Source organism: Ovis aries, chromosome 3 (genome assembly GCF_016772045.2).
Source record: "Ovis aries strain OAR_USU_Benz2616 breed Rambouillet chromosome 3, ARS-UI_Ramb_v3.0, whole genome shotgun sequence".
Taxonomy (NCBI): domain Eukaryota; kingdom Metazoa; phylum Chordata; class Mammalia; order Artiodactyla; family Bovidae; genus Ovis; species Ovis aries.
The window spans coordinates 137,917,261-137,989,349 of NC_056056.1; the positions used below are offsets into that span (position 1 = coordinate 137,917,261).

A 72,089-nucleotide genomic window follows, 5' to 3' on the forward strand; every position below is an offset into this window, starting at 1 on the left:
CTACAAATTCTGATATCTAATTTACACCAAACTCACCTTAATACGCATATATGAGAACAAGTAGGAAATATTGATGAATATGTTCTAAGCAAATTTTTACAGTGTCACATGAATATTTAATCAATGTTTTGCCTCTGAGAAGATTGAACTGAACGATCCACTGTATAATAGATCTATATTATTTTTTCTTTAGTCCTTTCTGATTAATTTTTCCAAATTTGACATTATGAGCAGTCAGAAAATTCCTAATGTCAGTGATGCGATATCTTGCTTTACGTATTTCTCTTGCAATTACTTGTCATTATCTCTTTATTCTGCCTTCAAAAACATTGTAAATACTTTCCCAGTGTTCTTTGCAGAGCTGCTTTCACCTCCTTGTTCCTTAGGCTGTAGATGAGAGGATTCAGCATGGGAATGACTACGCTGTACAGCACAGAGGAGACCAGCTCCAGAGAGGATCCTGAGGTTGGCGTGAAATAACAGAGAAAACCGTTATTTTTGAATAATGTTCAAAATAATAACCGTTATCATTATTTGTTTATTATTAATAATAATAATAACCGTTATTATTGAACCAGAGAACAAGATTACTGTGGTGAGGCGGGAGGAGCACATAGAAAAAGCTTTGCTTCTGCCAGAGGTAGAGGTGATGCTCAAGATGGTGGAGACTATGCAGGTGCAAGAGAAGACTGAGAGGGAAGTTACAAGGCCATGTGGGATGAGGGACCAGAGCATGGCAATGAGGTTGGTGGACGCATCTGAGCAAGAGAGAAGGAAAAGAGAGGGCAGTTCACAACTATAGTGTGGAATGATATGGGTGTCACAGAAGCCCTTTTTCATTGCCAGAGGGACACTGATGAGTGTGTTCAGAATGCCCAGGCTCCATGAACCCCACACAAGCAGTACATACCACTGTTCACTCATCACCTGGCCGTAGAGTAGTGGTTGGCAGATGGCGACACAGCGGCCATGCGCCATGACTGAGAGTAGAGAGGCTTCAGTCCCTGCAGTGATAAACACAAAGAAAGCCTGAGCCAGACAGCTCTCTACGGAGATGGTTTTCCTTTTAGAAAGGAGGTTTTCCAACATCTTCGGCACAGTAACAGAGGAGAAACAGAGGTCTAAGAAGGAGAGGTGACTCAGGAAGTAGTACATGGGGGTGTGAAGGTGAGAATCAGCTTTGATTACTCGCATCATTGTCATGTTTCCTGTCAAGGTCAGGAGGTAAACCAGCAGGAACAGCACGAAGAGCAGAGCCTGGGTATGGGGATCACTAGAGAGCCCGAGGAGGATAGATTCCATCATGGTGCCGTGGTTTCCCAAGGCCATTTACAGAGACTTGTCCCTACATATGATAAAGAAAAGCATGACAGTGAACTTTCTACTATCCTCCTCCAAGCAGTTTTCATACTGCACTGATTATCTTTTAATATCACAAGGATTCAACTTGGGTCAAGGTTTGTGTCAGTCTCATGGGACATAGAGAATAAGATTCATTGCTAATTTTTTAAAAGGCAGTAGTTCAAAAGAGAATATAAAAATAAAGGTAAACAATTGAAACAGAGTGTGATTAGCTGCAATGGGAACTCTGATTTAGAGAAAAATTGGTGATATCATCTAATTTAAGGTAATGGAGCAAAATTGTTAAGGATAAGTATCATTTCTCTATGGAGGCATGGAATGGAAGCAATTTACACTGAGGTAGCTGTGTAGACCTTCAAGGCCTGCAAGACCTAGAATTGACACCCAAAAAGATGTTCTTTTCATCATAGGAGACTGGAATGCAAAAGTAGGAAGTCAGGAGATACCTGGAGTAACAGGCAAGTTTGACCTTGGAGTACAAAATGGAGCAGGGCAAAGGCTAACAGAGTTTTGCCAAGAGAACACACTGGTCATAGCAAACACCATCTTCTAACAATACAAGAGATGACTCTACACATGAAAATCACTGGATGATCAATACCAAAATCAGATTGATTATATTCTTTGCAGCTGAAATTGGAGAAGCTCTATACAATCAGAAAAATAAGACTGGAAGCTGACTGTAGTTCAGATCACAAAATCCTTATTGTAAAATTCAGACTTATATTGAAGAAAGTAGGCAAAACCACTCAATCATTCAGGTTTGACCTGAATCAAATCCCTAATGATTATACAGTTTATGTGACAAACATTCAAGGGATTAGATCTGATAGACAGGGCCTGAAGAACTGTGGACGGAGGTTCATAATATTGAACAGGAGGTAGGGATCAAAACCATTCCCAAGAAAAAGAAATGCAAAAAGGCAAAGTGGTTGTCTCAGGAGGCCTTACAAATAGCTGAGAAAGAGGAGAAGTGAAAGGCAAAGGAGAAAAGGAAAGATATAACCATCTGAACGCAGAGTTCAAAAAATAGCAAGGAGAGATTAGAAAGCCTTCCTAGGTGAACAATGCAAAGAAATAGAGGAGAACAATAGAATGAGAAAGACTAGAGATCTCTTCAAGAAAATTAGAGTTACCAAGGGAACATTTCATGCAAAAATGGGCACAATGAAGGACAGAAATGGTATGAACTTAACAGAGGCAAGAGATATTAAGAGGTGGCAAGAATACATTGAAGAACTACCCAAAAAAGATCTTAATGACTTGGATAATATGATGGTGTGATTACTCACTTAGAGCCAGACATCCTGGAATGTGAAGTCAAGTAGGTCTTAGGAAGCATCACTATGAACAAAGCTAGTGGAGGTGATGGAATTCCAACTGAGCTATTTCAAATCCTAAAAGATGATGCTGTGAAAGTGCTGCACTCAATATGCCAGCAAATTTGGAAAACTCAGCAGTGGCCACAGGACTGGAAAAGGTCAGTTTTCATTCCAATCCCAAAGAAGGGTAATCCCAAAGAATGCTCAAACTACCGCACAATTGCACTCATTTTACAAGTTAGCAAAATAATGCTCAAAGTTCTACAAGTTAGGCTTCAACAGTATGTGAACCAAGAACTCTCAGATGTTCAAGCTGGATTTAGAAAAGGCAAAGGGACCAGAGATAAATTTGCCAACATCTGTTGGATCATAGAAAAAGCAAGAGAATTCCAGAAAAACATCTACTTCTGCTTCATTGACTCGGCTAAAGCCTTTGACTGTGTGGGTCACAACAAACTGGAAAATTTTTTTCTTCTTTTTTTATTTTTTATTTTTTTATTTTTTTTTATTTTTTTTTAATTTTATTATTATTTTTTTCTTTTTTCTTTTTTTTAAATTTTAAAATCTTTAATTCTTACATGCGTTCCCAAACATGAACCCCCTCCCACCTCCCTCCCCATAACATCTTTCTGGGTCATCCCCATGCACCCGCCCCAAGCATGCTGCATCCTGCATCAGACATAGACTGGCGATTCAATTCACATGATAGTATACATGTTAGAATGTCATTCTCCCAAATTATCCCACCCTCTCCCTCTCCCTCTGAGTCCAAAAGTCCGTTATACACATCTGTGTCTCTTTCCCTGTCTTGCATACAGGGTCGTCATTGCCATCTTCCTAAATTCCATATATATGTGTTAGTATACTGTATTGGTGTTTTTCTTTCTGGCTTACTTCACTCTGTATAATCAGCTCCAGTTTCATCCATCTCATCAGAACTGATTCAAATGAATTCTTTTTAACGGCTGAGTAATACTCCATTGTGTATATGTACCACAGCTTTCTTATCCATTCGTCTGCTGATGGACATCTAGGTTGTTTCCATGTCCTGGCTATTATAAACAGTGCTGTGATGAACATTGGGGTACATGTGTCTCTTTCAATTCTGGTTTCCTCGGTGTGTATGCCCAGAAGTGGGATTGCTGGGTCATAAGGTAGTTCTATTTGCAATTTTTTAAGGAATCTCCACACTGTTCTCCATAGTGGCTGTACTAGTTTGCATTCCCACCAACAGTGTAGGAGTGTTCTTCTCCACACCCTCCAGCATTTATTGCTTGCAGATTTTTGGATCGCAGCCATTCTGACTGGTGTGAAGTGGTACCTCATTGTGGTTTTGATTTGCATTTCTCTAATAATGAGTGATGTTGAGCATCTTTCATGTGTTTGTTAGCCATCCGTATGTCTTCTTTGGAGAAATGTCTATTTAGTTCTTTGGCCCATTTTTGATTGGGTCGTTTATTTTCTGGAGTTGAGCTGCAGAAGTTGCTTGTATATTTTTGAGATTAGTTGTTTGTCAGTTGCTTCATTTGCTATTATTTTCTCCCATTCAGAAGGCTGTCTTTTCACCTTGCTTATATTTTCCTTTGTTGTGCAGAAGCTTTTAATTTTAATTAGATCCCATCTGTTTATTTTTGCTTTTATTTCCAGTATTCTGGGAGGTGGATCATAGAGGATCCTGCTGTGATTTATGTCTGAGAGTGTTTTGCCTATGTTCTCCTCTAGGAGTTTTATAGTTTCTGATCTTTTTTTTTTTCATTTTAGATCTTTAATCCATTTTGAGTTTATTTTGTGTGCGGTGTTAGAAAGTGATCTAGTTTCATTCTTTTACAAGTGGTTGACCAGTTTTCCCAGCACCACTTGTTAAAGAGATTGTCTTTACTCCATTGTATATTCTTGCCTCCTTTGTCAAAGATAAGGTGTCCATAGGTGTGGATTTATCTCTGGGCTTTCTATTTTGTTCCATTGATCTATATGTCTGTCTTTGTGCCAGTACCATACTGTCTTGATGACTGTGGCTTTGTAGTAGAGCCCGAAGTCAGGCAAGTTGATTCCTCCAGTTACATTCTTCTTTCTCAAGATTGCTTTGGCTATTCGAGGTTTTTGTATTTCCATACAAATCTTGAAATTATTTGTTCTAGTTCTGTGAAAAATGTGGCTGGTAGCTTGATAGGAATTGCATTGAATTTGTAAATTGCTTTGGGTAGTATACTCATTTTCACTATATTGATTCTTCCAATCCATGAACATGGTATATTTCTCCATCTATTAGTGTCCTCTTTGATTTCTTTCATCAGTGTTTTATAGTTTTCTATATATAGGTCTTTAGTTTCTTTAGGTAGATATATTCCTAAGTATTTTATTCTTTTCGTTGCAATGGTGAATGGAATTGTTTCCTTAATTTCTTTTCTACTTTCTCATTATTCGTGTATAGGAATGCAAGGGATTTCTGTGTGTTGATTTTATATCCTGCAACTTTACTATATTCATTGATGATCTCTAGTAATTTTCTGGTGGAGTCTTTAGGTTTTCCATGTAGAGGATCATGTCATCTGCAAACAGTGAGAGTTTTACTTCTTCTTTTCCAATTTGGATTCCTTTTATTTCTTTTTCTGCTCTGATTGCTGTGGCCAAAACTTCCAGAACTATGTTGAATAGTAGCGGTGAAAGTGGACACCCTTGTCTTGTTCCTGACTTTAGGGAAATGCTTTCAATTTTTCACCATTGAGGATAATGTTTGCTGTGGGTTTGTCATAGATAGCTTTTATTATGTTGAGGTATGTTCCTTCTATTCCTGCTTTCTGGAGAGTTTTTATCATAAATGGATGTTGAATTTTGTCAAAGGCCTTCTCTGCATCTATTGAGATAATCATATGGTTTTTATTTTTCAATTTGTTAATGTGGTGAATTACATTGATTGATTTGCGGATATTGAAGAATCCTTGCATCCCTGGGATAAAGCCCACTTGGTCATGGTATATGATCTTTTAATGTGTTGTTGGATTCTGATTGCTAGAATTTTGTTGAGGATTTTTGCATCTATGTTCATCAGAGATATTGGCCTGTAGTTTTCTTTTTTGTGACATCTTTGTCAGGTTTTGGTATTAGGGTGATGGTGGCCTCATAGAATGAGTTTGGAAGTTTACCTTCCTCTGCAATTTCTGGAAGAGTTTGAGTAGGATAGGTGTTAGCTCTTCTTGAAATTTTTGGTAGAATTCAGCTGTGAAGCCATCTGGACCTGGGCTTTTGTTTGCTGGAAGATTTCTGATTACAGTTTCAATTTCCGTGCTTGTGATGGGTCTGTTAAGATTTTCTATTTCTTCCTGGTTCAGTTTTGGAAAATTGTACTTTTCTAAGAATTTGTCCATTTCTTCCACGTTGTCCATTTTATTGGCATACAACTGCTGATTGTAGTCTCTTATGATCCTTTGTATTTCTGTGTTGTCTGTTGTGATCTCTCCATTTTCATTTCTAATTTTATTGATTTGATTTTTCTCTTGCTTCTTGATGAGTCTGGCTAATGGTTTGTCAATTTTATTTATCCTTTCAAAGAACCAGCTTTTGGCTTTGTTGATTTTTGCTATGGTCTCTTTTGTTTCTTTTGCATTTATTTCTGCCCTAATTTTTAAGATTTCTTTCCTTCTACTCACTCTGGGGTTCTCCAACTCTTCCTTTTCTAGTTGCTTTAGTTGTAGAGTTAGGTTATTTATTTGACTTTTTTCTTGTTTCTTGAGGTATGCCTGTATTGCTATGAACTTTCCTCTTAGCACTGCTTTTATAGTGTCCCACAGGTTTTGGGTTGTTGTGTTTTCATTTCATTAGTTTCTATGCATATTTTGATTTCTTTTTGATTTCTTCTGTGATTTGTTGGTTATTCAGAAGTGTGTTGTTCAACCTCCATATGTTGGAATTTTTAATAGTTTTTCTCCTGTAATTGAGATCTAATCTTAATGCATTATGGTCAGAAAAGATGCTTGGAATGATTTCAATTTTTTGAATTTATCAAGTTTAGATTTATGGCCCAGGATGTGATCTATCCTGGAGAAGGTTCCATGAGCACTTGAAAAAAGGTGAAATTCGTTGTTTTGGGGTGAAATGTCCTATAGATATCAATTAGGTCTAACTGATCTAATGTATCATTTAAAGTTTGCGTTTCTTTGTTAATTTTCTGTTTAGTTGATCTGTCCATAGGTGTGAGTGGGGTATTAAAGTCTCCCACTATTATTGTGTTATTGTTGATTTCCCCTTTCATACTTGTTAGCATTTGTCTTACATATTGTGGTGCTCCTATATTGGGTGCATATATATTTATAATTGTTATATCTTCTTCTTGGATTGTTCCTTTGATCATTATGTAGTGGCCTTCTTTGTCTCTTTTCACAGCCTTTGTTTTAAAGTCTATTTTATCAGATATGAGTATTGCCACTCCTGCTTTCTTTTGGTCTCTATTCGCGTGGAATATCTTTTCCAGCCCTTCACTTTCAGTCTGTATGTGTCCCTTGTTTTGAGGTGGGTCTCTTGTAAGCAGCATATAGAGGGGTCTTGTTTTGTATCCATTCGGCCAGTCTTTGTCTTTTGGTTGGGGCGTTCAACCCATTTACGTTTAAGGTAATTATTGATAAGTATGATCCCGTTGCCATTTACTTTATTGTTTTGGGTTTGGGTTTATACACCCTTTCATGTTTCCTGTCTAGAGGATATCCTTTAGAATTTGTTGGAGAGCTGGTTTGGTGGTGCTGAATTCTCTCAGCTTTTGCTTGTCTGTAAAGCTTTTGATTTCTCCTTCGTATTTGAATGAGATCCTTGCTGGGTACAGTAATCTGGGCTGTAGGTTATTGTCTTTCATCACTTTAAGTATGTCTTGCCATTCCCTCCTGGCCTGAAGAGTTTCTATTGACAGATCAGCTGTTATCCTTATGGGAATCCCCTTGTGTGTTATTTGTTGTTTTTCCTTGCTGCTTTTAAAATTTGTTCTTTGTGTTTGATCTTTGTTAATTTGATTAATATGTGTCTTGGGGTGTTTCGCCTTGGGTTTATCCTATTTGGGACTCTCTGTGTTTCTTGGACTTGGGTGATTATTTCCTTCCCATTTTAGGAAGTTTTCAACTATTATCTCCTCAAGGATTTTCTCATGATCTTTCTTTCTGTCTTCTTCTGGGACTCCTATAATTCGAATGTTGGAGCGTTTCATATTGTCCTGGAGGTCTCTGAGATTGTCCTCGTTTCTTTTAATTCGTTTTTCTTGTTTCCTCTCTGATTCATTTATTTCTACCATTCTATCTTCTATTTCACTAATCCTATCTTCTGCCTCCGTTATTCTACTATTTGTTGCCTCCAGAGTGTTTCTGATCTCATTTATTGTGTTATTCATTATATTTTGACTCTTTTTATTTCTTCTAGGTCCTTGTTAAACCTTTCTTGCATCTTCGATCCTTGTCTCTAGGCTATTTATCTGTGTTTCCATTTTGATTTCAAGATTTTGGATCATTTTCACTATCAATATTCGGAATTCCTTCTCTGGTAGATTCCCTACTTCTTCCTCTTTTGTTTGATTTGTGGGCAACTCTCCTGTTCCTTTACCTGCTGAGTATTCCTCTGTCTCTTCATCTTGGTTATATTGCTGCGTTTGGGGTGGCCTTTTATATTCTGATAATTTGTGGAGTTCTCTTTATTATGGAGCTTCCTCACTTTGGGTGGGGTTCTATCAGTGGCTTGTCAAGGTTTCCTGGTTAGGGAGGCTTGTGTTGGAGTTTTGGTGGGTGGAGCTGGGTTTCTTCTCTCTGGAGTGCAGTGGAGTGACCCGTAATGGGTTATGAGACATCAAAGGTATTGGGATAATTTTGAGCTGCCTGTATATTGAGGCTCAGGGGAGTGTTCCTGTGTTGCTGGAGAATTTGCGTGGTATGTCTTGTTTTGGAACTTGTTGGCCCTTGGGTGGGGCTTGGTTTCAGTGTAGGTATGAAGGCTTTTGATGAGCTCCTATTGCTTAATGTTCCTGAATTCAAGAGTTCTCTAATGTTTTCAGGCTTTGGGTTTAAGCTTCCTGCTTCTGGTTTTCAGTTTTATTTTCACAGTAGCCTCTAGACTTCTCCATCTATACAGCACCGATGATAAAACATCTAGGTTAAAGATGAAAAGTTTCTCCACCTTGAGGGACACTCAGAGAGGTTCACTGAGTTACAAGGAGAAGAGAAGATGGAGGGGTAGTTAGAGGTAACTGGAATGAGATGTGAGATCAAGAGAGGAGAGAGCAAGCTAGCCAGTAGTCACTTCCTTATGTGCGCTCTATAGTCTGGACCGCTCAGAGGTATTTACAGAGTTATACGGGAAGAGGAGAGGGAGGAAGTAGACAGAGGAGACCAGGAGGATAAGAGAGAGGAATGAGTAGGAGAGAGACAAATTCTGCCAGTAACCAGTTCCTTAGGTGTTCTCTACCGTCTGGAACACACAGAGATTCACAGAGTTGGATAGAGAAGAGATGGGGAGAAAAGAGACAGAGGCCACCTGGTGGAGAAAAAGGAGAGGCCAGAGGAGGAGAGAGTGGACAAGCCAGTAATCTCGCTCTCAGGTAAACTTGGGTAGTGAAGTTTGGGTTTTTAAATGTACAAAATTGACAACAAAGATTAAAAATCTGGAGTAGAGGTTGGATTTTCAAAGATACAATATTAAAGAAAAGCAGAAGGAAAAAGGAAGAAAGAAAAAAAGAATTATTAAAAACAAACAAAAACAAAACAAACAAAACACCAACAACCATCCAAAGAGTATATATGGTGTTTGCCTTAAAAAAAAAAAAGTCTTTTTTTTTAAAAAATAGTAATACTAGGTTATAGAAATAAAAATTAGAGGAGAAATAGAAGATTTAACAATTTTAAAAAAAGCTCGGAAAAAAAGAAAAAAAAGCAAAAGGCAAAAAAAAAGAATGATTTTAAAAATATTAAAAATTAAAAATATATCTGGCTCTTCTCTGATGTTATGGGCCGTGTGGGCTCACTTCCAAGGTGGTTCCTCTGTTTAACTTCTTCTGTTTGCTGGTTTTTAGGCTCACTAGTTCAGTCGCGCTGTGGGGAGGGGGGATGCTGCAAACAAATAGCACTGTCGTGTGTACACAGTATCTCTGCCCCGCTTGACCTGTCCTTTCTCGCGGCGCACAAACCGCTCCGGCTCTACGATGCTCAGCCGGGAACCGTCTGGGGCCGGCCCTAGGCTGCGTGCACTTCCCCGGTCCAAGCCGCTCAGGTTCGGCCCTCAGGCAGCCCTCAGAGGCACAAATGCGGCTGGGACTTCGCTTTGTGCCCTTCCCAGGTCCGAGTAGCTCAGGAGTTTGGCGAGCGCAATCGCCGTGGCTTGTCACCTTTTCCGCCGCTGCCACTCAGCTCTCTGGGTGGACCGCTGGCGCACCCCGTGAGGCAGACTGTGACTTCCAGCACCCCCAGAAGTCTTAGCAAAGGAGCCTGCTTGCAGTTAGGTAAGTAAAGTCTCTCCGGGTCTGCAATTGCCCCTTTCCAGTCCTTACGGCTCTGGCTGCCTGTCCCCGGCGGGGAATGGTCTGCAGCCGGCTTTTCCGTTCCGTCCTTTGTTCTGTGCTGGGTCCTGGCGGTGTCTTATGTTCGAGCTTTTCGCGTGGTAGCTATCCCACAGTCTGGTTTGCTAGCCCAAGTTAGATCATTCTGGTTGCGCGTGGGGCGTTCCTGCCTGATTCTTGCAAAGCTCTGCAGCCCGCGCCTCCCGCGCGGCCCTGCCCTGCCCCCACTTCCCAATGGCGGATGCAGGCGTCTGTGCTGCTTTTCCGCTGGGAGAGTTACTGTTGGGCTTGTAATCTCTTGGTTTTAATTATTTATCTATTTTTCCCTTCCTGTTATGTTGCCCTCTGTGTTTCCAAGGCTCGCCACAGACTCGGCAGGGAGAGTGTTTCCTGGTGTTTGGAAACCTCTCTTCTTAAAATTCCCTTCCCGGGACGGGCTTCCTTCCCGGACGGAGCTCCTCCCCACCTCCTTTGTCTCCTTTTTCGTCTTTTATATTTTTTCCTACCTGATTTTGAAGACAATGGTCTGCTTTTCTGGTTGCCTGATGTCCTCTGCCAGCCTACAGAAGTTGTTTTGCGGAGTTTGCTCGGCGTTGAAATGTTCTTTTGAGGAATTTGTGAGGGAGAATGTGATCTTCCCGTCCTATTCCTCCGCCATCTTTTCTATAATCTCTCTCAATTCTGGGGTCCACCGCAACTCTGGAGCACGGAGAAGGCAGCCTGTTTCTTCTTTTTTTTTAAAAAAAAATTTTCATTCTTTTTTATTTTTTGCATTTATTTATTTATTTATTATTTTACTTAACAATATTATATTGGTTTTGCCATACATCAACATGAATCCACCACGGGTGTACACGTGTTCCCAATCCTGAACCCCGCTCCTACATCCCTCCCCATACCGTCTCTCTGGGTCATCCCAGTGCACCAGCCCCAAGCATCCTGCATCCTGCATTGAACATAGACTGGCGATTCATTTCTTATATGAGATTATACATGTTTCAATGCCATTCTCCTGAATCATCCCACCTTTTCCCTCTCCCACAGAGTCCAAAAGACTGTTCTATACATCTGTGTCTTTTGGAAAATTTTTAAAGAGATGGGAATACCAGACCATCTGACGTGCCTCCTGAGAAACCTGTATGCAGGTCAAGAAGCAAGTTAGAACCACATATGGAAAACGGACTGGTTCCAAATTGGGAAAGGAGTACGTCAAGGATATATATTGTCACCTGCTATTTAACTTAAATGCAGAGTACATGCAAAATGCTGGACTAGATGAAGCAGAAACTGGAATCAAGATTTCCGGGAGAAATATCAGCAACCTCAGATATGCAGATGACACTACCCTTAAGGCAGAAAGTGAAGAGGACCTAAAGAGCCTCTTGATGAAGGTGAAAGAGAAGAGTGAAAAACCTGGCTTAAAACTACTGCATTCTAGATGCTTGCAGTAACTCAACATTCAAAAAACTAGGAATGTGGCATCTGGTCCCATCACTTCATGACAAATATATGGGGAAACAGTGGAAATAGTGAGAGATTTTATTTTCTTGGGCTCCAAAATCACTGCAGATGGTGACTGCAGCCAAGAAATAAAAGATGCTTGCTCCCTGGAAGAAAAGCTATGAGAAACAGCATATTAAAAAGCAGAGGCATTACTTTGCCAACACAAGTCTGTCTAGTCAAAGCTATGGTTTTTCCAATAGTCATGTATGGATGATGGACCATAAAGAAGGCTGAGTGCTGAAGAATTGATGCTTTTGAACTGTAGTGTTGGAGAAGATTCTTGAGAGTCCCTTTGACTTCAGAGAGATCAAATCAGTCAATCCTAAAGGAAATCAGTACTGAATAGTCATTGGAAAGACTGATGCTGAAGCTGAAGTTTCAATACTTTAACCACCTGATGTGAAGAGAGGACTAATTAGGAAAGACCCTGACGCTGGGAAAGATTGAAGGCAGGAGGATAAGGGGGTGACAGAGGATGAGATGGTTGGATGGCATCACTGACTCAATGGACATGAGTTTGAGCAAGCTCTGGGAGATGGTGAAGGACAGGGAAGCCTGACATGCTGCAGTCCATGCAGTTGCAAAGAGTCAGACACCACTGAGCAATGGAACAGCAACAACTAAGCTGTGTACCAGGAGGTTTAGGGTTGGGAAGCAGCAAGGTATGTTTGGTAAAACATGGACATTTCTTAATTGCTAGAGCTCAGAATATGGGTAAAAAACCTAGTACAATGACGAAAGATATAGGCTCTTGCATTAGACTAGGATCAAATCCCAGCTCCACCCTGTGCATGTCACATAGTTTTCCTAGACTTCTGTTTCCTTGCTGAAAATTGGGGTAGCAATAGACTACTCTGTTAGAGTTATTGTGACAGTTAAGTGTGATAACACATGAAGTGCATTAAAAACTCTATATGGTATTACTCAATGTAATAATCATCATTATTATTTGTAATTATAATTTAGCCTACAAAAATAATATCCTCAGGTAGGATGATCCCCTTATCAGAGTTAGAGCTGTTCTTTCCACTTTTGATCCTCTTCCTTATCGAAGGGGGTGTGATAAAGTCATTTTAAAATCATTAAATGTAGCTGTTCTCCTTTTCCCATCTCCAAACTGGAAGACAGTCTGGCATTTGGAATCACACTGATGTGTCCAAGTATCAAATAACTTGAAGTTACTGAGGATAGCATTGTTTAGGAGGAAAGGGCAGCCAGACTCAAGAAATGACAAGGAAAATAGGACATGGACCCTTGGCTCCTGTCCTAAAATTACTTTCTGGGGTGGATGTGTTTTCCATGAAGTGTCAGGCCTCCATTCAAATAAAGAAGAAGTAATTTAAAGGAATACTGTGCCAGGGTCCATGGCGTGGACCACTCACTTGGGCACAGTAGTAAAGTAGGGACCCAAGGGGCTTCCCTAGTGGTTCAGTGGTAAAGCATCTGCCTGCAATGTAGGAAATTTGGTTTGATCCTTGGGTTGGGAAGATCCCCTAGAGGAGGAAATGGCTACCCTTTCTAGTATTCTTGCCTGGGAAATCCCATGGACAGAGGAGCCTGGCAGGCTACAGTCCATGGGATTGCAAAGAGTTGGACATGACTGAGCAGGCACCCAAGGCAGGGTCCCATGTTCCTAGAACTTTGAGAGCTTGCCAGGACACCTAAATTATTTTGGAATCACCAACTGTGGCTGTTTCCTGTGCCATAAGAAGAAATCCTTACTAAATAATATTTCTGTGCTCATTCTAAGGCTTCTTTATAAAAATTTTATTTATTTATTTTTTACCATTTTTTAAAAATTGAAGTACAGTTAATTTAGTTTGTTGGTTTTGGGTATATAGTGATTCAGTGATATTCAGTGATATATACATATATTCAGATTCTCTTCTACTAGAGGTTATTATAAGAAATTGAATATGGTTCCCTGTACTATACAGTACATCCAGTAAAGAATTCATCTGCAGTGCAGGATATGTGCATTCAATTGCTGGGTTGGGAAGATCCCCTGGAAGAGGAAATGGCAACCCACTCCAGTATGCTTATCTAGAAAATTCCATGGCAGAGGACCCTGGCGGGCTTCAGTCTGCAGGGTCTCAAAGGGTCGGACATGATTGAGCATGCATGCATTGGAGTATTATACAGTAGGTCTTGTTGCTTGTTTTATATATAATAGTATGTATTTGTTAATTCCCCTAAGAAGGCTTCCTAAGGAAGGAAATAGAGCAAGCAGTCAGTCCTATATATCTCAATTGTGTAGATATTTGGATTTATCCTTTGACTTTCATCCTGATACACTTTTCTCAATATTTCAGTACCAAGACCTTTCTGTGTCCCTTGACTTGGTTTCTACTCACTCAGGTCTGATATACAGAAATAATCTATTTGAACACTGGATGTTATCCGTGAGTTCCAGCTTTGGTCTGATGTACTAGAATTGGAACTTTGGGTCACTTGTAGGACTTTTCATAGTGGCTGAGTCTATTTTTCTGTCCCTGGCCATTCCTTTACTGCCCTCTTCCCAATAAACTCATAACCCAACTAAGGGGGACTTTGAGCCCTTACTTTTCAGCTGTTCAGTCATGAACACACCCCAGTCCTTTCCCAGTACCCAAATGTATGTTACCTGTACATCTGCTTCAGAAGATGGTCTGTTCCCCAGGGTGGCTGCAGGGCTTATGTTTGATTCACCTGCTAAGAATGAAAATAATCTGGAGAAAATATTTGCTTTACATCTGGCTTTATGACTGACATTATAAAATTCTACTGAAAACGTTTTCTTGTGTTCTTCATGGTTAAAGTGAAATAATATAGGGCAATTCTCTCAGATTGTCCGAGACACCATCATCCTGCCACCTCTTCATTTGCACCTGTTTTTCTAAATGGTTAGTCTCAGCCATTTATAGAATGCATCAGTCTAATTGATCCTCAGCTGTTCTGAAGTAGTCAGAGTTTGACTCCCAGGCGTCAGTTGCCCAGAGGATGGCTGAAGCAGACCCAGTTATTCCCTGTGGTGAGAACTTGAGGTAAGACTTTGTAGTCAGTAGTGTCAATGGGACTCCCTTAAATGTGGCATTTGGAATCTCTAAGTTGAAGCAATGACCAGAACTACAAAATGTGAACTCTTGCTAAGGAGTTTCATAGGGAAAGAGGAGGCAGAGGGTATTTAACTATTTTCCTAATAAAAACTATGTTTCAGTTGACACTGTGTATATGTGTATGTGGGCCTCCCAAGTGGCACTAGTGGTAAAGAACCAGACTGCCAATGAAGGAGACGTAACAGACATGGTTCAGTTCCTGGGTCAGGAAGGTCCCCTAAAGGAGGGCATGGCAACTCGCTCCAGTATTCTTGCCCGGAGAATGCCAAGGACAGAGGAGCCTGGCGGGCTATGGCCCATAGGGTTGCAAAGAGTCAGACACGGCTGAAGTGACTTAACACGGGTGCATGCCTGCGTGTGTGTGTGTGTGTGTGTGTGTGTGTGTGTACGTGCACGTGCTCAGTCATATCTAACTCTTTGCAACCCCATGGACCATAGCCCACCAGGCTCATCTGTTCATGGGATTTTTCAGACAAGAATACTGGAGTATGTTGCCATTTCCCACTCCAAAGTACATGTGAGTTGAAGATAAAATGAGTAGAAAATTATGACAAACTTAAAGGAGAAAAACTCAGTAACCAGCCATTTGCTTAAACTACCCAGTAAACTTTTTGTAGTATGATGAATCTATATATCCGCAGACCTTGCAATAGCTGTAGGACAATTTCAAGGCTTAGTGATTAAGATTTTATTTCAAGAAGTATTTACTTGTTGAGTGGATCCACGCGTTGAGTCATAATAGATTATGATGTGCTGTAGTGTTATCATTCAGACCGCAGTGTTTCCTAGTGATTTTCCTTCTCCCTCTGTCAGTTTTGTATATAAGCATAAGAAATAGAGGGCTTCCCAGGTGATTCAGTGGTAAAGAATCTGCCTGCAATGCAGGAGATGCAGGTTCTAGCTGTGGGTTAGGCAGATCCCCTTGAGATGGAAATGGCAACCCACTCCACCCAGTATTCTTGACTGGAAAATCCCATGGACAGAGGAGGCTGGCAGGCTGCAGCCCATGGGGTTTCAGAGTCAGACACATGTGACTGAACACAGCACATTGCACCATTAGCTGCTACAGTGTGAAAAAGGATATCAATTCTCCAAATGTCTCAGCTTATTAAGCAAAAAACATACATTTTTTTTAATTGAAAACCATACGGCTGTTGAAGATACTTGGCTCTGGCAGTTCTGTGTATAGGCATGAAAAACCTCATTTCTATCTTTATTATCTCATCTCTTAAATTTGTCCATGATCATCCCCAAATTAGTATTATAATAACCTCTATGCTTTTTAGCACTGAAAACATACTAACTTCTCTAGGAATTCTGCTACATGATGTCTGTTGTATTTGCAGGGAAATCAGAAAGCAATGTTCAGGGACCCAAAATAAACCTTGAGATGTTATGCTGATTTTGTGGCGGAAGGTATCAAGGTCAAGTAAAAGTGTAGACAGGAAATGAGAAGTGAGAGATGTACAGATGTACATCTTGAGGTGACATCACATTGGCCCAAATGTGTTGAAGAGAGGAGGTACTTGAGTAGAGGGCCTTGCTATTATCAGCTTGTAGCCAAATGTTGGGAAAGTTCACTCTTTGCTTGGTTCCAATTACACGTTAAATGGGCTCCATTAGCACTGCCTGCACCCTCTTTTATAGTAATTATTAGTCAGTACCTGAATACAAGAGAACAGTGAACCTCAGTCCTTATTAAGAAGCATTAGAATAGGAGTGCAAGTCTCCTCTAACTCTCTCTGTAATATTCCTGTAAGGCTTATGGAAAACATCGAGCAGCTGACTATTGACTATTGAATTTTTAAGTGCTTCTATCCACAACCTTGGCTATGCCAGATATGGGGATAGTTCAGCAGGTTGAAGGTCAATGCTTTGCTTAAAGTGACTCGGTTTTTTTATACCTCATTCTGGAAAGCAGGTCAAATACAGTTCCTCTTCCTGCAAGATGGACTCCATTATTCAATTGCTGCCCTTCTATACGGGTACCTGAATTGTGCATCATACTGTCACTGTCACAACCAGATTTAGATATGACCGCTTCCAAAAGTAAGCTGATTCATGACATTGATAATATCCTCAATATTATCAATATAATAATAATATAAAATTAATATATTATTATTATCATCAATATTATTGCTAATAAAATTTCCTCTTTGGAAAAGGAAGCCAAGAGAATTTGGAAATTACCATGTGAAGAAGTAGTCAAGGGTGACTGATTTAGGGCTGAAACAAATCAAATATTTGGGGATATCCCAAGTTGAGGCCTCTAGTAACATTTCATAAATAGTAAGGAATAAATTACTATCTGCATCGGGTCCTAGTAACAAGAAAAGGGACAAAATCTTGTAGAGCAATAGGTTCTAGTGGATACACAGCACATTCGTGTATCCTGTCATCTCTTAAAGAGTTAACTAGGGAAAAAGACTAAATACAAATAAACTGGAACAAAGGATGTCTTTGAGGATATTCAAAGGGTAGTAATACAAGCTGCATCTCTGTTACTATACAATATTAATGGACCAATGATTTTATACATGTCTACTATTAACATTCAGGTAGACTGAAGTTATTAGCAAAAGTCTAATTCTGCCACCCAATGGCAGTTAGTGGTGTTTTGAATTAGAAAATTATGCTGTGACTAAGTACAACCCACTTCACACACAGCTCCTAGCATGCTGTTAAGCTCTGATGGAAACAACCCATTTGGCTGAAGGACAACCAATTACCAAGATATGAGTGATTTAAGGAAGACATTCATACAAAGAGAGCGCTGTACAACAAAATTCCTTGAAAAAATGCAAATGCTATACTTAGGAATATGCTGAGATGGAGTGAGTGTACATTATTTGTTGCTGAAACTCAGCCTCTGTTCACCGGTGGCAAATAGAAACGGAGACAGAGTTCTGGGTGAAGTAGAAAAGAGTAGCTTTTATTGCTTTGCCCAGGAAAAGGGGCTGCAGTGGGCTAATTCCCTGAAGACCGTCTGACCCACCCCGGGGGAGGTAGTGAATAGTTTTATAATGTCCAGGGAGCAGGGCGTGATCAGCTCGTGGACAGTTCTGGGACTGGTTGGCATCGAGGTGAAGTTTCAAGCAGCATCAGCCTTCTGGTTTCAACCAATCTAGGGTGTATGTTCTTGTGGTCACAGTTTTCATCTGGAGGGGAATCTGCTTTCTGTAAAACAACTTAGGAATGTGTGTCAGGCCTTTCTATCTTTCGGGGAACTGGGTGTTTGGTAATACTATTATGTGGCAGAATTACAGTCTAAATCAGTTCCCTAGTCCAACAACTATTTCTGTATCTGCACATTTCCCAATCATTAATTCTTGAATCAGCATTTTACTTCAAAAGACAAGGACACAGTGGCTTGGACATGGTTTCATATTCATGAGTAGGTAGCCTCTCTATTGGCAGGATCTGAATGATCTGACTTTTATGACCCCCTTCTCATTGAAGTGTTATAGTCTGCTTGCTCCACTAGTGGGAGCTCCTGTATTGAAAAATGACATTTCTTGTAGAAGCCTGCTGCTATGTGGCCATGCATGCCTGCTCAGTGGCTATTTTGTCTGACTCTTTGCAACTCCAAGGACTGTAGCCTGCCAGGCTCCACTGTCCATGGGATTTTCCAGGCAAGAATACTAGAGTGGGTTGCCATTTCCTTCTCCAGCTATGTGCCCAATGGACAGTAAATCCCTTGTTGAAAAGGCAAAAGTATTCTGTACAATGTACTGAACTGAAAGCAGTTCACTAGCAGTACAAAAATAATTTTGCTCTAGAACAAAGTCCTAATTGGTAAAATGGTACATAAAAAGTCAGGTTATCACAGACTTAGGCCATAGCCAGTGACCCAGTGGTCTAGCTAGTAAATGTTTGATGGATGAACAATTAAAGAATGCTGTGTGTAAAGAACAGTTGTGGAAGACTTATGGGATTTTAGAAAGAAAATTAGAGTAGATCACATAGATACTCAGCAAAATAACCCAATTACTGACTCAGAGAACTGGCATACCAAGGTGATGCTTTGGTCTCCTTTCTGAAGGCAGCCAGTTGGATACATGCTATAAATAGGAATGGAAGTGTCCAAGCCATGCGACAATGCCTGTTACAAAAACATACTCTCTGTCACTCACCAAAGTCTCTGCTGCGGACGTTACTAATGCAATATCCCGGATGTTAACAGGAGAAAAACTACTCAAAATTGGCCTCGGAGAGAATCTCCCAAGAACAAAGAGTGACATAATGCTAAAAGGTGGTTGACATAGGGCCACTTCCAATGTTTATGGAAGATTCAAAAAAGATTTCAGTAAGAATAGACATTTCTCCTTAGTACTTTGCTTACTCTTTAACTGAAACAGCAGCTGAAATACTATCAAGGTCCTGGAAACAGGTATTTTAAGGACCTTTCAAAATCCATAAAGCAGTGACTTAATTGAACAATTAGAATATGAAATTCAGACATTTTAATTAAAGACATGATAGAATCATAAAAGGCTTCCTAACTCAATTAAGTCATTGTGTGTCTGACCTGAAAATGAGGAGTGGTAAATGTGGAGCCTTTTAAAAGAGATTTCTGGACACTGGGCTTTTAAAAACACTTAATTTTATTTTTAGCAGCTCCAGTGATCCCAGGCCCAGGACTATACCTGTATGTTTGAGCTAAAGAGAGTATTGCTTCTCAAATGCTACTGTCTCTATTTTTTTGGACCATAAAGAAGGCCGAGCACCAAAGAATTGATGCTTTCTAACTTCAGTGCTGAAGAAGACCTTTGAGAGTCCCTTGGACAGCAAGGAGATCAAACCAGCCAATTCTAAAGGAAATCAACACAAAATAATTCATTGGAAAGACTGATGCTGAAACTGAAGATCCAACACTTTGGCCACCTGATGTGAAGAGGTGACTCTTTGGAAGAGACCCTAATTTTGGAAAAGATTGAGGCCAGGAGGAGAAGGCGGTGACAGGAGATGAAATGGTTGGATGGTATCACCAACTCAATGGACATGAGTTTGAGCAAACTTGGGGAAATAGTGAAGGACAGGGAAGCCTGGCATGCTGCAGTTCATGGGGTTGCAAAGAGTTGGACCTGACTTACCAACTGAACAACAGCTATTCTTTTGAATTAGACTGCAGCTTTTCCAAAAGCACCTCTGGGTAGGTTATTGATATTGCCTCATGTGTACAAACTAGAACTGACTGTGAGTGCCACCCCACTTGAACAATCTCAGATTTACCTCTCCAATTCTAACATCTCTCCCTGGAAAAAGACAAAGGAGAGCCTTTGACCAAGACCTTATTGCTGCCTTGGTGGTAGTGGTGTGTGTGTGCTCAATCATGTCTGACTCTTCAACCCCAAGGGCTCCTTTGTTTGTGGAATTTTCCAGGCAAGAATACTAAAGTGGGTTACCATTCCTTTCTCCAGGGAATATTCCTGACCTAGTGGTTGAACCTGTGTCTCTTACATCTCCTGCATTGGCAGGTACGTTCTGTACCAGCTGAACCACAGGGGTAGCCCCTATTGTTGGCTGACAAACTTTTTTTTTTTTTTAGAAGATGTTGCTTTTCTTGTGTGCTTTTGTCATCAAACTTTCTGTATCTGATATTTAAGATAAAGCAGAATTTGGCTGATAATCTCTTTTAGTCAGTATTTAGTCCATCACATTTACTATACTTAGTGATTTAACTTCCCATCTTACTACTGTCATACCTGTTTGATATCCTTTTTCTCTATTACTTTCTTTTGGATTAACCTTTTATTAAAAAAAAATTTTTTTTAAATACAAAAATGTTTTCTTTCTGTTAAGAGACAAAATTTTACCCTTGTTTTAGTTGTTACCCTGGATATTAGCATATGTTAATGTTGTTTCACTAAATCATGTCCGACTCTTTGTGACCCCATGGACTGTAGCCCACCAGGCTCCTCTGTCCAAGGGATTTCCCAGGCAAGAATAATTGGAGTGGGTTTCCATTTCCTTCTCCAGGGGATAGTTCTGACCCAACGATAAAACCTGTGTCTCCTGCTTGCCAGGCATATTCTTTACTACTGAGCCACCTAGGAAGTCCCATATTGGCATATGCATCCTGTAAATGAGTACTTTATAGTATTTTGGGGACAATATAAAGATCTCAGCACAGTTTTAAACTTTTGTCCCTCTCCAGCCTTTTGTAAGGTTATTATCATGTATTTTGATTATGTGTGTATGTATGTATATATATGTACATGTGTGTATAATACCTCAAGACATTATTGTTATTATGAGATCAATAGCCATTTAAATTTACCTACATGTTCAAACTTTCAGCTGCTCTAAATTCATTCCTCTGTTTCAAAATGTTTCCATTTAGGAACTTATTCCTTCTGTATAAATACTTTCAGTTATTTCTGTTGGGAAAGTATATTGGTGCCAAATGTCTTCAGCTATTTCTTATGTGAAAATAGTTCCCTTTCATTTTTTTTTTTTTGTTTTGAAAAGGTAAATTTTAAACAGTTATTTTTATTCCCATCTCAGACTTGGCCAGAGCAAAATATTGCAAGCAACTGATTACTGAGGTGAAACAACAGGTAACTAACATATTAAGGTTAAGTCATAAAGTTACAAAGTAATTAGAAATTTCTGAAAGAGAATGACTGTTTTTTAAAATTAACTCATTCATTACATAAATAATGTCTAGTATTTCACTGATGTTCTGCTGTTCAAAAGGCCTTAACCAAAAAATCCCCAAACAAAACACTCAACTCAATATTTTAAGTTCCACTGTGTTAATTAAGCTTGTGTGTATATGAGGTCTCTAAAAGAAAAGGGATACAAAATCAGGCAGGGCTGGGGACATCGGCAGTGCTTAGAGCTGCCAGGCAGACTCCAGACAAGGAGACTAAGTAGTATTTTTCTGGGTTACTCTACTTGAATTATTATACTCTACTTGAATTCAATAGGTAATTAGAGAAATGAAAAACTAATTAACATGATAAGGAGATTACTGCATTTTTTGGACTGCATGTCATATTTGCATTTAGCAAATTCAAAGAGCCATAACAAAAACAGCTTCCACCATCTATCTTCTATAGATGGATAGTTGTTATATTCAAAACTGTAGCAATTATCCATCTAGCTTTTTATGTTTGTAGGATAACAATACAGAACTGATGAGCTACAAATGATACCACTGATATCATAAAAATGCTAGCTTTCTAAATTCATGTTTATAAGCATTCATTGCTTCCAGTATAGGCTTAAGTGATTAAAGGCAATTTTATTACAGCATCGTGTCCTTATTTCATTCTAAAATAATAGATTGCATAAAGAGTAACAACTGTTATTTTTGCTTGCAACCTGTGAAATTGAGTTATTTTGCTGATGTGAAGTAATAAAACTCACTTAAGGACCATCCCACTTTCTGAAAATGCTAAACACCCACTTCTTAAATGCAAAGTTACAGTCCCATCTCAGACTTGGCCAGAGCAAAATATTGCAAGCAACTGATGACTGAGGTCAAACAACAGGTAACTAACATATTGAGAACAAGCTATGGAGCAAGGGAGCATGACTAGATGAAAAAGAGTCTTTTTATTTAAAGGTATGATATCCCAAACAGCCCTCTGGCACAGTTAATTTCTGTAATACTTTCACACTCTTCAACCTGTCTAGATATTCTAAACCTTAATTTCTTTCTTAAAGGGCTGATTTGGGTTGACTTGTTGAGAATAATGTCCGTAACAAAAAGATATCTGTGGTTATAGAACTTAACGATAGTTTAGCAGAAGTTTTAGATAAATAGGGTAGTGAAGAAGTTAACCAGCTTCATTGTATACCCCAAAGACATTCTCAATGGCACTGACATAGGCAGCCAATCCTAGGTTATCCTTTGTGGCTGTGGGCATGATTTGCCTGGCAGAAAATTCCATAGTGTAAGCTAAACCAAACTACACAATATCTTTCTTGGATGTACCTGGTACTCTGTTTTAGAATCTGCTGTGGGTACAATGGGACTATTTCCACCACACCCTCCAAATTTTCTCTCTAAATTCTCTTGAAAAAACGTGAACAAGTGGTGGTTAGAATCTGTCAAATTTGAAGGTCAAATGGCCATAGCTGACATGATTATACTCCTCAGCCACTCCCTTAGCATTCAAGTGTGTGTACGTGTGTTAGTTGCTCAGTTGTGTCCAACTCTTGAGACCCCATGGACTGTAGCCTGCCAGGCTCCTCTGTCCATGGGATTCTCCAGGCAAGAATACTAGAGTGGGTTGTCATTCCCTTCTCCAGGAGATCTTCCCAACCTAGGGATTGAACCCAGGTCTCTTGCATTGCAGAAAGATTCTTTACCATCTGAGCCACCAGGGAAGCCCAAGAATACTGGAGTGGGTTGCCATTCCCTTCTCCAGGGGATCTTCCCGACCCAGGGATCGAACCTTGGTCTCCCGCATTGTGGGCCGATTCTTTACTGTCTGAGTCACCAGGGAAGCCCTTACCATTCAAGTAGAGATCAGAAATAACCATACTGTTCTTCCTCAGAAAAACCTAAGGTTCTGGAATTATTGACCCACTGGCAGCTTCAGCAATGATCCTTGCTTTCAGTGCACTGGATTTGGTCAACTGCTTCTCGTTGGCTGCAGGGACTGGTATGTCACAGACTGCTTCCAAGATGCTTCCTACCAAGGGTTTTGCTTTGGGGAAGTCCAGAATTGATTCATATTGCAATTTGAAGTATTCTAGTTCCTTTGGGTCAGTGCCATCTGAATTTCATATGCTCCCATCGACTGCACCACCATCAACACATTTAGCATCAATATGATGTAAATATGCCATACAGTATAGGCCCACATTGCTGAATCTCTGAAAAAATGTTTTAGCTCCAAACCCCACTGTATTCGTAAAATGCTTGTGTAAGAAACTTCATTGAGGAAATTTTCAATCCCATGGCAAACACCATGACCAGTGGCAGGGATACCTCTGTGGATGCCACTCTGACTGATGGATTTACCAGTAATAGCAGGCATGTGCATTAATATCTCAGTGCCCATCGGTGCTGGCACAGGTATCAGCAATCCAGGACATTTTCTCACTCACCTGTGGCCCTGACTGGGGAAGGCACATCAATGCCAGGACCAATAAAGCTCTGTTTTTTCAGCTCCATGGTGAACCTCCTTGTGATATTTTCCACTGTATTATCAGTATGGTTCCTGGGACTGAGCTTAACATCAGCCTTAGCGCCGCCAAATGGTACATCAACATAGCACATTTATACATCATCAGGCAAACCAAAGCTTTTACTTTATCTACACTCGCATCTTCTCACTAACCAATACTTACTTTGAAGGGTGTGCAATGCTAAGCTCTGCTGGACCCAGTAGCCCTCAGTGACCTCCCAGGAGCCGCATTGGCACAGGATGGGGATGGACCAGATAGGCACTTGCTTGCGGGGTTTGATGATTCTCAGGATGCCACGCACGGCTTCTGCTCCTCACTCTCCCAGGTCTCGAGGACTTCCACCAGCTTGTCCTCCATTATGCTAGCGCCATGGCCGAACGAGCCAGCTTGAAGAAACCAGCTTTAAGTTTCATCACGGTTGCCATGGTGCCGCCAGGTGGGCGGAACCGGCCCGCGTGGTTGCACCGAGGCCAAGGACCAAAGCACCGGTGAGTGCTGCTGCGGGGCCAGGAAGAGAGGTGTGCTTGCATTGGCCCTGGGGTAGGCTGTCTTCTAAGCTCGAACCTTCTTCACAGTCCTCTCCCTTCTTGCCACCGGCCACCTGATCTGGAGAAGCTGAATCCGTCTGTTGGTGCCAAACCACACGGTAAACAGTGGTGTGGAACCAGGCATCCAGCACGCAGGGCGTGGGCCTCCTCTCTCCTCGCCTCGCCAGGGCTTTATGAGGTATGTTTTCTTTCCCTTTGAAGTACATTTTGATCATAGAGCGCGTTTGCATTTATTTTCTTTCGTGCTTTCTGGAATATTAACCCACAGTCTTTAGGCTTCCGTCATTTCTGTTGGGAAATCAATTTCAGTCTAATGTTGGCTCCTTGGAAGGCAGGCTCACATTTACTTATTTCCTGAGTTAAAGGTACAAATGGAGGCCCTTGGGTCATTCATGAAGTGAGGGAGTCTGTACATGATTGCATAATTCAGCACACACGGTGGAGCTCGATGCTCACTCCTCTGGCCTGGTGTGTGAGCCTCTGTGGAAAGAGGGCCCTGAGACCCAGAAGCGACCTGAGGTTGTTTGGGCAGATTTCTGAGGCCCAGCTCTTTGGAGCAGGAGCTGCAGAGTGTGGTGGTTGTGGTTGGCTGTATCCAGTTAACTCTGCAAGACCCTCATCCTGTGAAGAATAACAGGCGGGGAAGGAGGTCAAACAAGTCCTAAAACACAGTTTCAGGCCTGGACCACAGTTGCCCCGTGTCCAAAGGTGGTACCCTTACCAGCCTAGATTCTTAAACTCTATTTAATCCATACAAATTGATGTGAGGTCAGACAAGACATTCAGGCAAGGCTTTACTGGGACTTGCTGCAGCTGGAGGAAGTGAAAAGAAGTAACAGGGGCCCTTGCTCACTCCTTGAGCTGGTGGGGTGACCTAGTCCCTTAAATTGGCTGAGGGTAGGGGCAGACACATGGCTCAGGCCAGTGGGTGACTTAGATGGTCTGCCCACCCCCTTGCTGGTGCTGTTTACAGGGGTCCTAGGTCATAGCCTGTTTTTGCTACTGACGCCTCAGAAGTAGCGATTGGGTTTTGGTCTCTGTATCTTGTTGCTCTTGATTTGCCCCAGTTGCACACGCTTGCAGTTAATTTCAGTCCTTTATGTATTCTGTCACTGGAGGAGATGTTTGTTCAGGTGCAAACACTGTAGCAAATGTCCCCAGCCTGTCTCTGTACTGTTTAAAGGCAATTTGTCTTTTGTCTCAGGCTGTTTTAAAATTGTTCTTTGTGTCTTTGTTTTTCAGTACTTTATTATGAATGCCTAGATGTGGTTTCTTTTGTATTGATCTTTCCGGAGATTCATAGTGGTTACTGAACTACTCTTGTCTCTAAACCCATGCTTATGCTTGCGATGTGCAGAATATGGAAAGTATATTTCTTCTTTGCCATACCACTCCTCTTAGGCTGCGGCACTAAAGGCAGACTACTAATTTTCGATTAACATCACCTCCCGTGCCCACCACAATAGCTGGGGTTCCAGTTTCAGCTTTTTTCAGCACTCCTGGAACTAGTCTCCCCATGCCCTCTCAGACATAGAAGCAGCAAGAAAGCACCCCTTCCCAGCTCCATGAGACACCCCCTACTCTGAGCTCCTGAGATGGCAGCACAGATGGACAGCATCCCCCTTAGGGATCTGAGTCCCAGCTCACAGAGAATCTCCTGCAGGCTTTCAGTTGCTAATGATCCAACCTCTTATCTTTGTTCCTTTAGCCCCAGTTCCTGTGATTACTATCTCTATATTATGATAATGTTCCCTTTTCACTTTTCTAATTTTTCAATTCCTGTTTAACTGCGTTTCCATATTAAATTATATTGCTCTGTCTCATTCTGTCTGTCCTCTCTTTCTATAATTCTAAATATGTTAAATCTTTACTATTTTCCACAAGACTTTGATGATTTTATGCTATATTTCTCTCCTTAAAAAAAATCTCTTTCAGTTAGGATATTTTTTGTTGACCCACATTCTAGTTTTATTATCTTCTGTTTCTAATCTGTTTAATTTTGGTTATTATATTTTTCAGTTCTAGAGTTTACTGTTGGTTATATTTTATAGAATCCAGTCCTCTAGAGGCATTCTCCATTTTTTCATATATTTTCTTGAACATGTTAATCAAAGTCATTTAAAAAATGCATGTCTGAATAGATAACAAGTGTTGCCAAGGATGTGGAGAAAAAGGAACCCTTGTGCACTGTTGTTGGGAATATAAATTAGTATAGCCATTATAGAAAACAGTTATGGAGGGTCCTCAAAAAAAAAGAAAAAAATAGGACTGGTGTATGATTCAGCATCCTCCTTCTGGGTATATACTCCTTCTAAGTATATTCCCAAAGGAAGAGAAATAATTAATTGAAGAGATATCTGCATTACTACGTTCATTGCAGTTTATTCACAAGAGCCAAGACATGGAAACAATCTAAGTGTATGCCAGTGGATGAATGGTTAAAGAAAATGTGGTATATCTATACGATGGAATATTATTCAGCCACAAAAACGAAATCCTACCATTTGTGACAAAACGGATTGACCTGGAGGGCAGTAAGGTAAGTGAAGTAAGTCAAAAAGGGAAAGAAAAATACTGTATAATCTGCTGCTGCTAAGTCGCTTCTGTCGTGTCCGACTCTGTGCGACCCCGTAGATGGCAGCCCATCAGGCTCCACCGTTCCTGGGATTCTCCAGGCAAGAACACTGGAGTGGGTTGCCATTTCCTTCTCTAATGCATGAAAGTGAAAAGTGAAAGTGAAGTCGCTGAGTCGTGTTCGACTCTTAGTGACCCCATGGACTGCAGCCCACCAGGCTCCTCTGTCCATGGGATTTTCCAGGCAAGAGTGCTGGAGTGGGGGTGCCATTGCCTTCTCTGTGTATAATCTTACTTATATATAGAATCTAAAAAATCTAAACTCTTAGAAACAGAGAGAAGATTGGTGGTTGTCAGGGGCTGAAGATTGGGGGAAATGAGTTGCTGGTCAGAGGGTATGAACTTCAAATTATAAAATGAGTAAATTCTGGGAATCTAATGTACAGCATGGTGACTAGTTAACATTGTATTACATTCTTTAAATTTTCTAACAGAGTAGGTCTTAAATGTTCTCAGCATATATCCACACAATGGTAATTACCTGAAGTGATGAATGTGTTAATTAACCTTGCTGTGCTCATTCGCTTGATCATGTTTGACTCTTTCCAACACCATAGACTGTAGCCTGCCAGGCTTTGCTGTCCATGGAATTTTCCAGGCAAGAATAGTGCAGTGTGTTGCCATTTCCTACTCCAGGATTCTTCCTGACCCAGGGACGGAACCGTTATTGTGGTAATTATTTCACAATATACATGTGTATCAAATCATCCTGCTGTGTGCTTTATACTCACACAATGTTGTTTGTCAATTATATAAAGATACAAAAAAAGGCAAATTTTATTGAACAAACAAATGGATGAATGAATATGAGAAAAATAAAACGCATGTCTAATAACTACTATCTGAGATCTCCAGTGAGTCTGTTTCTATGGTCTTTTTCTTTCTTTCTTTTTTATTTTGACTCATTTAGTCCTGTTTTAAGGAATATCTGACATTTTTAGAAATGAAATTGAGAGTCTGGCTTATGCTGTCTTAGTACAGGAAAGAATGACTTTTGCTTTGTTCTATTTCTTGTTCAGTCTTGCTCTTATGGTATAGTGCTTCCATGACCCTCCATGGTTCTAACTAAAGCAATAATTACCACTCACCCCTTCTTGGTGGGTCCTCAGCTCTACAGATAGATCTGCTTGGCTTCTCAGCCCCATAGCCTCTACTTTCTATTCAGCTCATTATCCTCTTATCATGTGCTGCATATGGCATAAACGTATCTCCTGGGGAAAATTGATGCAGAATGTCGGGCTCACCTTAAAACATTTTGCTTTTTTGGGGAATCTTGGCCCAATAAATCCTGGCTGCTTTGGTATCCATGAACTTCAAGTTTTGTGTCCATATACCCATAAACTGCCAAAAGCTCAGCTAATGTTCTCAGCCTCTTAGCTGTTAGTTTCTGCTAGGCTTCTCAGTCTCTTGGCCATGTGCCACTTGCAAATAGACAGAGGCCTTGAGGAGACAGTTAATGCAGAATATCGAGCTCATCCCAGTGTTCTTCTCTTCCCTGTGAGGTCTTATTCTGACTCTTGACAGACTAGTTAGACTTTCCAGTACTTTCAAACAAATGCATTTTCCTTTTCATTTATCTTTTTCTAGTTCTCAAGGGGACTGTTGATCAGATAAAGCTGGCCCTGCATGATCAGAAGTAAGGTGTCTACATTCTTTATAATTCAGAAAACATGAGATTTCTAGAATGATGGCCTAACTTTTAAACTAAAGCCTTGACTTCCCCAAAAGTCTCAGTTTGGGCTGTCTTATATTTCTCTATCATTCGGCTCTTAGTTGCTTTTCTCTGGATGATCCACCTTCACCTCTGTGATAATTGGGCAGTGTGAGGTGACTTAAAGAGAAAATCTAAATCTTTTCATTTTCAAATGTTTGGGTGGGGGAAGGAGAAAGAAAGATGAAAATATCTGGTTTGATAGGATCTGGCAAACCACACTCTGTCCACCTCTGCACCTTTCTCTTATGCCCAGAAAAATTAAATGCATTGATAGTGTTCCTGTATTCATATCCCAGGTTTCTAAATCTTTCAACAAAGTCCTTTAGGAATATCAGGATAAGTACCAGTCCCTCTTTAGGGATGACATTTGAGTGATTGCTTCTATTAATTTCTCTCATAAATATTCAACTCTCTGAGTGTATATAGCTGAGGCTTGTTCAGCAAAAGACAGACAATCCTAAGGCATTTGTTTCAGTGTGCCCAAGTACTATACACTTGGTGCCAAGATAACTGTTGGACTGTGGCTATTCAGATTCTGTATCTTTCTTGCATACTTGTGATATTTTAAATATTTTCTGTTAACAATAAAAACACATTTGCAACTTCCTATTTCTGGTTTGAAAAAACTTACCAGACACAAGTTTGTGTGCTGGATCCATAGTGAGGCCAAGCAAACTGAAATATTGGCATTTGAAATAGAGAAAGGTTTACTGCAGGGCCATACAAGGAGAATTAGTGGCTCATGTCCCCCAAAACCTTGAACACCCAAAAGGGTTTCAGCAAAACATTTTTAAAAGCAAGGTGAAGGAGGGTTGGTTGTTGTAAACTTCTTGGTGGGGGAATCCCTTGTTCTTACAGCTAGCCCCACAGGTCAGGTCATGCTGTACTTGTAAACTTTCAGCAAGACTAATGTTATCCTTTATTTTGCAACATTTAATCTCTGGATGAATGGAAAAATAAAAGATCAGAATCTTGAGACTGGGCTATCCTATATATTTCAGGATATAGGCAGCATTCTTATCTGGCAGCAAAGGCAATAGAATACAAAGGTTAAAGTAAAAGAAACAGATCTCATATGGAGTCAGATTTGCTCTTCACTGTTACAAAACTGGTGCTGTGTTTGCCCCAAGGATTGTAAGACTTTTATGCAGAATGTATCCTAGGGAACCAGACTGTATTAAATCCATGCTCTGGAAAAGTGGACTTCTATTTATAGGTTTTTTAAAAGTATCACATACAGGTTTATAAATTTTCTGCAGATCATAAATGTAAAAATACTTTCTACAGTTCACCAATACAAAAATAAAATGGTGGAGGAAGGGGAAAAGAAATCCTTGACAATTCCTCATTTTCTTTTACTAATAAAAAATGAAAACAAAAGTGTTTTCTGTTTTCTGTACTGAATGTCTAGGTACACTATTACAATTTAGCCAAAGACTGCCAAGTTCAATTGAACTCCATTATAAAGTATTGATTGGTTAGAAGAGAATGATCTAAACCCCAGACTCTCAAGAACTGTTATTTAAACACCCTTGTATGTAATTTTACCCAATGCATTCATTTTATACTAGTGCACTATTCTAATAACATTTTAAAAACCCTAAAATTCTGTTAAAAACATTGACTGAATGCTTGGGGCTGGTGAACTGAGGTGACCCAGAGGGATGGTACGGGGAGGGAGGAGGGAGGAGGGTTCAGGATGGGGAACACGTGTATACCTGTGGTGGATTCATGTTGATGTATGGCAAAACCAATACAATATTGTAAAGTAATTAGCCTCCAATTAAAACAAATTATATTAAAAAATAAATTTAAGATAAAAAAAGAAACTATAAGATGAATTTGAAAAAAGTCAAAGTGAAAGTGTAGTTGTGCAGATGTGTCCAGCTCTTTGCAACTCCATGGATTATAGCCCACCAGGCTCCTGTGTCCATGAAATTCTGCAGTCAAGAATACTGGAGTGGATTGCCATTCCCTTCTCCAGGGAATCTTCCCAACCCAGAAATTGAACTCAGGTTTCTTGCATTGCAGGCAGATTCTTTACCATCTGAGCCACGAAGAAAGAACAATAGAGATCTTTAATCTCAAGGAAACTCTTACCATGTTAAATTTCATTGAGATTTCACTTAAGATAGGCATTTTCCCGACACAGAGACTGAACCCAGGTCTCCTGGATTGCAGGTATATTTGCAGATTCTTTACTGTCTGAGCCACCAGGGAACCCATAACGAATACTGGAGTTGGGTTACCATGCCCTCCTCCAGGGAATCTTCCCAACCCAGGGATCAAACCCAGGTCTCCTGTATTGCAGGTAAATTCTTTACCATCTGAGCCACTAGAGAAATCCAAGAACACTGGAATGGGTAGCTTATCTCTTCTCCAAGGACCTTCCCGACCCAGAAATCAAACTGGGGTCTCTTGTATTGCAGGCAGATTCTTTACCAGCTAAGCTGCCATGTTAGGCCAAATTGTTTCATCACAGCAGTGTCAGGGGTCCAAAAGTTATTTATATCTACTTTTATGAACATTAAAATAGAATGGCATCCTCTTATGAACTATATTTATCACTTATTACATGTACATGTATTATTTCTTTCAGTACTCTTTATGAGGAGTATAATACGAGGAGTTGTTGTTCAGTCGCTAAGTTGTGTCTGACTGTTGCAACCCCATGGACTGCAGCATGCCAGGCTTCTCTGTCATTCAACATCTCCCAGAGTTTGCCCCAGTTCCCATTGAGTTGGTGATGCCATCCAACCATCTCATCCTTGTCGTCCCCTTCTCTTCCTGCCTTCAGTCTTTCCCAGAATCAGGATCTTTTCCAGGGAGTTTGCTCTTTGCATTCAGTTCAGTTCAGTCACTCAGTCGTCTCCAACTCTTTGCAACCCCATGAATCGCAGCACGCCAGGCTTCCCTGTCCATCACCAACTCCCGGAGTTGTTGTTCAGTCACTAAGTTGTGTCTGACTGTTGCAACCCCATGGACTGCAGGATGACTCGCGTCCATCGTGTCAGTGATGCCATCCAGCCATCTCATCCTCTGTTGTCCCCTTCTTCTCCTGCCCCCAATCCCTCCCAGCATCAAAGTCTTTTCCAATGAGTCAACTCTTCGCATGAGGTGGCCAAAGTACTGGAGTTTCAGCTTTAGCATCATTCCTTCCAAAGAAATCCCAGGGCTGATCTCCTTCAGAATGGACTGGTTGGATCTCCTTGCAGTCCAAGGGACTCTCAAGAGTCTTCTCCAACACCACAGTTCAAAAGCATCAATTCTTCAGCGCTCAGCCTTCTTCACAGTCCAACTCACATCCCTACATGACCACAGGAAAAACCATAGCCTTGACTAGACGGACCTTAGTTGGCAAAGTAATGTCTCTGCTTTTGAATATGCTATCTAGGTTGGTCATAACTTTTCTTCCAAGGAGTAAGCGTCTTTTAATTTCATGGCTGCAGTCACCATCTGCAGTGATTTTGGCCCAAATATGAGGAGTATATGCTATATATTATAGTATGACTATGAGGAGTATAATAATTATGTTTTCTAAGTGAGGAAGCTTAAGACCAAAAATGCCAAGCTAACTTGCACTACATTACACAGCTGTTAAATAGCAAAGCTAAAATTCCAATCAAGGCAGCCTTATCCAGAGCCATAGACACAAGTGCTACAAAGCATAACTTCATAAGAAATATATCACTGTAAGTAGGATGTATTTTAGGAATTGTATTCCAATTTGGCAGATAAGGAAGTGCTTCCTTGAGAAAGTGATATGTGAGATAGACTAGAAGGATAAGTAAGAGTTATGCCAAGGTTTAGAAAACTGACTTAAATTCCGAGTGAGGATAGAGTAACAGCACTCTATATCCATTGTCCCAAGATGAAAAATGTGACCTGCTCTAAGAACAGAAAGTAAGCTATTGTGCCTGCAGTGGGAATTTTTGACAGAGTGGTGAGGAATATTATGAGGGTATAAATTTAGACTGGACCACATGTTAATCAAGTGTTCTTTATTCCATGTAAAGAAACTTGGACTTGGTTATGTGGGTGATGGAGCATCACTGAAGTGCTGTAAGCTGGGGCGTTAAATATATTTCATTTTGGAAAGATCACTCTCTATAGAGTTATGCTTTGTTTTTGCATCCCTCCCACTGGTTTTCTAGTTAAGACAGAGCATTTTGTTACCGAAAAGTTCTAATATTGACCCCAAATTGGATCCCTCAAACTCTCTGCTGCTGCCAAGTCGCTTCAGTCGTGTCCGACTCTCTGCGACCCCATAGACGGCAGCCCACCAGGCCCCCCTGTCCCTGGGATTCTCCAGGCAAGAATACTGGAATGGGTTGCCATTTCCTTCTGCAATGCATGAAAGTGAAAAGTGAAAGTGAAGTCGCTCAGTCTTGTCCGACTCTTCGCGACCCCATGGACTGCAGCCTACCAGGCTCCTCCATCCATGGGATTTTCCAGGCAAGAGTACTGGAGTGGGTTGCTTTTGCCTTCTCCACTCAAACTCTCTAGATTAGTCTTATTTCTATTCTCTCTAATTAACATTAGAGTGTAATCTAAATGACATACATGTCAAATTTATATATGATGGGATTAATATAATTATGGTAGAAAATATGTGTATACCACCATAATGATAAAATGTAAAAATGTAATCTAGATATGTTTTAATTTTTTCGTTTAATTTTCACAGCTTGTAATCAGGTTTGTTAATTCATTTCAGGCACGTAAAGTATTAGCTCTTATTTTCTTCAAGTTATCCTGCTTGTTTTATAAAAATATTTTTATTATAAATTAGAATATATATATTACATATAAAATATAATAAAATACTTATAAAATATAAGTATTATATATGTTAGATATATTAGATATTTGTGTGTATAAATATGTGTGTATTTATATATGAAAAATGAAAGTGTTAATTGCTCAGTTGTGTCCAACTCTTTGTGACCCCATGGACTGTAGCCCACCAGGCTCCTCTGTCCATGGAATTCTCCAGGCAAGAATACTGGAGTGGGTTGTCATTCCCTTCTCCAGGGGATCTTCCTGATCCAGGGATTGAACCCAGGTCTCCTGCATTGCAGGTGGATTGCTTACCGTCTGAGCCACCAGGGAAGCCCCCTTGTGTGTGTGTGTGTGTGTAAAACCTAAAAATGTATAGCATGGTGTTACATAGTTTCTTCACTGTAAAGTAGCCTTTCTTTTTGTAATTAATTTGCAGAGAGGTATTTCAAGACTGTATAAATATATAAATATATTGTTCTTTGGTTGCCATGCCCTCCTCCAGGGTATCTTCCTGACCCAGGGATCGAACCCGTGTCTCTTATGTCTCCTGCATTGGCAGGTGGGTTCTTTATCACTAGTATCACCTGGGAAGTCTCATTAAAGTTTTACCCCATAGATAAATATTGTTTAATAACTTCCTAACTAACTCCTTCATTCCTTCTTTATTAGTTTACATTTTTCTGCAATTATAATCTTCCTAACTCTATGTCTCTTTCTCCTCATTTTCTCAGTACATACTCATGGGTTCTTATTTTATTCATAGATTAGAATCAATTACTATTATTATTTATTGTTATGCTGTTATCTCAGATATGCCCAGTGGGTTTCCCTCCAAGTTGGCTTCTCTTTCCTTTTGTTGTGTCCCATCATTACTTGTGGAGAAGGAAATAGCAACCCACTCCAGTATTCTTGCCTGGAGAATTCCATGGACAGAGGAGCCAGGCAGGTTATGGTCCACGGGGTCGCAAAAGAGTTGGTCATGATTGAGCGACTAACACACTTATCATTACTTAATCAGTTCCTTCCAGAGCACAGAAAGATTCATCTCGTACTTTCCTTGCCTTAGCCTTGGATCAGTCTTTATCCAAGATACCCTGGTTTCTTAAAGGGAAAATATATTTAGAAAATAAGCTCTGGATCCTAGGTGAGTCATCATCATGTCACTGTTATATCATTGCCTCTAGACTCTCTTAGCAGATAGAGCTAGGAAAAATGTGTTTGTGTATAATTATAAACACATTTATATAAATGTATTATATAAACACACAGATTTATCTCAGCCTTTCCAAATTTGGTATTCTCTTTTCTGACAGTGAGAAACTTGGCTCCTATTTGTCTCCAAATCCTTTGTAGACAAATACATAAAAAATGTATTTTAGAAATACATTTGTAAAATCTATAGAAAAATAGATTTTACGATGTAAAATGTAACTGCTACTGCTAAGTCACGTCAGTCATGTCTGACTCTGTGCGACCCCATAGATGGCAGCCCACGAGGTTCCTCCGTCCCTGGGTTTCTCCAGGCAAGAACACTGGAATGGGTTGCCATTTCCTTCTCCAATGCATGAAAGTGGAAAGTGAAAGGGAAGTCACTCAGTCGTGTCTGACTCCTAGCGACCCCATGGACTGCAGCCTACCAGGCTCCTCTGTCCATGGGATTTTCCAGGCAAGAGTACTGGAGTGGGGTGCCATTGCCTTCTCCATAAAATGTAAAAATGTATACAAAAAATTCTAAAATACATTTAAGAATGAGAAACCTATTAACTATCAGTATTTATTATTATTTATTATTACAGTGAGAAACCTATTAACTATCATTATTTATTATTATTCTTTTAACATTTAAATTAACTTTATTTTTCAGAACAGTTATTTTTGAAGTAACTATTTACAGAAAAATTGAAAAGAGAGGATATTTTTCATATTCCCTGAATCCAGTTTCACCTATTAACATCTTATATTAATGCAGTATACATTAAAATTAATGAAACAATATTGAAAATTATTCATTGAGCTCCATAGTTTAAAAGTTCAGATTTATTTAGGTTTTACATAATGTCTTCTTTCTTGGTTGCCCTAGGGTCCTATCCAGGGATACCACATTATATTGAGTTGTCACGTTGCCATAAGACTTACTTGGTTGTGACAGTTTTTTAGGCTTTTTTGTTGTTGTGATGATCTTGACAGTTCTAAGTAGTTCAGTTCAGTTGCTTAGTCATGTCCTACCCTTTGCGACCCCATGAACTGCAAGACGCCAGGCTTCCCTGTCCATCACCAACTCCTGGAGCCTGCTCAAACTCATGTCCATTGAGTCGGTGATGCCATCCAACCATATCATCCTCTAACGTCCCCTTCTCCACCCACCTTTAATCTTTCCCAGCATCAGAGTCTTTTCAAATGAGTCGATTCTTCGCATCAGGTGGCCAAAGTATTGGAGTTTCAGCTTCAGCATCAGTCCTTCCAATGAATACTGGTCAGATATTTTGAAGAATGTCCCTAAATTTGAGCTTGTCTGATGTTTTCCTCATGATTAGACTGGGGTTAAAGGTTTTAGGGAGGAAGATCACAAAGGTAAAGTACCATTTTCATCATGTCATCTCAAGAGTACACACAACCAACAAACCTTATCACTGTTGAAGGTTACCTAGCTCACGTGTCTCAGCTGGTATTTTTCAGATTTATACATTGTAGTTACTCTTATTTCCTCCAAGTTGGCTCCCCGCCCCCAACCCCGCTACTGTTCTCTTTGGAAGGAAGTTACTATGTACACCTTATTGTTATGGAATGAGGTTATTCTTTACCTCCTTGAGGGTGATGTATTTGCATAAATTATTTGAAATTCTGCATGGGAGATTTGTTTCTTCTTCGCCATTTAACTGTTCCGTCATTTATTTACATCTTTGTGATCACATATTTTGTGTTTTAATCCAGTACTACTCTATTTTTTGCTCAAATTGTTCTGGCTTTTGTCATTGAGACCTCTTTCAATTGGTTCCTGTGATCCTTTGACAAACACCCATAATTTATTTGTGTGTGTGTGTGTCTTTGTGTTTTTTAGCATTTGCATACTCTTTGGTACTATAAGATGCTTCAAATTCATCTTGTATATTCCCTGTTTTATCCCTAGAATAAGCCATTTCTTCAAGGAGCACTGGTTCTTTGCAATGGCTACTGATACTAGAAACCAAGATCTGAGAGGTCGATGTGATTTGTTGCTTCTAATATGTTCAGGTCCTCTCAATTGATAGAAAGAAAATATATGTGTGCATTCTAACCCATCTGTATAAACATATCTATAAATATTTTTATATGAAACCACTTGTAACTGTATTAAGCTAAACATGAGTTCATACTGATGTTTCCAACTCTATTATCATATGGATCATTCTAGTCTTCCCTGCTTATCTACAATCTCCCATTTCAACAGTGAGAATCTTGGTTCCTACCACCTGCTGTTTATTTATTTAATTCCAGTATACATGAATAGCAGCATCAGAATTGTTAACCCATTCCCACAAGGCTGTGATTTTTCCAGTAGTCATGTATGGATATGAGAGTTGGATTGTGAAGAAGGCTGTGCACCGAAGAATTGATGCTTTTGAACTGTGGTGCTGGAGAAGACTCTTGAGAGTCCCTTGGACTACAAGGAGATCACACCAGTCCATTCTGAAGGAGATCAGCCCTGGGATTTCTTTGGAGGGAATGATGCTAAAGCTGAAACTGCAGTACTTTGGCCACCTCATGCGAAGAGTTGACTCATTGGAAAAGACTTTGATGCTGGGAGGGATTGGGGGCAGGAGGAGAAGGGGACGACCGAGGATGAGATGGCTGGATGGCATCACGGACTCGATGGACGTGAATCTGAGTGAACTCCGGGAGTTGGTGATGGGCAGGGAGGCCTGTCATGCTGTGATTCACGGGGTCACAAAGAGTCGGACACGACTGAGCGACTGAACTGAACTGTGGGAAACAAGTTTGTCAATTAAGGTACTGTGCTTATGTATAGTTGCTTTTGTCTTTAGTCATACATCTTACAGATTCTACTAATTTCCAGAGCTATTTAGATCAGCCCCTTTTCCCCATAACCACTTCAGTGAACTTGTTTCATACATTTATAATATAGTTAAATTGCTTGATTATGTTCTGCTTTCCATCCTGCTAATGATATATTTTTAAATTTGTATACATTAGTTTACTCTTTTTTTTGCTGTAAAGTTCAGTGGGCCTTGTCAGATGCCTAGTGTGATGTATCCACAATTATAGTACCACACAGAATAGTTTCACTGCCCTAAAAGTCCTATGCCTCACTTTCCCCTAAACTAGTGACTACTAATATCTTCTGTTTGTATAGTTTTGCCTTTTCTAAAAGATTATAAAAATAGAAAATAGAGTTCAGACTGACTTTTTTCACTCACCAATATGTATTTAAGGTTTGTGTTTTTCTTCCCCTCTGTCGTTTGATAAACTGTGTAAAAGTTGCTCAGTCATGTCCAACTCTTTGCGACTCCATGGATTATATGGTCCATGGAATTCTCCAGGCCAGAATACTGGAGTGGGTAGCCTTTCCCTTTTCCAGAGGATCTTCCCAACCCAGCAATCAAACCCAGGTCACCCGCACTGCAGGCAGATTCTTTACCAGCTGAGCCACAAGGGAAGCCCCTGTGATTTGATAGCTCATTTCTTTTTATCACTGAATTACATCCCTGTCTGAGTGGACCCTAGTTTATCCACTCAACTACTGAAGAACATCTTGGTTGCTTCTGGTTTTTATACAACTATAAGCACAGTCAGTTCTAATTATTCATGATAGTTCTGTAAAGTCACTGTGAACACTGAATTAGTGAATACAGCCTTTTTGCTCCTAGGGGAAATACAAGATCAGATTCCTGTAAACCTTCAGTCCACGTTTTCACCAGGTGATCAGTACATAACCTTGTTTTATGTGTTTCTGCCTAAAGACATCTTATATATACTTACAAATAATTAATTGCACGGTCTTAAGTGATTTTAAACCAGGGGCTTTGGAGTTTATTTTTATTATATATGTTTATTTGCCAGCATCCTTGTCAAACAAGTCAGTGTCATCAGTGTTGAAAACTTTCTCTTCCTCATAACCCTTTCCCTGTGTAACACACTTAATAGGTATTAAAAAAATTCTTCCACAGCCTCCTGGTCTTCAGAAACTGTATCACCTGCAAATTTAACATTTTTGATGTTGTATTACCTTTTGAAATGTGAGTCAGCTAGCCAAGAGGGTTTAGCATTTTCCTCACCCTGGGTAACATTCTGTTGGTCTTCAGCCTCATGACAATGTGGTCCACTATACTTTTAAAAATATTCTTAAGACAAGTTTTAGATACAAAGCAAAATTGGGCACAAAGTACAGGCCTTATACTCCTTCCCTGACCCATGCACAACTTCTTCTCCTATCAACATCCCACACCAAAGTTATCTTTCTACCCTCTCTGTAGTTTTGTCTTTTCCAGAATGTCATATTCTCGGAATCATACAGTATGCTGCCTTTTCAGCTTGGCTTCTTGCACTTAGTAATATGTATTTCCTTCATGTCTTTCCATGAGTTGATAGCTCATTGCTTTTCAGAGCTGAATAATGTTCCGTTGTCTGAATGTAGCAGTTAATTTTTCCATTAACCTGTTGAAGGAAATCTTGTTTGCGTCCAAGTTCGGGGAATTATGAATAAAGCTGCTGTGAACATCTATGTGTACATTTTTGTGTGGATATAACTTTTCAACTCATTTGGGGAATATGAAAGAGCATGATTGCTGAATTATATGGTAAAAGTAAGTTTAATTTTCTAAGAAACTGCCAAATTGTCTTTCAAAGTGGCCTTACCATTTTGCATTCCCCCTAACGGTGAATGAGAGCTCTTGTTGTTCTACATTCTCACCATTTATTTATTATCAGTTTTTAGATTTAGGCCATTGTAATAGGTGTCTCGTGGTATCTAATTGGTATTTTTAAGTTCCCTAATGACATTGATGTTGAGTGTCTTTTTATATGCTTGTTTTCTATCTGTATATCTTCTTTAGTGAGCAGTCTGTTCTCAGTTTTTAAACTGAGTTGTTCATTTTCTTATTGTTGAGTTTAAATATTTTTTGGCATATTTTTGTTTATCTGATGTGTCTTTTGCAAATATTTTCTGCCAATCTGTGACTTGTCTTCTCATTCTCTTGATTTTCAGAAGTAAAATTTTGAAGGTAACTTCATCAATACTCCTTTTTTAAAAGTATGGCAAAACCAATACAATATTGTAAAGTAATTAACCTCCAATTAAAATAAATAAATTTATATTAAAAATTTGCCTATTTTTCTTGATGAATTTTGCTGTCTATCAACTTCTATAAAATATCTTACAGGGATTTATATTTATCTGCTCTGGGAACTGGGAAAACCACTGAAAGCATTTTAAATACTTCTTCGTATGGCAAAACCAATACAGTATTGTAAAGTAAAAGAAAGTAAAATTTTAAAAAAAGTTCTGAATTAGCATGAAAATATAAGGGATCCTTGTGTAGTTTCTGTTTTCAATACAACCCTGAAATTATGGGGTTTCTCTATCATGTGAAAAATTTCCATTAGTTTTGTAGTCTCAATTTAAAAACTCAACATTTGTCTCTCAACAAATGCCAAGTCAGTATCTAATGAGATGATGCTTTTTAAAACTTATTTTATTGTTATAATGGATTTTTATTTATTATTTCACTGGTATTGTGACAAATTCTCACCACTGGTTTTAAATTCTATGTTGTATCATTTTTAATATGTTATTTTCTTTTTGTATAAATTTTACTGGGAAAAGAACAAGTAAGAATTAAAAACTCTACCTTTTATGTCATGATACATGCTTTATATGTTTGCAACATCTTTGATAAATATCCTAAGTAGTTTTTTTCATGCAGGAATTATTTTTGGACTAGTTGGCTTTTTCTGTAGTTTTGGGGGATAGCCATGCTGGAGTCATAGACTGTGAGGCTAGTCAGATCACAAGATATTAGAAATGAAAGGAGCCTCCAGCATTTTCTAGTTATGTTTCCTTATTTATAGGGGAGGAAACTGACACCTATGAGTCCATAAGTTGGGTAAAATTAAAATGGGTTTGTGACTTTCTAATCCAGATCTTCTCCTAACCTATGGTGTTGTTCTCTGAACCAAATGCAAGACCATACTTGGACATTCAAGCGCTACATTCCACTACCCAGTAAGAGCCAATAGGATAGACGTCTTTTACACTACATTTATTTTATTTTATTTTTTTATTTTTTTTTTAATTTTTATTTTTATTTTTATTTTTTTAGTTTTTTATTTTTTAAATTTTAAAATCTTTAATTCTTACATGCATTCCCAAACATGAACCCCCCTCCCACCTCCCTCCCCATAACATCTTTCTGGGTCATCCCCATGCACCAGCCCCAAGCATGCTGCATCCTGCGTCAGACATAGACTGGCGATTCAATTCACATGATAGTATACATGTTAGAATGGCATTCTCCCAAATCATCCCACCCTCTCCCTCTCCCTCTGAGTCCAAAAGTCCGTTATACACATCTGTGTCTCTTTCCCTGTCATTTATTTTTATCAGTTGTTATTTGCTGGTTTCTTTGCTTGGCAGTTGTGATGTGTGTGGGTCTTACTTGATTTCTAGGTTCCCGGTTGTAGCCATAGACCTTGGCATCTCCGCCCATGAGTATCAGTCCCTCTTCCAGATCAGTGGTGATGCCTGCTGAATAACTTTGTTTTTCAGGCAACCAAAGCTATGCCCTAGATTTCACAGTTATATGGATGAGAATAAAAGAGATTTAGTTTACCAGGAAGATGACACTGAAACTAAAATCAATCCTACAGATGATCCTTCTGCCCTCATGACTGTTTCCCAGAATATCAGACACACAGTAAGGGAGGAGACCCACTGGTTGTACACCATTTTCTTTCTGTGTAGGTGCCCACGCTTTGCTGTCCTACACTGGCTGCCTATGCTGTACCGAGGAGAAAGGACATTTTCTGCGTTAATTTATGAGTCAAAGGTGAGTTTTAAATGACGACAGAGGTTTTGTGAGTGTATATATTCTTGCAGAAAGCTGTGATCTTGTTGCCAAAATATTGGGACATTTTGTATTTTGAGGCTCTATGGGGGAAACGAGATAAAATATTTGAAACGGGACTATTCAGGAAAATACACTGTACTTAGACACTGAGTGTACACTAAGTCCACTGATTTTCTCCATCATTCGTCACTCAGGTTCTGTTTTTAGGAGTTCCCAGTAAGCTTTAGAGGGTATCACTAGCTTAGTCTGTGACACAGATAAATATCTGAGAATGCTCTTTTTCTCTATGAGATTAGGTGTCAGATGAAGCTAGAGTCAAGGAGTTTGAAAGGTTGAGGAAATGGGCTATCACTTAAGCAGTCCTTTGAGGGCAGTTTACTTAACTGCTTTATTAATGAAAATCCTGACAATGGAGTCTATCGTGGACCTACAGTGTTTGACTCTTGATTCTGAATTAAGCCCTCAAAATAACGTAGGTTTCCAGAGCACTTTCCTGAAGGGGATAGTGGACCTCATGCTTCTTAGTGTGTTTTTCAACTTTCTATCTTTCCATTTCTCTATCCCATAATTGTCTCTCTCGATTTCTGAACACTCCTCCCTATACAGATCTGTACCTGACTCACTCTGTCTGGCTCTTCCTCAATCAAGAAACTGAAAGATTCCAACTTGGCCCTGCCCTCAGGCTTCTACCTTCTCAACTGATTGTTTCTCAGGTAACCCCAGCTTTGGAGAGAGGATGGAGTTTGCTACTCTGCCATATTGGAGTGAAGACTAGATGAGGCCTGGGTTCCTGAGGATGTGAAGGGTGGCTTTCAGGCGAAAGACCTCGGTGAAATACCTGAAGGTGGTCTTCTTCATTGATTGTTGGATTAGGGTCTAGGGTCGCAAGCTGACTGATCAGAGGACTGTCCTTTCAGGTTTGGGGCCTGGATCCCTGATGGCTGCTCTCCAGTGCCTGGCAGCAGTCTTCCCAACTTTGGGGTCGTTGCAGCATCTGAAGTCTTGGTGCTTCTGTACCAAATAAGAGGAGGCTGTGACTGTATGAGGGAGAGAGATCCCATCCCTGGGGGCCCCTCCCTGGCCTCCACTGTCCTTAAGGATTTATTTTGTTGTCAGACTTCACCAGGAATGGGCATCACCAGCTCTGGGAATTGCCATTCCCTGATGATCTTATGTCCTATAAGAGAGTACCCTTAATGGGATTAGGAGATGTGTCTTATCAGAGCCTATGTTTTCATCAGGAAATTCAGGTAAATTCCTCATGGTTGCCTCAGAGAGGCATACTGAAATAAAGTAAAATCATTGATCCAATATGGTTTTGACAAATCAAAAGTGCTCCTCATATGTAAAGGTTTATAATAATTACATTTAAAATTTATGCAAATATGAGATCTCCAGTCCATTATTCCTTTCATGGTTTCAGCAATGATCAATTTACACTATAGTGATATATATTTTTAAGAGGAATGCTTTTTTACTTCACTAGGGTCAGCTCTCTAGAATAGGATCAAATTGGGTTGAAACAGGGATCTAGGAAGTTCACCTTATCCATTTCCTGGTTCAGGTGGAACCGTATCTGAAACAGGTCAAAGTGATTTTTAAAAGTATTTCTGAAGTCCTCTGCAGAATATGCTGCTGCTCTCACCACCCAGTACTGTTTTTCATAAAGTGTTTCCTAGTGTCTAAATTCACTGGAGAAGGAAATGGCAACCCACTCCAGTGTTCTTGCCTGGAGAATCCCAGGGATGGGGGAGCCTGGTGGGCTGCCGTCTCTGGGGTTGCACAGAGTCGGACACAACTGAAGCTACTTAGCAGCAGTGTCTAAATTAAATCTCTGGTGGTATAGCCTGATCTTTTTTCTCCTAGTCTTTTTTTTGGATTGAAAATAAATGGACATCTCCCAATGTTGAGGCATTGGACTTTCAAGTTTTAAAAACTTTCTTTTTCCAAGTCCTTCTCTTTCTAAGTTCCTCATTTTACTCTTTGTGAGTGTGTGTGTGTGTGTGTGGCTTTTCTTTCTTATCATTCTTTCTGCGTCTCCTTTTTTCTCTTAAATTGAGTGAATAGAATCTCCCAAAATCTGTATGGTGAGGTGCAGACTGATCCTGAAATTCCAGAGATTTCTGGTGGGGCTGAGGATGAAGGAGGAAGCCCTGGCTCTGTAGTTTACCATTAATTGAGAGTGGTAGGGGACCGTCTCCTGAGAGATATGTTGGAAGTACAGTGTTCTGAAGACTCAAGGCTCAGAGATGGCAGTATTCCTAGTCACTACCCCCATATCTAGGTGGATTCTATCTCCCTTAGGGACTCTCAAAAGACGGTCACTTACCCAGTCTTGGATGCAGATGATGTGGGTGTCACAGAGCTCATCCCTGAGTAGGACACAGGAAGGAGTCATTCCATTGCAGGGGTCTGAAAGTATCTCCTTAGGAGCCTTGAGCCCTGCTCACATCCTTAGTTTGGAGTATGGCCAGTCAAAGTGGGAGATACCAGAACTTGTGGAGAAGTTAAAGAACTATAGGCCTGTCAGAGGTAGTTGCAGAACGTGACACTGGACATCTGGTCACTTACAAAGTATATATCGAACTGTGGCCACCAGATCCCTGCTTAACCAGCTCTGGGCATTTGGAGTTAGTCAGATTCCTCAGTCCCAGGGCACTGACCCTAGATTAGGTCCTTGTCTCCTTTTCTAGTATGGAAAATACAATGAGATGAGTTCTTCTCGTCTTATTCTGAATTCCCCCACCCACCCACCTTTTAGGAAGCAGAAAACAACAACAACAACGATCAAGATCCTAAATCCATGTTTTTTACATTGGGTCATCAAGCAGGTATTCCAGGGCCTGTAGTGACCTATTTGGAAAACAGCCTTCCTTGAATAAAGAACATCTTTCAGGCATAGATAAACTTAACCCTTTTGACCTGTTGACCCTTAGGGCTCGGCAGCCAAGAAAAGTTTTCCCTGTACCTCAAGATGGATTCTGGTTGGCCATATTTCCATATTTTTGGTCCTGTCTGCTGCCCTGCATGGGCCTGAGGAATGGAAACTGATATTCAGAATTCAGCAGAGATTCCTGGGTGGTAACTTATGGATACTTTCAGTACACCATTCACTGAATGCTATTAATCTTATGTGCACCTCCAAAGATAAGATCACCTCCAAACCATACAGAGACAGCATATGCTACAGAATGATAACAAAATAGCTTACATCACTGAGCAAGTCCTGTTTGGAGAACACTTCAAAAGACAAAACTGAGTAGTGATACTTTTGGGCTTCCCAGGTGTCACTAGTGGTAAAGAATCCACCAGCCAGTGCAGCAGACATAAGAGACATGGGTTTGATCCCTGGACCAGGAAGATCTCTTGGAGTAGGCAGTGGCACCCCACTCAAGTATTCTTGCCTGGAGAATGTCATGAGCAGAGGAGCCTGGTGGGCTACAGTCCATGGGATCACAAAGAGTCAGACACGACTAAGGAACTAAGCACAGCGATACATTTAACCCAAATTAGATGATCAGTTATAAATGTTCTTATGGACAAATAATAAAATAATATACGTTGAATTAAAAATGAAAAAAGGAGCTGATTTCCAATGTTGTATCAGTTTCAGGTGTACAGCAAAGTGATTCAGTTATACGCATACACATATTCATTCTTTTTCAGATTCTTTCCCCATATGGGTTTTTACAGAATGTTGAGTGGAGTTCCCTGTGCTATGCAGTAAGTTCTTGTTGGTTATCTGTTTTATATATAGCAGGGTGTGTTTGTGACATTAGAGGATATTTCAGTGAACTCATTTATATCCTTGGTACTCAAAATCTGATTCATGAACCACAGGTCCCAGCATCACATGATAGCTTCTTAGAAACAAAGAAACTGAGTCTCAGGCCTACTGAATTAAGTACCAAGGTAATTTGTATACATTCAAATGTTTGAAAAGCCCTGATTTATAAGTTCCTTTTTGGAAAGGAAGGAACTCCAACTATGCCTAAATTTATGCTATAATTCTAGGCCCCTGGAGGAGGGCATGGCAACCCCCTCCAGTATTCTTGCCTGGAAAATCCCCATGAATAGAGGAGCCTGGTGTGCTGCAGTCATGGGGTTGCAAAGTGTTGGACATGACTGAGCAACTAAGCACAGCTACTGCGTGTTTTAATTTGAAACTTAAAATCTGCATATGATCATTTGAGTACTATAACTTGACCCCCCTAAATAATCATTCCATTTTGGCTTCCCCGCTCTTCAGTGCCTCCTAAACCCTAAACACAGAGCTGGGAAGCTTCCCTCCGATTGTTGTCTCTCCTCTCCTGACAAGTGCCATGTTTGACAGGGCTGAGAGTGTCCTCTAGCCCTCAACAGCCATTCCAAGGGAGAAGGGGATCCTGCTGTCCCTGTCCAGATAACTGGACCAGAAAGAGGAGAGACTAGCGGAGCCCAGTCTCCAGCTTTCAGCCAAATAGAAGCTCCCACATTGAGACTTTGATATGAACTCGTTCTGATTCCCTCCCCTCACCCTTGGTTTACCCAAACCTTGAAATATTGCTTTTACCTCGAGTCCGAGCATCTTCTTGCAGCTGAAAAAAATGAGAGAAATTCAGAGTGAGGGGCCACTCTCCTCTTCAGTGTACCAGCTAGACTTGGTAAGATTATAGGGATGTCTGTGTGAGACATGTGGGCTTCTTGGGAATGTAATGAAATTCCAAGTTTCCTGAAAGAGTGTGTGTTGTTTTTTTATACCTCACATCAAACACAATGCACTGCATATAGTGTATTCAATAAATGTTTGCTGAATAAAAAATAGGACAAACTCTGGCCTTATTAGGGGTGGGAGATACACAGTTCATTACCTACAGTCATAATGATTCAGGCAATGACCTCTCCTCTTTTATTCTTTCTGGCTTTTCTGTGCTGTTTTCTGGCCTCTTTCTTTCTCTTCAGGCTTCCCTAGTGGCTCAGATGGTAAAGAACGCACCTGCAATGCAGGAGACCTAGGTTTGATCCCTGGGTTGGGATGATGCCCTGGGGAATAGAAGGGCAACCCACTTCAGTATTCTTGCCTGGAGAATCCCATGGACAGAGGAGCCTAGCAGGCTACAGTCCATGGGATCACAAAGAGTAGGGCATGACTGAGTGACATTCACTTTTCTTTTCACTTTCACTCTCCTCATTCAAGAAAAGACTCTACACCTCGACATCAACAGATGGTCAATAATGAAATCAGATTGATTATATTCTTTGCAGCTGAAGATGGAAAAGCTCTATACAGTCAGCAAACACAAGAACAGGAGCTGACTCTGGCTCAGATCATGAACTCCTTATTGCTAAATTCAGGCTTAAATTGAAGAAAGTAGAGGAAACCACTAGATCATTCAGGTGTGACCTGAATCAAATCCCTTATGATTATACAGTGCAAGTGACAGATAGGTTCAAGGGATTAGATCTGATAGAGTCCCTGAAGAACTATGGATGGAGGTTCATGACATTGTACAGGAGGCAATGATCAAGACCACCCCCAAGAAAAAGAAATGCAAAAAGGCAAAATGGTTGTCAGAGGAGGCCTTAAAATAGCTGAGAAAAGAAAAGAAGAGAAGCTAAAGGCAAAGGAGAAAAGGAAAGATATAACCATTTGATTGAAGAGTTCCAAAGCATAGCAAGGAGAGAGAGATAAGAAAGGCTTCCTTAGTGATCAATGCAAAGAAATAGAGGAAAACGATAGAATGAGAAAGACTATAGATCTCTTCAAGAAAATTAGAGATACCAAAGGAATATTTCCCACAAAGATGGGCTCAATAAAGGACAGAAATGGTATAGACCTAACAGAAGCAGAAGATATTAAGAAGAGGTGGCAAGAATACACAGAAGAACTATACAAAAAAGATCTTCATGACCCAGATAACCACGATGGTGTGATCACTCACCTAGAGCCAGACATCCTGGAATGTGAAGTCAAGTGGGCCTTAGGAGGCATCACTATGAACAAAGCTAGTGGAGGTGATGGAATTCCAGTTGAGCTATTTCAAATCCTAAAAGATGATGCTGTGAAAGTGCTGCACTCAATGTACCAGCAATTTTGGAAAACTCAGCAGTGGCCACAGGACTGGAAAAGGTCAGTTTTCATTCCAGTCCCAAAGAAAGGCAATGCTAAAGAATGTTCAAACTACCGCACAATTGCACTCATCTCACATGCTAGCAAAGTAATGCTCAAAATTCTCTGAGCCAGGCTTCAACAGTACGTAAACCATGAACTTCCAGATGTTCAAGTTGGATTTAGAAAAGACAGAGGAACCAGAGATCAAATTGGCAACATCCGTTGAATCATTGAACAACCAAGATATTTCCAGGAAAACATCCATTTCTGCTTTATTGACTACACCAAAGCCTTTGACTGTGTGGATAACAACAAACTGTGGAAATTCTTTTATTTTTAATTTTATTTTTTTATTTAAAAAAACTTTTATTTTTACTTTATTTGACTTTATAATACTGTATTGGTTTTGTCATATATTGACATGAATCCACCACGGGTGTACATGCGTTCCCAAACATGAACCCCCCTCCCACCTCCCTCCCCATAACATCTCTCTGGGTCATCCCCGTGCACCAGCCCCAAGCATGCTGTATCATGCATCGGACATAGACTGGCGATTATTCTTTAAGAGATGGGAAAACCAGACCACCTGACCTGACTCCTGAGATATCTGTATACAGGTCAGGAAGCAACAGTTAGAACTGGACATGGAACAACAGATGTTCCAAATCGGTAAAGGATTATGTCAAGGCTGTGTATTGTCACTCTGCTTATTTAACTTATATGCAGAGTATATCATGAGAAATGATGGGCTGGATGAAGCACAAGCTGGAATCAAGAGTACCAGGAAAAATACCAATAACCTCAGATACGCAGATGGCACCACCCTTATGGCAGAAAGTGAAGAAGAACTAGAGCCTCTTGATGAAAGTGACAGAGGAGAGTGAAAACGTTGGCTTAAAACTCAACATTCAGGAAACGAAGATCATGGCATTCAGTCTCATCACTTCAAGCAAATAGATGGGGAAACAATGGAAATAGTGAAAAACTTTATTTTGGGGGGCTCCAAATCACTGCAGATGGTGACTACAGCCATGAAATTAAGAGAACCTTGCTTCTTGGAAGAAAAGCTATGATCAACCTAGACAGCATATTAAAAAGCAGAGACATTACTTTGCCAACAAAGGTCCATCTAGTCAAAGCTATGGTTTTTCTAGTAGTCATGTATGGATGTGAGAGTTGACTATGAAGAATGCTGAGCATCAAAGAATTGATGCTTTTGAACTGTGGTTTGGATAAGACTCTTGCAAGTCCCTCGGACAGAAAGAAGAACCTACCAGTCTATCCTAAAGGAAGTCAATCCTGAATATTCATTGGAAAGACCAATGCTAAAGCTGAAACTCTAATACTTTGGCCACCTGATGTGAAGAACTGACTCATTTGAAAAGACCCTGATGCTGTGAAAGATTGAAGGTGGGAGGAGATGCGGACAACAGAGGATGAGATGGTTGGATGCCATCATCAACTCAATGGACATGAGTTTGAGCAAGCTCAGGGAGATGGTGATGGACAGGGAAGGCTGGCATGCTAAAGTCTATGGGGTTGCAAAGAGTCGGACATGACTGAACCACTGAACTGAACTGACTCCTCACTGTGTACATGTTGGTTCTCTGAGATGAACCTTTAAGTATCTGTTTTTTTTTTTTTTTAAATTCCATGTTACTCACCCCAGAGTAAATAGCTGCTGATGCTATGTACTTTGGGACACCTGAGCTCCTAGGAGCTGGCTAGATGGTGTTTCTACGTAACAGTGCTCTGGGGCAAGGAAGTGCTTTCTAGTTCTGTCTCTCCCAGATATATTTTGCTTGACTTTCTTCTCTCAGTGTGCCTATATGTTTGAAAGTGTTTGTCAGATTGACATAACAGTCTGCACCAGCCCAGGTGTTTCATCAGACTGTGTCTGATGAACCCCATGAAGAACCACTAGACCTAGAATAGAGCTTCAGCACAGAAGATGTCAGGTGGGACATTTAACTTTGCTTATGGGCCTTGTGAGGACGAAATCAACACATGTGAGTCCCACTTATGGACAAACCTCCTCCTCTCACTAACTCAAGTCCTGCTTGGAGGACACTTAGGAAGGACTCAGGGGACTAAAATTCTGGGTAACGTGGAGGTGCCCTGAGGCCTAGGAATGCTTTGTGAAAATACCAAGCTTTTGATCTCTTCTCCCTTTTACCTCCAGCCAGACAGAGGCAGAGGCTTCTGTAGTTTTTTCCTAGAGCAAGTTCCAGACACAGCAGCAGGATACAATGGCATGGCTTCTTGGTCTATAGAAAAAGTCTTAGTTCAAAGGCTAAGAGTGATCCAGTTAGCGAAGTAGAGGAAATTTCTTTCAGGTCCTTTTGGTCCAACCTTGGTGGGACTGAGACATATCAACACCTTGAGCAAACAAATGTAGTAACTGAATGTCTGGGGTAGGCCAATAATATACTCCATTTTTGGACTATAGTTTTAGATATTTAATTAGTGTTTGTATAGAAAAAAATACTAGGACCTGCATGAAAGAGCAGAAGAGGAGGATTGTTGCAGAGCAAAGTTTAGCTCCGACTCTAATTTGAACTACCCTGCAATTAATAAGCATACAATCCTAGTAATTTACCATGTTATTTGGATCCTCCCAACTCAGTCACCTGTTTCACATAACTGCATAGTATTCTTGCTGAGAGTAGTTCTGATAGATAGGATTTTCTCTCTGTATTATCATATTTTCATAACGGAATTGTTAGGCATCTTCTGGTCTTACTTACTAGACTGACAAATGAATGCTAGTCTTTTAAGGGAGAAATCCCTAGATAAAGAAATGAAATTAAAAGCTTGATCAAAGTCAACAGCACAGAAGAGTATAGGAAAATCAGAAGCAAGAGAAGTGATATGGTCAGGGAATTTAGAGAATGGAAATTTAATCTCACCTCCTTTTGTATATCCTTAAAGGCCATTAGCACCTGACAGAAGACAAAAAATTATGGAAAAATTAATGTTACAGACTTTATTACAAAGGGATTTTATATATAGAATCTTTCAGTCATTATTAGGCTATAGAGTATGAATGCCAACAAGTATGGCTTCCTAGCTCAAAGAAATAAATCCCATTGAATTCCACTCTCATTCATACTTCTGCGCCACCATTTCTTCATATGGTAGGTGGGTGAAATACAGGAAGTTATTGAAAGAAGGCCAAGTTGTGAAAGGAATGTCAATGAAAGCCACTATTGTACTTCATTACACTGGTGTTTGTTCTGAAGCTAAACATAGCCGTGGAAATCAACACATTTGCATTTAGGTTATAACACACCAGTAGACCAAGACCATGTGTTGGTGAAAACATAGAGAAGCTCAAACTCTCATATATTGTTGGAAGAAGTACAGAAGTGTACGATTACTGTGGGAAAAGCTCTGGCAGATTCTAAAACTAAACGTACCTATATTCTTCATCCAGACATAGATGGATACAGTGACTATTGGTAGTCTGAGTTCTCATTGTGGGGAAAGGATGAAGACTTTAAGACAGATAGGTACATCTTATTCAGTTAAAATATAGAATTGTTTTTGTTGATATTCAGGAATTTTAACATGCTTTGTTGTTCATTCACTAAGTTATGTCCGACTCTTTGCAATTCCTTGGACTGCAGCACCCCAGGCTCCTCTGTCCTCTGGAGTTTCCTCGGATTCATGTGCTTTAAGTCAGTGATGCTATCTAACCATCTCATCCTCTACCATCCCCATATCCTTTTGTTGTCAATCTTTCCCAGCATCACAGGCTTTCAGGTGAGTCAGCTCTTCGTATCAGGTTGCCAAAGTATTAAAGCTTCAGCGTCAGTCCTTCCAGTAAATATTCAGCGTTGATTTCCTTTAGGACTGACTAGTTTGATGTTGCAGTCCAGGGGACTCTCAGGAGTCTTCTCCAGCACCACAATTTGAAAGCATCAATTCTTTGGCACTCAAGTTTTCTTTATGGTCCAACTCTCACATCTGTATATGACTACTGAAGAAAACCACAGTTTTGACTATATGGACTTTTGTTGGCAAAGTGATGTCTTTGGTTTTTAATATGCTGTCTAGGTTTGTCATAGTTTTCCTTCCAAAGAGCAAGTGTCTTTTAGTTTCATGGCTTCAGTCACTGTCCACAGTGATTTTGGAGCCCAGGAAAATAAAATCTGTCACTGTTTCCACTTTTTCATCATCTATTTGCTATGAAGTAATGGGACCGGGTGCCATGATCTTACTAGTTTTTTGAATGTTGAGTTTTGAGTCAGCTTTTCCACTCTCCTCTTTTACCCTCTCATAAAGAGGCTCTTCACTTTCTGCTGTTAAAGTGATATCATCTGCTTATCTCAGGTTATTGATATTTCTCCTGGCAATCTTGATTCCTAGTTGTGATTCACCCAGCCTGACATTTTGCATGATACACTCTGCATAGAAAATTAAATAAGCAGAGTGACAATATAGAGCCTTTTCCAGTTTTGAACCAGTCTGTTGTTCCATGTCTGGTTCTAACCATTGCTTCTTGACCTGCATACAGGTTTTTTAGGAGACAGGTGAGGTAGTCTGGTACTCCTGTTTCTTTATCTGCATGGTTTGTTGCGATCCACACAGTCAAAGGCTTTAACATAGTCAATGAAGCAAATGTAGATGTTTTTCTGTAACTTGCTTGCTTTCTCTATGATCCAGCGAATGTTGGCAATTTGACCTCTGGTTCCTCTGCCTCTTCGAAATCCAGCTTGTACGTCTGGAAGTTCTCAGTTCATGTACTGCTAAACCTAGCTTGAAGGCTGTTGAGCATTACTTTGCTAACTTGTGAAATGAGCGCAATTGTATGGTAGCTTGAACATTCTTTGGCATTGCCCTTCTTTGGGACTGGAATAAAAACTGATCTTTTCCAGTCTTGTGGCCACTGCTGAGTTTTCCAAATTTGCTGACATTTTCAGCGCAGCACTTTAAGAGCATCATCTTTTAGTATTTTAAATAGCTTAGCTGGTATTCAATCTCCTCCACTAGCCTTGTTGGTAGTAATGCTTCCTAAGGCCCACTTGACTTCACATGCCAAGATGTCTGGCTCTAGGTGAGTGACCACACCATTATGGTTATCTGGGTCATTAAGACCTTTTTTTGTGCAATTCTTCTGTGTATTCTTGCCACCTCTTCTAGTCTCTACCTCTGTTAGGTCCTTTATCATGCCATCCTTGCTTGAAGTGTTCCCTTGATATCTCCAGTTTTCTTGAAGAGACCTCTAGTCATTTCCATTCTATTGTTTTCCTCTATTTCTTTGCATTGTTAGTTTAAGAAGGCTTTCTTATCTCTCCTTGCTTTTTTTCTGGAACTCTGCATTCAGTTGGGTATATCTTTCCCTTTCTCTCCTGCTTTTTGCTTCTTTTCTTTCCTCAGATATTAGTAAAGCCTCCTTAAACAACCACTTTGGTAAAAAGGTAAAATTCATTGTTTTGGGGTGAAATGTCCTATAGATATCAATTAGGTCTAACTGGTCTATTGTATCATTTAAAGTTTGTGTTTCCTTGTTAGTTTTCTGTTTAGTCAATCTATCCATAGGTGTGAGTAGGGTATTAAAGTCTCCCACTATTATTGTGTTATTGTTAATTTCCCCTTTCATACTTGTTAGCATTTGTCATATATATGAATTTAGAAAGATGGTAACGATAACCCTGTATGTGAGACAGCAAAAGAGACACAGATGTATAGAAGTCTTTTGGACTGTGTGGGAGAGGGAGAGGGTGGGATGATTTGGGAGAATGGCATTGAAACATGTATTATATCATAAAAGAAATGAATTGCCAGTCTAGGTACAATGTAGGATATAGGATGCTTGGGGCTAGTGCACTAGGATGACCCAGAGGGATGGTTACAGGGAGGGAGGTGAGAGGGAGGTTCAGGATTGGGAACACGTGTACACCCGTGGTGGATTCATGTTGATGTACGGCAAAATTAATACAATATTGTAAAGTAATTAGCCTCCAATTAAAATAAATAAATTTAAATTAAAAAAAACAACAACCACTTTGCTTTCTTGCATTTCTTTTTCTTTGAAATGGTTTTGGTCACTGTGTCCTGTACAATGTTACAAACCTCTGTCCATAGTTCTTCTGGCACTCCGTCTACCAGATCTAATCCCTTGAATCTATTTGTAATCTCCACTGTATAATCATAAGGGATTTGTTATAGGTCATACCTGGATGGTCTAGTGGACTTTCCTACTTTCACATGCTTATAAGGGAGCATATATAATCTGAATAGTCAGTGGGATGGGCTGTGCCAATTATCAGCTTATTGCTTCTCATCAACCCTATGTTCATTCTTTATCAGTTCAGTCGCTCAGCTGTCTCCGATTCTTTGCAACCCCGTGGGCTGCAGCATGCTAGGCTTCTCTGTCCATCACCAACTCCCAGAGTTTACTCAAACTCATGTCCATTGAGTTGGTGATGCCATCCAACCATATCATCTTCTGTAGTCCCCTTTTCCTCCTGCCTTCAGTCTTTCCCAGCATCGGGGTCTTTTCAAAAGAGTCAGTTCTTCACATCAGGTGGCCAAAATATTGGAGCTTCAGCTTTAGCATCAGTCCTTCCAATGAATATTCAGGACTGATTTCTTTTAGGATGGACTGGTTGGATCTCCTTGCAGTCCAAGGGACTCTCAAGAGTCTTCTCCAATACCACAGTTCAAAAGCATCAATTCTTTGGCCCTCAGCTTTCTTTATAGTCCAACTCTCACATCCATACATGACTACTGGAAAAACCATATCTTTGACTAGATGGACCTTTGTTGGCAAAATAATGTCTCTGTTTTTTAATATGCTGTCTAGTTTGGTCATAACTTTTCTTCCAAGGAGTAAGCATCTTTTAATTTCATGTCTGCAGTCACCATCTGCTGTTTTATATTCATCTCATATATTTATATAAATCTCTTATATATTTATATATGTTTTATATTCTTTTATTATGTTGTAAGTATCCAATTATGTACTGGTTCCCCATAGGATGGTTTTCTGACCATTATATGACCAACTCTTTAGCAATACAGTAATTAAAGAACATTAGTTATTCTTGTACAACATTTTAATTGTTTTTTTTTTCTTTCTGTAAAACTTATCAGAAAAGTCATTGAAAGACAGAGAATAAAAAGGTTGACTATGTTACATGGTGTTGTTCAATGGGGCCTTGCAGGACAGAGGCTGTGGAGACTTTCACTTACTTTTTTTTTAATTTAAAGAATTCATAGTCTTTGATTTATAGTCTTTTTCTGCTTAGCTTCTTGTGAATAATTGCTCTTATAGGTTCAGAAGTGATCACTTTCCCTCTAATTCTCATCTCTATATCACAGTTTAAATGTGTATGCAACTAGAATGTCAAAATTGGGAAGCTGAAATAGCTGATAGTTTTGGAAAGGTCTCAGAAACTCCAAGTGAATATCTGTGTTCTGTGAAAGTTTATAGCAGTTTGCTTTGGCTATTAATGAGCATAGTTAGCTTCTGCACTAACAGACCATTTAAATATAAAGTGAAATCTTGTGTTTTTATATTTGAGAATTGTCACCTTGGTTGTCATTTTCCTATTTCTGGGAAAACAAGGAAATTTCATCAAAGTGAAAAAGACATCCCTTTTTATAGAATTAAAATAATTTTCTCTCACATTCTCTAAATACAAGTCTATTTTAAAGCAATTTCAAAATGCAGGGCTTAATCCTGTGGATTCTGAGAGTAACTGCTCATGGCATTGCCTCAGTTAGAAGACTGAAGGCAACAAATTCCCATTGGTGACTTAATGAACATGTGTTTCTCTTTCAACTCAAAAAGTTTTCAGAACCCAAAACACTCTCTTGATAGATTGAACAGTTTCATTCATTACCAAACATATGATTAGTCTGTCTTCTATAAAAGAAGATTTTTTTCCAACTTGTTCTCTTTAAAACAATTCTAGTGATTTGATCTAATTTCCTTGAAATGATGTTAAAACACTATGTTTTTCATAACCACAGAAAGGGCAGTTCTTCACAAGTACAAACTCATATTCTTTTCTTTTCTTTTCAACATCTCAGACCTCTCCAATAATGGGTCTGAATCTCTCAAATATATTAAGTTAAAGGACAGGAAAGCTCCATGAATATGTTTCTGCTGCTGGCCATTATTCTGATTTAAATTATTGTCAATAAATTTGGTGGTCTGTAGAACATTTTGAAGCATTTAAAAAATCATGTTGGTAATCTGTGATGCCGCAGAGTGAATCTGGCATTTATTCTTCTTCAGAATCTTTACTAAAATACTCTAAAGAAGACACAGATATATAGAACAGAATTTTGGACTCTGTGGGAGAGGGAGAGGGTGGGATGATTTGGAAGAATGGCACTGAAACATGTATAGTATCATGTAAGAAACGAATCACCAGTCTAGGTTCAATACAGGATACAGGATGCTTGGGGCTGGTGCACTGGGATGACCCAGAGAGATGATATAGGGAGGGTGGTGGGAGGGGGGTTCAGGATTGGGAACTCATGTACACCCGTGGCAGATTCATGTCAATGTATGGCAAAACCAATGAAGTATTGTAAAGTAAAAAAATAAAAAAAAAGATAAAAATAATAAAATAAAAAGAAATAAATAAATAAAATTAACCACATGATACCTTAAAATAAATAAAAATCAGGTGGTTAAAAAAAAAAACTCCAAGGAAAATCAGTAACAAAGCAGTTTCACAGTTCAGTTGCTCAGTCGTGTCTGACTCTTTGCGACCCCACGAATCGCAGCACGCCAGGCCTCCCTGTCCATCACCAACTCCCAGAGTTCACTCAGACTCACGTCCATCGAGTCCATGATGCCATCCAGCCATCTCATCCTCGGTCGTCCCCTCCTCCTCCTGCCCCCAATCCCTCCCAGGATCAGAGTCTTTTCCAATGAGTCAACTCTTCTCATGAGGTGGCCAAAGTACTGCAGTTTCAGCTTTAGCATCATTCCTTCCAAAGAAATCCCAGGGCTGATCTCCTTTAGAATGGACTGGTTGGATCTCCTTGCAGTGCAAGGGACTCTCAAGAGTCTTCTCCAACACCATAGTTCAAAAGCATCAATTCTTCGGTGCTCAGCTTTCTGCACAGTCCATCTCTCACATCCATACACGACCACTGGAAAACCATAGCCTTGACTAGAAGGACCTCAGTCGGCAAAGTAATGTCTCTGCTTTTGAACGTACTATCTAGATTGGTCATAACTTTTCTTCCAAGGAGTAAGCGTCTTTTAATTTCATGGCTGCAGTCACCATCTGCAGTGATTTTGGAGCCCCCAAAAATAAAGTCTGACATTGTTTCCACTGTTTCCCATCTATTTCCCATGAAGTGATGGGACTGGATGCCATGATCTTCGTTTTCTGGATGTTGAGCTTTAAGCCAACTTTTTCACTCTCTTCTTTCACTTTTATCAAGAGGCTTTTAGTTCCTCTTCACTTTCTGCCATAGGGTGGTGTCATCTGCATATCTGAGGTTATTGATATAAATAATCAAAACAGAATGATGTCCCACCTATTGAAATTATGTTTAAATTATATATGAGTGACTTAAGCAAATTATATGTCTTTTAATGCCTTTATATAGACCTTTTTGCCATAGTCGATGGAAGGAAAGAATCCTCTTCTGTGCTAATGACACGATCATAATGATGTTACAAACAGGAACTCCAGAAACAATTGGCATGTTTCCCTCAGAAACAACAGCTCACTAGTAATTATGCAGAAATTGGTCATTTTATGGAGTTAACTTTTCATTCAAATGAGTGAAATTAAATGTGTCTACTCAGATATGCAGATGACACCACCGTTATGGCAGAAAGTGAAGAGGAGCTAAAAAGCCTCTTGATGAAAGTGAAAGAGGAGAGTGAAAAAGTTGGCTTAAAGCTCAACATCCAGAAAACAAAGATCATGGCATCCAGTCCCATCACTTCATGGGAAATAGATGGGGAAAACAGTGGAAACAATGTCAGACTTTATTTTTTTGGGCTCCAAAATCACTGCAGATGGTGACTGCAGCCATGAAATTAAAAGACGCTTACTCCTTGGAAGAAAAGTTATGACCAATCTAGATAGTACGTTCAAAAGCAGAGACATTACTTTGCCGAGGTCCTTCTAGTCAAGGCCTTCTACTTTACTGAGGTCCTTCTAGTCAAGGCTATGGTTTTTCCAGTGGTCATGTATGGATGTGAGAGTTGGACTGTGAAGAAGGCTGGGCGCCAAAGAATTGATGCTTTTGAACTGTGGTGTTGGAGAAGACTCTTGAGAGTCCCTTGCACTGCAAGGAGATCCAACCAGTCCATTCTGAAGGAGATCAGCCCTGGGATTTCTTTGGAAGCAATGATGCTAAGGCTGAAGCTCCAGTACTTTGGCCACCTCATGAGAAGAGTTGACTCATTGGAAAAGACTCTGATGCTGGGAGGGATTGGGGGCAGGAGGAGAAGGGGACGACCGAGGATGAGATGGCTGGATGGCATCATGGACTCGATGGGCGTGAGTCTGAGTGAACTCCGGGAGATGGTGATGGACAGGGAGGCCTGGCATGCTGCGATTCATGGGGTCACAAAGAGTCGGACATGACTGAGTGACTGATCTGAACTGAACTGAACTCTTTAGGTTGACGTATTTATTTTTGAGAGGTTAATTTTGAAGGTACCTCATTCTGGAAGGGCCAAATCTTTATCTTTTATGACATCGGAATCAAGGGCTATCGGTAGACAATTTGTCATATCATCTGAGTGGCTCTGGAAGTAAAATATTTCTTTCTAATAATAAATGGAGTTAGGATCTTTAATTTTCATATCAAAATGGTAAATTGTCTTCCTCTCATCTGAGAGTTAAAATATATGGGTTCTTCAGTACTTGCCCTAAGGTACTTGCTAGTGGATGAGATTTAAATTATTAATTGTACAGTGCTTATACAATGCAGGTAGAGAAAACGTAGTTGAAAGGGCTTGTCTAATGGAGAAGTGGATGTTGAGAATGGGCACTGAGATGCAGAGACGCAAGGAGTGTCTGAGGATTTGGGACTAGATGAATAGTAGAACAAGATGGGAGGGCGATAGGAATTCCTTACCATCAATCTGCAAATTACGCATGGAGAAGGAAGGAAATGTGCTCCTTTCTTAAGCTTCCGTCCCTTCTCTCATCTCTCACTATGCTGTCGAAGAGGACCCCTCTGTACTCACCTGATCCCACAGGGTTTCAGTGATCGTTAATTCTACCGCCTGTTGAAATAAGATACACATATTGGGAACATTACCTTAACTCTCCCAGAATCTGAACTGACGCATCATGAAACAATATGAGGAATTTTTGGAGTTGAGATGGACACTTGAAGGCATGCCATTTGTCAGGCAGCCCTAAGTCTCCTTCAGCCCCACTGAGTCATTTTTCAGCCCATATCCCGTCATCTCTTAATCTAGCCAGTGGGTAACAGATATAAGCAGACTCCTATGCTGACTCACCTTATTAACACCCACATATATAGCCTGCCTGCTTTTGAAGTCATCTAGTGTAGCTGTGGCATTGAAGATGTTACTTAGTCTTGGTGCACAATGACCCACCACTTGGTCAAGAGCATTCTGAGCTACAGCGCCCAAGTCTTCCAAGATATGGTTCTTGTTAGACAGTTTTCCCGCCCCCTTGCCACATCCTTTTCACCTCTGCTTTCCCTAGGAACCTTGATTCCCAACCAGTGAAGCTGCTTAGTCATATCAGACTCTTTGTGATCCCATGGACTGTAGCCTACCAGGATCCTCCATCCATGGAATTTTCCAGGCAAGAGTACTGGAGTGGGTTGCCATTTCCTTCTCCAGGGGATCTTCCCAACCCGGGGATAGAACCCAGGTCTCCCTCACTGCAGGCAGACGCTTTACCATCTGAGCTACCAGGCAAGCCCAAAGGAACCAGTATATTTGAAAGTCTCACCCACCTTTGGTCTCATTGTGTCTTCAAAGGATTTTCTGGAAAGAAAGGGTGATAAAAATCTGATGAATCACTAGATAGGTGACATAAACAAAATGTCAGAATAGGAGGTTACAGCCCTCATATCTACAGCATAAACGTCAATTTTGACAACCATCCATGGATGGAAATACCTTTTAGGAAATCAGGAGTCCAGGGGAGAGCTTCCAAAACCTCTTTCAAGAAAAAGAAATCCATGAATAGGCATTGCAGAAGGTAAGAAAGGCAGTTTCACTCCCTCCTCCCCCACCAACCGAGACACTCCTCCCCAAAGGCAGCATAGCTTAGTACCAGTAGGGACCCTCTCAACCTGTGATTTCTCCTATGAGGGAAGTGAGAGTGGAATTAGCTCTCTGATTTCCCAGGCTTATAAGACATTGACTAGGAGGCCCACTTCTGTCTCATCCTACCCAGATGGCTAAGGTGATTGGCACAGCTGAACAGTACTGGGGGAGTTGGGAACAGAAGAAAGGGGTGGGCACTCATGGCATTCACTGCATGGATCTCCAGAACCAGCTGCAGCTCACCTATTAGATCTAGGTGAACTCCACCAAGAGGGTTATCCAGAACACTATGGGACTTCTCACCTGTCGGTGACTTCCCTCAACTGACTGACAAATGCTCCTAGTATTTCACATAACCTTGAGATGGTAACATGTTAGCCTCTGCAGATAGCAAGTGAAAGCCTCTTCAGACAGTATGTAGATATCAGCAGCTGGAACAACTATGTGAGAATGAGAGAAGGAACATTTGAAAGAATCTTGAATACTCTGGGGAAAGTAAACAGGAGGCTCTCAGTACCCAGACTGACTTTTTGGGATTAAGAGAAAGCCTCCCCTCAAGAGGTAACAAGAAAACAGAGGTGAGTGCACCCATAGGAAAGACCTGAAAGACTCCCAAAATCTCTAGCTGGGCTAAAGTGAAGATGTTTCACTTTTGAAGCCAGTCAGTAAAGACTGGAAGAGGACTGCTTCTTCAAATAAAGAGACAGCAGTGCAAGAATTTAAGGAACATGAAGAATTAAGGAAACATAACACCACCAAAAGAACAAAAAGATCCAGTGATGGGTCTCAAAGGAATGGAGATCAATTGCAATTCTAAACAGTTATATTAAAGAATCTTTAAACTACAAGAGAAGATGACCAGTGAATGGAAATCAAGAAAACAGCAAAATGAGAAGTTCAACAAAGAAATGAAAACTATAAAAAAAGAACAAGGCAGAAACTCTTGGGACTGAAGAATACCATGGCTGTGATGAAAAATTCAATAGAGGGCTTCAACAGCAGACTTGATCAAGAAGAAAAGAGAATGATTGAATTTGAAGACAAATAATTTGAAATTCAGAAAAATAAAAAGAAAAGAACTGAGAAGAGTAAAGAATGCCTATATGACTATCGGACACCATCAAATGACATAATATGGGCATTTTGAAAGCCACAGAAGGAACAGGGAAAGTGAAAATGGTAGAAAGCTTATTTAATGAAATAATGACAGAAAAATTCCCAAATCTGGTAGGGAAGTTAACATCTAGATCCATGATGCTCAAAAATTCCAAGGAGGCTGAACATCAAGAAATCTTCATTGAGACATTATAATCAAATTGTCTAAGGTCAAAGACAAATAGAATTTGGAAAGCACCAAGGAAAAGTGAATTACCATATACAAAGGAAGTCCCAAAAAAGTACTTCTCTGCGGACACCTTGTATACCAGGAGGGAGTAAGATGATACAAGCTAAGTATCAAAAACAAACAAACTTGCTAACCAAGAATACTTTACCTGGCAAAGCTACTCTTCAGAAATGAAGTGGAGATAAAGACTTTCCCAGACAAACAAAAGCTTGATCATGACTAGACTTGGCATACAACAAACCCTAAAGGAAGTTCTTCAAGTTGAAAGGATATTAAACAGCAGGAGGAAAACATAAGTATAAATCTCATTGGAAGTGGAATATATATATAGTCAAATTTGAAGACTTAAATACTGTAAGGATGGTGCTTAAATCACTTGTAATGCTAGTGTGAAAGTTATAAGTATTAAAAGTAGCTATAGCTATCAATACAATAATTTTTTAATGGATACTTATTATAAAGAGGTCTAAATAGTGATATCAATAACATAAAATGTGAAGGGAAATGAAAAAATGTAGAGTTTTTGTATGCGGTTGCTGTTACCAGCTTAAAAAGACATACTGTAGGATATGTCTCATGGTAATGTAAACCTCTAGAAGATACACAAAAAATGGGGAACACGTGTACACCCGTGGCGGATTCATGTTGGTGTATGGCAAAACCAATACAATATTGTAAAGAAATTAGCCTCCAATTAAAATAAACAAATGTACATTAAAAAAAAAGAATCAGAGCAAACTGTTGCAGAATTTCAATAAATCACAAAACAAGATAGCAAGAAGGGAAGGAAGAAACAAAGGAACTACAGAATAGAATACGACAACATGGTAATAATGGTAATTACTGATAGTTACATATTAATAATTATTTAAACATAAATGGATTAAATTCTCCAGTCAAACAGATGAGTTAAATGGATTAAAACAATCCAGCTATATGCTATCACACACGCACATAGGCTGAAAGTAAAGGGATGAGAAAAGATATTTCAGGCAAATGGTGCACAAACGACAGCAGGACTAGCTATATTTATATCAGACAAAACAGATTTTTAGTCAAAAACTGTATGCTTTGTCATATGAGACAAAGAAGGTCACTATATAATTATTAGTTCATCAAGATGATATTACAGTTGTAAATAAGTATACATCCAATTTTGAAGCACCTAAATATATATATATAGCAAATATAAGCAGAACTGAAGGGAAAAACTGACAAGAATAATAAAAGCAGACCTCAATACCCCATTTTCAATAATGAATAGATCATACAGGCAGAGTTATGAAGGAAATAACAAACATGGCATTATAGACAAAATGGATCTATACAAAACACTGCATCCAATAATGACAAAATACACATTCTTCTCAAGCACACACAGAACATTCTCCAGGCAAGGTCATATGCTGGGCCACAAATCAAGCTTAACAAACTTAATATTGATAACATATCATGTATTTTTTCCTACCACAATGATATTAAATTGGAAATCAAGAGGAAAGTCTCTCTCTCTCTCTTTTTTTTTTTTTAGGTTACTTCTATATCCTGGCCATTGTAAATATTGCTGCATATGATCCAGCAATCTCACTCTTGAGGAAATTCTTAAAATTCAACAACATGTGGAAATTAAACAGCACTCAAACAACAAATACATCGAATAAAAAGAAAGACTTAAATAAAAATATAAAAAGATATCACACTTAATACCAAAGAGACTACTATGAAAAACTATACACCAAAAAATTAGATATCTTAGAAGGAATGGATAAATTCCTAGAAATATACAACCTACTCGGGCTTCTCTGGTGGCTCAGCAGTAAAGAATCTGTCTGCAGTGCAGACGCTACAGTCCATGACATTCTCCAGACCAGAATACTGGAGTGGGTAGCCATTCCCTTCTCCAGGGGATCTCCCCAACCCAGGGATCTAACCCAGGTCTCCCACATTGCAGGCGGATTCTTTACCAGCTGAGCCACCAGGGAAGCCCAAAATCAACAGCATGAAGGATAAAAATTATATAATATTCTAAATAGATGCAGAAAAATAATTTGATAAAATTCAATATCCATTCAAGGTAAAACTCTTAACGATTAGTTATGGAAGAAATTCACCTCACTATAATAAAGGCTGTATATGACAAACCTATAACCAACATCATACTTAATGGTAAAAAGCTAAAAGCTTTTCCTACAAGGTTAGGGAAAGACAGGGAATCTCACTCTCACCTTCTTATTCAACAGGATATTGGGAATCCTAACCAGAGAAATTAGGCACCAAAAGGATTAAAAGGCATCCATGAGTTTGAGGAAACTCAGGGAGATAGTCATGGACAGAGAAGCCTGGCATGCTGCAGTTCGTGGGGTGGCAAAGAGTGGGATATGACTTAGCAACTGAACAGGAACAACAACAATGCGCTTTCCCAAATAGAACTCTCAGTGACTCCATATCTACCGACTATTTTCTCCTCATAGTTCTGTAGTGGAACTACATAACTGTTCCTCATATCCTTAGAACCTGTTTCTATCTTCCTCCAAGTGTCAGGCTTTGCAGTTCCTCAGTGGCTCTCAGGCTTGAGGCTCCGTTAATCGTTGTGAGCACCTTAATAAGATATGCCACCTAGAAATCTTAGAAGATACTTTTAACTTTTTCTTCCTGAATTCCTTTAAACTCATTTCTTTTTCTTTTTTTGGTCTTTAATGTCTTTACTACACAAAATCCTGTGATTTTTTGATTCCTGCATTCTTAGTTTTGATGATGAGAAACATCTCAATACATTTGGAAATAGTGGTACTATGCATTTCATTACTCCCAGACCTTGGTAACTAAGCACTGATCTATTTCTTCTCGGTGTACTTGTACCATTTTCAGAATGTCCTATAAATATAATCATACATTAGGTAGATTTTTTTTTAAATTGGAGTATAACTTCTTTACAATATTGTGTCAGTTTTTGCTTGCAGATTCTGGCCCTTCTCTGTACCCTAGGACAAGGAAAGCAAAGTTTTGGACATCTGGCCTTGATTTACATTGTAGAGGACATAAGAACGTCTTAGAGAAAGTTGGTCTTGGGATAAATAAATGCCCCTTGGTGGTATACACAACTAACTCCTCCTACAGGAATTTCAGACTGATGCCCACCTTCTAATTAGAATGAGAATGACTTGCTTTGTTCTTTCCATTAAGGAGAGGAGAAAGGACACGTGAAAGTCCCAACTTTCCCCAACCAGGAAATAGGTGCAGCCATGGCAGGGATGGGAGACAGAGGACCTCAATTCTTCTCCCATAGAGAATATCCAATCTAAGGACCTTTGAAGGTCATCATTAGCCCTGTTTACCTTTTCTGCTGCCTGGAGTTCCTTCCTCCCTCTTGTTCTTGATTTTGGAAGGCATGCTGTGCCATTAGTCTGAATGGAAACCAAATGCTCTGGAGCTGAAGATGGAGAGAGCTCCACGTCCTGAAGAAGAGTAAATGAATAGGGGAAGAGGGCAGGTAAATGATGAGAGGAGACTTCCCTGTTGGAGAACTACCAGGACAGATGTCTCAGTAGTTCAGGAAGCACCTGTATTTTGAATGGGTCAGTGTGTTTGTGTGAATGTGTGTGTATGTGTATGTACACATATGTGTAAAGATAGGGGTGTGAGGGAAGAAGTGTTTGCCCCTGGTAAAGAAATTCCAGTGAGAAGGTGGGTAGAGAAAAGAGAAACTCAGTGAAAAAATAATAGCTGGCTGGGATTGGGGTAGGGAGTGGGCCAGTGGCTGCTTGAGGTAACAGTGGCTCTAAGACAAGGTTAGGAAGTAGTAATATAATAAATTCAAGAATGGACAATTTCCCATCCCATCCTCCATCCTAGTCAGACAGCTAAGAGTAGCACCACAGGCTGGAGGTCTGTGAGCTCCAGACTTCAAGTGTTTTGTAGGCAAGAGGGAACCCCCACAGCTGATACTGTCAAAAACACATGGGGCTGAGAGATCAAATCAGTGACTCAGACTTAAATCCTTCTTTGAGAAGTTGCTTCCCAGAACCCCTCTTCCCATCCTTCCTATCTCCAAACCTGAGTCAGGAACTAATAAGAAAATTATGTCCAGAAACTTACCCAACTGGGCACCCCAAATAGCTCTTCTCCCCACCCCTAACCTCCTAGAATTTCTCCTCCTTGAGCCGCATCTCACAACAGCTTCCTATCATCTCACCTATCAACCTAGCCCTTTTCAACTCTTCTGTGACCTCAGCTGTGACCTCATAGATCTGAGACAACTGAGTCTCTCCTCCCACCCTCAACCCAGGCTTCATTTCATACAAATGATACAATAGTGAGATAATACTGAGAAATTTTAATTTCTGGGAATTTTTGTTACATCATTGACCTCCACCCATTGCCTTAGACATTCTGTATTCCTGAGAGATGATAGGAATGAGCCCAGAAGAATCCATGTTTTATTTTGAATTTCAAAATAGGGTCTAAAGAGTTAGGTCTTTTGATTTTGGAAGTAGGTCCTGGTGACTCACATGTAAAGAAATAGCCTGCAATGCAGGAGACCTGGCTTTGATCTCTGGGTCAAAGAGATCCTGTGAAGTAGGACAAGGAAACCTATTCCAGTATTCTTCCCTGGAGAATGCCATGGACAGAGAAACCTGGTGGGCTTCAGTCCATAGGGTCACAAAGAGTTGGACACAACTGAGCACAGCGCCTTGAGAGAAATGGTTTTGTTTTGAATTCGAAAAGTCTTTGACTTGAAAGAGCAGCAAAGATTGGTGAATTGTTGTGGCTGTAAAGTTTTAGAAGGGATGAAAACAATTCTCTGCAGAAAAAGGTTTTAATCTATAGATATTAAAAATAGGTGTAATAGTGCTAAAAAGAAGGCAAGCAATGAGTATTAGAAAAAAGTTAGATGTAGACGTGCAGCTCTGAGAGGAACCTGTTACTATTTGGTGATCGTATATGTAAATTGGGGCTTCCCAGGTGGCACAGTGGAGGAGATGCAAGAGACATGGGTTCGATCTGTGGGTTGGGAAGATCCCCTGGAGTAGGAAATGGCAATCCACTCTAGTATTTTTGCCTGGAAAATTCCATGGACAGAGGAACCTGGTGGGTTACAGTCCATGGGGGTCACAAAGAGGCGGATACAACTGAACATGCATACACACATGTGAAATCTCCCAATATGTATAGAAATCTGAGAACAGAAGGGGCCAAGGACGTACTTCTTCCCTGCAACTGGAACCCTAGGAAGAACAGACTCAGAGAGGGTGCTGCGCCAACAGGAGGAGACTGTGATAAAATGGGACTTGTGGCGTGGTGTGTATTTAGGCAGACAGGGGCTAACATGGTACCTTCCAGTTCCCCACAGCCTTCCCAGGTTATCCATCAGGCAGAAAAGATCCAGAATATCCCTCAGGCAGAAATTACAGAGTGGAGGAGAGGTCTGACATATGAAGAGGACTCACAGTGTATGAGCCCTGTAGCAAAAGATCATCGTAGATTCATGGATAAAGGCATGGACATTGCTTGCCCCTACCTGTCTTCAGCAGTATTTAGGGAAGATCTATTATACTACCCACCTGTAGCTTTGAAGAGATTTTAGAGCTTTAAGTGCTAATGAGACACACCAAGACCACCATAGGCTCTCCCTGAATACCACCTTCTTATTATTATGAACTCTTAAAAGATTGGTCACCAGAAGCTCTGATTAGAGATTACTCTCTCCCTCCCTCTCAGAGGCCACTGGGGCCATTCCCATCATGACCTGCCTCCCTGTTTGCATCAGTTTTCACAAGAAGTCTGAGCTCCTCCCTCCATGACTCCACACATAGGAACTTTTAGTCTTTCATGGCCAGACACATGCCACAGCCTAATTCAAGTTCCTAGTTCTCTTAACCACTCCAAATCTTTTACCACCTAAAACTGAATTATTGATTCTGCCCACCTTGAAAACCTGTTCCTCTGCACCACATTTTATGGTGCCTCCATTCATCCAGCTGCTTAATTAAAAAGCCCTGGAATCATCAAGTCACCTCTTTTTCTGTCTCACTTCAGAAAATCCCATTGGCTGTATCTTGAATCTGGTCATTTCTCATCCAGGTCAAGCCATATCATTTCTCTTTCAGACTATTGCTGAAGCCTTTTAATTTGTCCATTATTTTCCTGCAGCAGCCAAAATGATCATCTTTAAAGGCATACAGATCACATAGCTTTCTTCTCAAAACCCTGTATTCCCTTTGCATCACACTTTGAACAAAATACACAGAGCTTCCTAGTCAGGCCTACCCGTTAGACATCATTTCCTGCACACTGCCATCTTGCTCATTCTGCTCCAGTCACACTGGCTTCCTTGCTTTTCCTCAAGTGTGCCCAGCATGCATCTGGCTCATGGTTTCCATTCTTGCTGTCTCTTCTTCCCAGAACATTCTTCTCCCAAACATGGGTTTGGTGACCTTGGTTACTTTGGGTCTCTGTGCAAATGATGTTTTCTCAGAGAGGTCTTTCTGTGTCTCCTATCTAAGGCAGCAGTTGCTGCCACTGACTAGCCCTTTATTTTGATTTACATTTGTTTTAATCATCACTTGCCATATTAATATAAATTCCTATTAGTTTTTTTTGTCTGCATGTCTCATCTCATAGAACATAAGCACCATGAAAGCTTTTGTCTTATTCAATATTGGTTATATCTACCATGCTAAGAACCATGTCTGGAATATAGAAACAACTCACATGTATGTTGAATGATTAACCAATCAACAGTACAGAGACTTCTCCCAAAGAAATGGATAGAAACCATTGGTAAGGATACAAGGGGTATCCCACAGAGGAGAGGAACCCTTCTTCTGCCATGATATGGTCACCAAAAGTGAGAAGGAGAAAAGTAACTAAGTTGGCAGTGCTTAATACGCGTGATCTCTCTCATACACACATACAAAGATTAAATTCAGATTAAATTAAAAAGTTTAGTTCTCAAAAGAAATTTATTGAACTATAATTGACACACAATAAACAGCACATATTTGGCAAATTTGGGCATATTTGTACACCCATGAAATCATTATTAAAAGCCACCTGTGATGACCTAGAGGGGTTGGATAGGGATGGAGGATGGGAAGGTGGGAGGGAGGCTTCAGAGGGAGAGGATATATGTATACTTATGACTGATTCACATTGTTGTACTCCAGGAACCAATGCAACATTGTAAAGCAATTATCCTCCAATTAAAAATAAATTAAAAGAAAAGCCGGGTAGTGAACATGTCCATGACTCAAAAAGTTTCCTTATGCCCCTTTGTAATGCTTATTCATGCTCCTGTCTGTCATCTTCACCTTTTCCATCCTCAAGCAACCATTGATATGCTTTCTCTCATTATAGTATGGATTTTCTAGAACTTTATGTAAATAAAATTATACAACATGCACTTTTTTTGCATGAACTCTTATTCAGTATTTTATTTTGAACTTCATTCAACATTATTATTTCAGTAGTTCATTCTTTATTATTCAGCCATAAAAAAGAAAGAAATTTTGCCTTTTGTGGTCACATGGATGACCCTTCAGAGCATTATGCTAAAGGAAATTCAGTCAAACAGGGAAAGATACTGTGTGATTTCACTTATATGTGGAATCTAAAATTCTAAAATCAAAGTTACAGAGTAGAATGGTGGTTGTCAGGGGCTGGGGGTGAGGGGCTGCAGTCATACTGGTCAAAAGATACAAACTTCTAGTTACAAGATAAATTCTGGAGATCTAATGTACAGCATGATGGCTATAGTCAACAGTAGTGTATTGTGTACTTAAAAATTGCTCAAAGAATCTTGCATGTTGCCACCAGACACACAAAAATGGTGGCTATGTAAGGTGAAAGATATGTTACCTAGGTTGTGTGTATATGTAAAAATGTGCGTGTATATATATATAAAGTCCTCATGTTATACACCTTACATGTACACAGTGTTATATGTGAATTTTATTTCAAGCTGGCGAAATACTTCATTTATTTTAATTGCTAATTAGTATTCCATTGTATGATGTATTAGTTTCTTAGGGCTGCTGTAATAAGTTGTCACAAGCTTGGTGGCATAAAACAACAGAAATTTTCTCAAAGTTCTGGAACCCAGAAGTCTGAAGTCAAGGTGTTGGCAAAGTTCCTTCCTTCCGGAGGCTCAGTGGGAAAATGAGTTCTGTGCTTTTCTCTTAGTTTCTAGCAGCTTCCAGAAACCACTGGAGTTCCTTAGCTTGTAGGTGCATCACTCCAACCTCTGCCTTCACCTTCACATGACTCTCTCCTCTGATATGTCTGGCTCTCCCCTTCTCTCCTAAGGACAATTGTCATTGCGTTTAAAGCCCACCCTAGTCTAACATGAGCTAATCTTGAGATACTTAACATAATTATGTTTGCAAAGACCCTTCTTCACATTTACACGTTTTGAGTGGACTTATCTCTTGGTGGGGGGCAGGCACCATTCAACCCCACAAAGAGGTAGTTAAAATTTGCTAAGAATAAGATTTTGGTGAATGAATAGTATGCAGTTCCTGAAGAAAACGGTAGATGAAAGCCAGCTTACAGAGGAATTAGGGTTTAAGAAAAGAATTGCTGGGTAGGAAATGTCAGTATACTTGGACATGCTTTGGAAAAGCACAGCAGTAGAAATAAGACAAAAGATATGAAAAACTCTAATAAGTGCTTGGAATCTGTTTAAAAACCTAATTAAACCTAATTAGAGATTTACATGTTTTGGTGAAGACTAGAAGTATATGAGTATGTGTGTCCATGCTGAGCCATCTCAGTCTGTTTTCTGAAATACAAAGAGCAGTTATCACGAGGATAGAGATCTTTTCTAAGCTTTCTAAATTATGTGTTTTTTAATTGAAGGATAAATGCTTTACAGAATTTGTGTTGGTTTCTGCCAAACATTCACATGAATCAACCATAGGTTTACATATATCCCCTCCCTCTTGAACCTCGCTCCCCATCCCACCCATCTAGGTTGTTACAGAGTCCTGGTTTGAGTCCCTGAGTCATACAGCAAATTCCCTTTGGCTATTTATTTTACATATGATATAAAATTTAAAAAGCAACTGAGGTACACTTGTGGAAAGGGTATCAGGGATAAAACGATAATGACTAGAGACCAGGAAGTTGATGTTAACATTAGTTCATTATTTTTTAAAATGTTTATTAAGTGCCTCATGTGTTTTGAGCACTAGGTTGGAAACTGGGAGTGAATAACTGGAGGAGAATGGTCCCAGCTCTTGAGTAGCTGTTCTGTTGTTATTTAGTTACTAAGTTGTGTCTGACTCTTCGACCTCATGAACCAGACTCCTCTGTCCATGGGATTTCCCAGACAATAATACTGGAGTGGGTTGCCATTTCTGTCTCTAGGAGATCTTCTGGTCCCACGGATCGAATCTGCATCTCCTGCTTTGGCAGGCAGATTCTTTACCACTGAGCCCCCTGGGAAGGCTCTTGTTGTTCTGCAGTGAAGCAGTAATGCTTGGATGAACCATGCAGTAAATGACAAAGTTAATCAGGGATGAAGGTCATCAAAGCAGTGATGGTTACAACAGCAAAACAGGAGAAGGTGAATGTGAACAATTATGAGAAAGAGAAGTCTATTCCGACCAAACACCCCCACCCCCACCCAAATAAAATGCCATATACACTTAATTATTTGAGTTATATGTTTTACATGTTTATGGTTCAGAGTCTTGACAGTTCTAATTCCTCTGTGTATATCAGTCAACAGATATTTTCTAAATCCAGAATATTCTCCCAGCTAGCTTCTGAACGATTGCAATGAGTGTGGCTCAAGGCAATTTGTGTAAGTAATTGGCAATGGCAGGTCAGGCTGAGGCTCCTTAGGAAAGCCTCAGGAGCATTCCCTCTTTTTTTTTTTTTTTTGTTTTAATTTTGGTACTTTTGCTGAGAGGAAGCTGAAGACAAAGTGGGCATCTGGCCAATTTCTTCAGAAGTCTCTCGATGAGGGAGGCTACATTCTCACCCTCAAGCTGTAATTCCTGGGTTCAGATGCTGGGGAGCTGTTTCCGTAGACTTCCCTCAGCAGCTTCCTGTGATATGTGAGATATAAGCTGTTTCCACAGACTTCTCTCAGCAGCTTCCCTCAGCAGAAGCTGCCGGAGCCTGCAGGGACAACAAGGGCAGTTGTCGTGACAACAGCTGGGATACCTGGCAGTCTCTCTCCCCAGTCATCTCTTCCTATGGTTAATAATGCTCAATGGGATCAGAGGCACTTCTTCCCAGGACAATATATCAGTGTCATTTTGGATGCAGAGAATGCCAAACAAAACGGAGCTAAAATCAGAGCAAGCAGCGGGCTGGAGAGACACGAGTCTTCTGGGCCTTGAGGCAGACTTACCCATCCCACTAGAGTGAGATTTAGATGAGCCAAGGGCCCCCCAAAGAAAGATTGCCCCTGGCTGAGGCTCTGGAGGCTCAACTTTCTCCACATCAGTAGTTTTCAAAGAGTAGTCTTCAGACTAGATGCATTGGTACTGCCGAGGAAGTTGTTAGAAAGTCAAGTTCTTGGGCTCTGCCCCTGGACCTACTGAATTAGAAACTCTGGGGGTGGGGTTCAGCAATTGCTTTTAACATGTGACTCAGATGCTCGCAAAAGTTTGGTAACCACCGCTGTACTGATTACTTCTATAGGATTGCCAGACTCACGGAGAAAGTGAGCTATCAGCTATAAAGTTCAGGCAAAAATGCT

The 72,089-nt window shown here is 40.0% G+C and overlaps 2 protein-coding genes and 1 pseudogene across 2 annotated transcripts; all 3 read right to left on the minus strand.

Annotated features, from left to right (window-relative positions):
* Positions 1-320: 320 nt before the first annotated feature.
* Positions 321-1,329, minus strand: LOC114113757 (olfactory receptor 8S1-like). The gene is made up of 2 exons (XM_027965943.2): positions 571-1,329; positions 321-491 (listed from the first exon to the last, which is right to left on the minus strand). The coding sequence occupies exons 1-2, from the start codon at positions 1,327-1,329 to the stop codon at positions 321-323; spliced, it is 930 nt and encodes a 309-aa protein (XP_027821744.1).
* Positions 1,330-22,591: 21,262 nt separating this feature from the next.
* LOC101103713 (glutamate dehydrogenase, mitochondrial-like) lies at positions 22,592-24,705 on the minus strand (annotated as a pseudogene).
* Positions 24,706-24,925: 220 nt separating this feature from the next.
* C3H12orf54 (chromosome 3 C12orf54 homolog) lies at positions 24,926-50,743 on the minus strand (the record flags this gene model as incomplete). Its single annotated transcript, XM_027965809.2, is given in 6 exon segments — positions 24,926-25,120; positions 42,531-42,569; positions 42,571-42,700; positions 44,022-44,064; positions 46,245-46,269; positions 50,696-50,743. Coding segments are annotated over 6 exon segments (480 nt in total), but the record flags the coding sequence as incomplete, so codon positions are not given.
* Between the last annotated feature and the right edge of the window lie 21,346 nt (positions 50,744-72,089).

Coding starts and splice junctions, on each gene's coding strand:
- LOC114113757 (XM_027965943.2), bottom strand. CDS start 1,329: ATGGCCTTGGGAAACCACGGCACCATGATGGAATCTATCCTCCTCGGG. Junction 492..570: donor TAATCTTGTTCTCTGGTTCA/ATAATAACGGTT, acceptor TTCAAAAATAAC/GGTTTTCTCTGTTATTTCAC.